Consider the following 71,488-nt stretch of genomic DNA (forward strand, 5'->3'; position numbering starts at 1 on the left):
AGAAAGTTTGTTTGACTTTTTCCAAAAAACCCAAATGAACTTTTTGGCCCACCCAATAATAAGTTTCTGATTTATCCTTCCTGGGTTTCTTTTGCGTGATCAAATAAATAAAGACACGCGGAAATATATAATTAAATTTTTTTTCTTACATGAAATGTAGCATACTATACATAATCTTTTACAATTGTTTTTATTTTATCTTTTGGTTTAACAATGTATGTTTTAAATCACTCCCTACAGGTTCACAGAGATCTTCCTCCCAGCTTTTATGGCCGCATAACATTCGTTGTATGGTACCAGAATTCATTTTGCTATTACAAATAATACCTCAGTGAATAATCTTGTATGTAAGTTTTAAAATATTTGTGTAATTATAGCTTTAGAATAAATCCTAGAAGTAAGAATCCTGGGTCAGAGGGTACAGCGTGTCATTCTGCTGATATTACCAAATTCCCACCAAGGATATATGAGAGTCCTTATTTGCTCAAAGGCTCATCAACACGTGTTGTCAAGCTTTTGAACTTTTGCCAGTTGGATGGATGAGAAATGGCATCTCAGTGCAGTCTGATTTGCATTTAAACTTCTCATATGTGTCAGTCCCATTCGTATATACATTTCCCCAGAAGTGCTGGGCCATTTCAAACAACCCCAGTAGACTGGATTTCAGGGTTGACCTAACCCCATGTTTGGTTGGTGGTCATGGCTCCCATCATGCCCAGGGCCAGTGGGGTCTCCACAGAGGATCGCAACCCCTCACTCCCCCTCTCTGGTTCCTGAAGGCCACTGACCCTACCCTCAGCCCCCCACCAGGCAAGGGAGAAACTGCTTCCTCCACACAAAGAAGACTCTGAGTGAAGAGCATATGACTAGGCCTCTGAGAAATGCTGAAGTCTTGACCTCCTCCACAAATCAGAGGGCCAGCTGGGGCCGAGGAATGACGAAGCCAGGACCTCAGGGTGCAAAAGACTGGGGTGGGATTGCTTTCCGAGGAAGTTGGATTTGGAGACGCAGGGCACCCAGTCTCCCCAGGATGATGGACACAGCCTCTTGCTTACCTCTCAGACTTAAGGCTCTTCCACTCCATCCTCCCCTACCTGGCTGCCTGTGTGACACGCCTAAAACTTGGAGATGACTATGGCACTCCTGCGTTACGAACTTTTTTTGGCTTTCTAGTTCGGATCTCACCTCTACTCACTTTCTGAATAGAATCTCCCTCCCTCCCTACATACCTTATATCCATCCATCCTCTCATCCATCCATCCATTTATCCCTTCATTCGTTCATCCATCCATCCATCTATATTAGGTAGGTGCACAACAAATTACCTCCAGCTCAGCATTTGAAACAAAAATTTATTTTCTTACATAGTTTCTGTGGATCAGGAGTTTGGAAGCAGCTTAGCTGGGTAGTTCTAGCTCAGGGTCTCTCATGAGCTTGCAATCAAGTTGTCAGCTGGGGCTGCAGCCACCCAAAGGCTTGTCGGGCTGGAAGGTCCACTTCCAAGATGGCTTGCTTGCATGGCTGCTAAGTTGAGCAACATGGTTATTGACAGAAGTCCTCAGTCCCTCGACACATGGGTGTTTCTGTAGAGCCTCTTGAGTGTCCCAACAACATGGTGGCTGGCTTCCCCCACAGCAAATGACCCAAGAGACAGCAAGGTGGAAGCCACAATGTCTTTATGACCTAGTCTCAGAAGTCACACACCGTCACTTCCTCCACATTTGATTCTTTCAAGGTAAGTCTCTAGATCCAGCCCACACTGAAGGGGGCTCCACTTTGTGAAAGGAGTGTTAAGAAATTCGTGGAGACTTCCCTGGTGGCTCAGTGGTTAAGAATCCGCCTGCCAATGCAGGGGAAACAGGCTCGAGCCCTGGTCCAGGAAGATCCCACATGCAGCAGAGCAACTAAGGCCGTGCACAACTACTGTGCCTGCACCCTAGAGTCCGCGAGCCGCAACTACTGAGCCCACGTGCCACAACTACTGAAGCCCACACGCCTAGAGCCCATGCTCTGCGACAAGAGAAGCCACCGCAATGAGAAGCCCACGCACAACAACGAAGAGTAGTCCCCGCTTGCCACAACTAGAGAAAGCCCGGGCACAGCAATGAAGACCCAATGCAGCCAAAAATAAATAAATAAATATTTTTAAAAAAGAAAGAAGTTCGTGGGCATGTTTTAGAATCACCATGCTATCCATCCACTTAGCTAGCAAACATTAATTGAGCACCTGTTGTGTGCCTGGCCTTGTGAGCAGCTCATAGTCCAGAACCTTGAAAAAAGCATATTATCTGGATCAGGGGTGCAAACTCAGAAGTCTGCAGGGTCCAGGAAGTAGCATGAACAAGTAAAGTGAACCAGGTGAGGGCTCTGGTGAGCTGCCTACCAAGTGCCTTAGCGAAGGGAGAGGTTGCTGCCCAGCTTCAGAAGTTTATGTAAAGCCTCCTTATTTTTAGACACTGACAACTGATTTGCTTTGGTTTTTTTTAAACCTTCTGTTTGCCTGGTTTGGCTCATATGCCACCAGTTTGCAGCCACATTGAATTTTCTCAATGTTCTTCCCAAACATTCATCTATTCATCACAAACATTTGAATGCATGGGGCCCCTTTCACACATTATAGATACTACCTGCCATCAGCCCCTGCACACCCTATTTCTTTCTCCCCACAGTGAACTCCTATTCTTCCTTCACAACCCCGGTGCCAGTGTCCCTCCTCTGGGAAAATTCCTTGGACCCCACCTCTAGGGGGTGTTACTGGTTCCCTCCTCTAGGCTTCTAGCATATTTGTGTCCACAGCTCCATTCCAGCACTTTCCTGCTTCCTTTACCAGAAAGTGAGCTCCTGAGGGATGAATGAAAAGACAGGTGCTGCTGAGAAGAGCGGGGAAGATCGTCTGGGGCCACCAGGCAGGACTTCCCAGAGGAGGTGGTCCTGGGAGGCCTTGGACCTCCCCTCAGCTGGGGGGCTCTTGGCTGCCTCCCCAGATGGTGAGGGGCGAGGTCTGCAGGGCCTGAGGAGCTCCAAGTGGCCAGGGACGGGGACATGGCTGGAACGAGAAAGCCAACTCCTGGATGAGTCATCCATGGAGTCAATCCTACAATAACAAGCAAGGGCTGGACTAGGAGGAAAAGAGACGGGGGGTGGGGGGCTAATGGATGGACTGAGGGAAGCAGGATGGCCCTCAGTGTCCCCTGCCTTGGGGTCTCCAGCCCCAAGATCCCCTGGGGCCTTGGCTCCTGGTTTCCACTGCCCTTGGAGCTAGACACTTCTCCAGCCCTCCATAGCCCCCTTGCTGGTGGGTCTCCCTTCAGCCCCTGCCTTCCTTCTACTGTGTTCTCTACCCAGCAGCTAGAGGAATCTTGATTAAAAAAATCTGATCACATTACTCCCTCCTTAATTCCCTCCATGGCTTTTCAGGGGTCTAAGGAGACAATTCAAACTCTCTGTGATCTGCAGAACCCTGCCCACCTCTCCCACTTCTCATGTCCCTGTCCCTCTCACTATGCCTCTTTTGTGCCTTCAACCTGCTCTCCTGCCACAGGACTTCTGCATGTGCTGTTCCCTCTGACTGTAATGCTCTTTCCTGCCTTCTTTCACTAGTTAATGCTTCCTCTCTTGTCAGATCTCAGCTTAAGCCTTCATGGCACCTCTCCCAGATCCCTAGAATCTACTGGGTTCCTTGGATATGTACTCTGTTTTTCCCTTTAACAACCATACCCCCACTTGTATGAAGTGTTCATTATTAAGATTTGATCCCTTATCACACTGTGTGCTACACGAGGGCAGGGACCCTCTGTTATATTCACCCTGCTACTCCAGCTCCCAGTACACACGCTGTCCCTGGAATAGAGTGGGCAATCAATCAGTGCATCTCAGGAACCACTATCCCATGCAGGACATGAAAAGTGCTTGTGGCTATTGCCTCACAACAGGCAAGGGAGGGAGCCAAAGCAGAGGCTACTGGTTCCATTGTACAGCCGAGAAAACCGAGGTTCAGAGAATTTAGGCAAACACCCATGATCCCCCAGGGAGGTAGTGGGCAGCCAGGGACTTGAACTCAGGGCCCTTACATATATATCATGGGCTCCTCTACCATGAAGCAGTTTTAAGAGCTGACCAAGTAAGAAAGATAGTAGTTCTGGTTGGGCAGTGTGACACTGCGTGAGTCACCCCTCTCTGGGTGGATCTCCCTGCTGTAAATTAGGACAGTTAAACAAGTTAAGTTTTAAGTTTCATGGGCCCTGAGAGGTTTTGTTCTCATGGATTTCCTTCTCTGTCCCTGCTACCAGATTGTGGGCATCCTAGGAGAAGTTGGGACAGTGTCTAAAGCACCTGTGTGTCCACAGGCGTCCTCCACTCCCAACCCAAGATCTGGTATCAGGGAGCTCACTTAAACATCATGTTTCCCCTGCAAGAAGAGAAGGTCACTGAGGAAGAAAACCATGTCTTTTCTGTCTTTTTTCTTCCTACTATTTATGAAGTGGACAATGATCATCAAAGCTTTTGTTGGCTTAACCTGCATTTCCATCTCCCTCCTTCTGGTTTCTTCGAGAAGTTCTCCCCACTCCATGCAGTCCTGGTAGAGCTACCACTAGGTGTTCCCACCTGAGGGGTGGGCACAAAATCTATTCTGGCCAATCAGATTATCCTTGTTACCTTGACCATAGTGATTGGTTCAGGAATAGACATGTGACCCAAGCAAGGCCAATCAGGATCTTCCCTAGAATTGGTATATAGATGTAGGGGGAAAAACTTGTTGTCATTGTACTAGGACCTGAGTAAGCCTGGAGTTCCTGGAGGCCTTCTTCCTTGGCCACAGGGAAAAAACCACCAGAAGAATGATGACAGAGCTCTGGCACCAGTTCTCACTTTTAAGACCCTAAATCCCTTTTTTATTTAAGCTAGGTTGAGTTGAAGTTCTGTCATTTACAATCAAGAGTCCTTGGTGGGTAAGGCCAATTTCATCCAGGTGAGGCCATGGGTTATGTTACTGTGCCCTTCAGCCTCCCTGTTCTGAGTCGCTCTTGGCCCCCAGCCCTCACAATCATCTCTGTGCCACACCCTACTGTCACCATCAGAGAAGAGGAGCAAACCACTCCTTTCCAGCCCAGACTTACGCAGCTCAGTGTTGTGTTAGTTGCAGCCTCTGAGAAACAGAAGCCAGAGACAGAGTTAGAAGTGCAAGAGATTCATTGGGGGTGATGCTTGTGAGGAGGATAAAGGGGAGAGGGAGCAGGGAGAGTCAAGGAAGAGCCTTCAAACCATGCCACAGGTTCGACATCTGTGAAAGGAAAGGGGGAGGAAAGGAGGATTGGGTAGGAAGAACTTCAGCCTGTGCTAGAGCACTGAGGAAGTCTCAGCCAGCCCGATGGGGGGCTCTGGCACAGGCTGTTTATAGAAGAGTCCCCTATCAGGCAGAAGGGGCAACCCTTGTACACAGTGTGCTCAACCAGGGGCTGCCCAGGAAGCACGTGGCCTCAGCCACAAGCTGTATCCTGAGTCATCCACAGCTTTCTGTTGAAGGGACATGTGAGAGGCACACTCCATGGCTGATACAATACCTTGGAACATACTCATTTTAATAAGGGTGTGTAGGGGGCAAGATTCAAACCCAAGCCTTCTGTCTGCAGAGCCTGTGTCTTCTCCAGTGTCAATCTTCCTCGTACATTAGGGACCACAAGGTAAATGAGCCTTGTCTGTAATGCCAGCTCATATTGATTGGTAGCAGCTGCCTGGGCTCTGTGTTGAGGAGGATTCTGAGGCTGCTTTTAGGTTCAGCAGGAAGTTCCATGATTGATTAATGATGTCTACTGTGGGTAGGAGAGGGGTGAATGTACACACGTGTGCCAAGTATTTGCTATCCTGATAGCAGGAACAAATAAGTATTTATTGAATGAATAAATTCTGAACCCCATGACATTTTTTTTTTTTTTTTTTTTTTTTTGTGGTATGTGGGCCTCTCACTGTTGTGGCCTCTCCCGTTGCGGAGCACAGGCTCCGGACGCGCAGGCTCAGCGGCCATGGCTCACGGGCCCAGCTGCTCTGCAGCATGTGGGATCTTCCCAGACCGGGGCACAAACCCCTGTCCCCTGCATCGGCAGGCGGACTCTCAACCACTGCGCCACCAGGGAAGCACACCCCCCCCATGACATTTTTTAAAAATTAGGCAACTGTCTTCCCCCAAGTAAGACTGTCCCCTGATGAGATGTCCTGGCATCTGGCCCTGGGAATCTCAGAATCATAGCTAAGAGATGCCACTTGCCAGGGACCTATTATACGCCAGGCACTGTGTGAAGCCCTTTCAATGCATTATCTCATTGGATTCTCACTAAAATCTCATGAGGAGAGGATTATAACCTCCATTTTATGCTGAGGACACCGTGGCCTCAATCTGTGCAAGGCTACTCAGCACATCGATAGCAGAGCCCGTTTCCACATCCCTTCCCGGTGTTCTCCACTCTACCATACGTAAGACCGGCAATGGATTTTGTTATTTCTCCAAATTCAGTGTAGCAATTGGAGCAAGATTCAGTTATTCATTTACCAAAGAGAGAGGAAATGAATACTTGAATAGTCCTTGGAAAATCCTTTGGAAATTTCCTGAGAGATGAACCAAATCCAATCCAGCAGTTAAGTCCGTGTATTTAGAGGCTGATTTCAAAACCATTCGTCCCTACCACAAACACCACCATTTTATGTGTTGTATATTAATTCTGCTGTGTACCAGACACAGTGCAAAGCACCTTATACTCATTAATTTACTTAATCCCCACCATGATCCTATGAGAAAGTAAATATTATTCTCTCTGGCTTACAAAGGATGAAGCTGAGGCTCAGGAAGGTGAACTTTTTTGAGGTCACACACAATACGAGGCCAAGGGTGTAGGGAGATGTATGTGTGTGTACAGTTTTGGTTGGATGTGGAATTGAGCCATCTAAGTAGAAAGTATTTTTGGAAGAACATGTGATAGTAATAAAGTTGCAAAGAATGTCAAGAGACCCAAGGAATGGACTTTATAATGAGAACTTGTGGTTTATATGCAATTTCAGATCCATTCCCACCCTTCATATGCAACCTAATTTCCTTTTGGATGACCAGCTGTTCCTGGTATGTTCAGGGTTAGTGGAACCTTGGGCACATGGCCCAATGAGCATCTCTCTTTTAAGTCTTTGAACCTGTCAAGGAGAGACGCATAGCTTGGGATTCATTGTGGTAGCACAGGAAGGTAGTTTGTTCCATCATTTCTAGAAATGGATAGCCTTGTTCAATTTTGGACTCCACAGTTAACTCCTATCCAACTTTAGGCAAGCTACATAACCTCTCTGTGCCTCAGTTTTTTTTCTTCATCTGCAAAATGAGGACAATAATAGAATCTTCATCATAACTCTGTATTACACACTTAGAGAAGTACCTGACACAAGGAAAGTTCTACTTTGGTGTGTTAGTCTGTCTTGATGTAATTCCATCGGTCATCAAGGGTTTGCAACTCATTCCTGCCAATGAGACTCCTGGAGCCTCTCACTTATCTTGCGTTTTTCAGAGGACGGACCCGAGCCTTCTCACTGATTCTGTGAGCACCCGATACTCCACCAGTCCTTCATTTCTCTGCCTAACTAACTCACAGTCAGTCCTGCTGCCTGCAAACCCAGAACACTAGATGTCATGTCAATTCTGTCTCACTGCAAAGCTGGAAATCTAGAACCTCCAAGTTACGATCCCCCCAACTCCCAGCGGAATTCTGCACCTGACATCGACAAGTCTGTTCTCTCGAAAACTCGGGTCTGGAGTAGTGATACCAAAACCATCCAGACCGGCTCTTGCAGGTTGGAGACGGTTTATTTGATTTCTGAATACATACCATCGACGGATTCCCCCAGGCTGAATGGCACGGTGGAGCTAGTGGGGATTCTTAGTCCCGAATTAACAATGAACAAATGGAGGTCCAGGGATGCGAAGGGACTTGTTAAAAGTTACGTAGCAAGATGGAATGGCTCCTAGCTCGGGTTCTATCTGCTAAAAGACTGGTTAACCTGTGTGGGTTGGGAGATGGGCTGTGAATGTTGCTTGGACTCTGAACTTAAACCCTTACTACTGTACTCTGTTTTCAGTTCTTCACTTACTCCCAATTTTTTTAAGCTTAGTACCACCTCAGGGCCTTTGTACATGCTTTTTTTTTTTTTTTTGCCTGGAACTCTGATTCTCCTCCCCACCCCTTCCCTCACTCTTCACCTAATTCCTTCCTCCTTTAGATCTAGGCTTCTCTCCTCCTTCCTAGACCACCAGCTCTAGACTGAGGCCCCTACTGTGCCCAGTGCTAGCATCTGTCTGTTTCCTTATCAGCAGTTCCCACACTCAGGTATTACTTTTTTCTGTTTTTCTGTTTCTTGACAATCTTCCCCACTAGGTTGTACATTACCTGAGGGCAGGGGCTCTGTCTTGCCCTGGCTCAGTGCTTGGTACAATGTTTGATAAAGTAATGGGTGAATCCGAGTGTCATCCAACCAGAAATAACTTTAGTTACCGTCTAGTTTCCCAGTCTCCCTCCAAAGCTGAGGCCTAGCAGGGAACAATGGCTTGGCCACAATCACACAGCCAGTCACTATTTGAAAGAAACAAGACCAGAACCCACAAACAGCCTCCATCATCTCTAAGCCACGAGTTGGGTGGTCATGGTGGGGTGTAGGTGGGCTTCACAGGGGAAGGGCGTTGGGACATATGCTTACTCCTCGCCACCAAATCTAAGAGGCAGGTACTATCATCACCATCACCATCATCATCAGCATCTCCATCTTACAGATGAGGAAACTGAGACTTACGAGAGTTCGCGACTTGCTGGAATGGCCCAACGGGCAAATGCATGAGGAAGAGATTCGACCCCTGCTCTGAATCCGAAGTCAGTACGCGCTTCACCCAGTGTCTGGACTGGGCTGGAGCCTCGCTCTGTGAAATGGGCGCTTCCCAGGGATGGGCGGGCTGCGAGACAAGGGAGGCGGGAGCGCGGGGAAGGAGAGAGGAGCAGCGCCGGCTCGAGTTCCCCTTGGCAGCCGCGCGTCCCTGGGCAGGGAGGGGGGCGTCTGGTTCTCATCACACGCCGCGGCGGGTGGGGTGGGGGAAAGGCGCCGGCTCCGAGGGGCGGCCATTGGCCGCCGCCGGGTCCCACGAGGGGAGCAGCCCCCGCCCCGCCCGCCCCGCCCCTGCGGCCGCCCTCGGTGATGGCCCGGCCGGCGCCGCCCGCGGCTCTTCCAGTCTCTCCCTGTCCCCAGTCTCGGTCTCCGCGCGTCTCTCCCGCACCCCTTCTCTCTCTCTCTCACAGTCTCCCCAGCTCCCTTCGGAAATGAGGCAGGGGTCGGCGCCCAGGGCCAGCCCGCTCCGCCCGCTCCAGGGCTAGGCGGGGGGCCGGGGGCTGCACCGGACAGACCGACGCGCGGACCGGACCCAGTGAGCCGTCGCCCAGGAAAGGAGCAGCCGCCGCCACCGCCGCCGCCACCGCTTGTACCCCGTCACCATGGTAACGCCTGCCAAGGCCTGGACCACCTTGCTCTGTCCCCTTTTGATGGGGCACAGCCCTCGAGGGGATGTCCAGGGCAGACCCCCTACCTTTGACACTGAGACAACCCTCAATTCCTGGCTAGGGGTCTGTGCTTAACCGCCTCCACCAGCAGGGGAAGGGTGGAGGGTGCAGGAATCCATCTCTGGCAACGATGTCCTCGCCATCTGTCCACGCGTGAAGTGGATGGAATAAGATTGGATGTCTGGTAAACTTTGATACGGCCCCATCCCATAGCACAGATCGGAGCTGGAAACCTACCTCTGGGCCTTGGACAAACTTGGGGTGGTGATGCATTTCAGACTTGGGGCTGAGGGTCAGATATGCCCACTGTTGCCACACGAGTTTGGATGGAGTTGGGGGTTAAAGTCCCCTCTCAGCCCAGTCAGGCAGCACAGGGCAAGGAGGGTTAGGGTACAGAGTGGAGAGGAGGGAATTGCTCACCAAAACTTGGGGTGGTGTTGATCCTTTAGACTCAGGGCAACAGTGTCAGATCTGCACATTGGCCCGGCATGAGGTGCTCCCATGGGAATTGGGTGGGGAGGTAGGCCTAGGGGAGGGGGAGGACAGAGGGCAATACCCCACACCGTGTCTTCCTGGGCTGGCACCTCAAGAAGGTCGCGGTGTTGTGTGTTTGTGTTTGTGTCAATATGTGGTAAAAGAAAATGAAAGAAAAGCCTGTTAGCAGGGAATCTCAGCCCAGCTCCAGCCAGGCCGAGGAGCCCCAGGCCGGTTCACAGGAGCAATAGGGATTTGGAAAAGGGCTGTGGGGACAGGTCGTGGCTTTAGCCCCTTGACTGTGATCGACCAGGTTGAATTTGTGTCGGTTGAACTTGTGCACACGCAGAATTCTCTACAGACGTGTTCACACGTACACACAGAGAGCATCCAAACACTCACCCGGCTGACTACACGTGCCCTCTCACACACGAGCCGTGTCCACTTGCTCTCCCAGATCGCTGGAATATGAGCATACGCCTGCATACATACTACAGACATACTACAACACCAGGCTCCTAAATCCGTGTACTGCAGGGCAGGTGTACACACACGTCACTCTTGGAGCTCTTTGGCAGTAATCATCATAAGCTAATGGTTATTCACCTCTCACCACAGGCAAGGCGCTGAGCTGGGCAATTTACACGCGGGAGATCACGTAACTCACACCTGCTCTAACAGTAAACCTGCTGGTGTCTCCACCCAACAGATGGAGACCCAAGGCTCTGGGAACTTAACTGACTGCCCAAGGTCACTCTACCAGGAAGTGGCAGTTAGGACAGCCTGAATTCTGAGCCTGACTCGGCTGTCACGGCCACCCCAGAGCCACCTGCACCAAGTAGTGTTTGCCAAACTTTGCCTGGCTTCAGACTTAAGCCAATTATTAGTTTTCGAATGCAGAAATTCCTCGCTGAACCCCAGACCCCTCAGATCAAGGGTCAGGCACTGGGTGGCTCCTCTCAAAGGGTGAACAATTCTTTTCTGAATGGGAGTGAGACAAGTTTTCCTCCCACCTTTGTCTTTAAATATATTAAAGGTAGTCACCTGCCCATCTCTCTGGCATCACCTCTATACTCCAGCCACTCTGACTTTGGTTCAGAGCCTCTTGTGTTTCGTGCTCCCTCCTGCCACAGGGCCTTTGCACATCCTGTTCCTGCTAAGTGGAGCACCTTCCCCTAATGAATTCCTATTCATCCTGTGAGTCTCCACCCAAATGTCACCTCCTCAGGAAAGCCTTTCCCGATTCCCCTGACTTTCACTCTAGCATGCTGTATATCTTTCCTTCGTGGTACCCATCACAGTTGTAATGTTTGTGGGGCAATTTGATTAATGGCTATTTAGTGTTCTGGGGCAGCCCAAGGTCAGAACATCTTATGACAGGGATGTAGGGTTTATCCCATCCCACATTTCTGAAGTTTCAGTATCGTCATAACAAATTTTGCATATCCACTTACTGGATGAGGTATTATAAAAAAATTATAAAATTTACTACTTATTATTTGCTTAATATTTTTCTTTAAATCAACTTACTTTATAAACTGAAAAATATATTTAAATAGGAAATTTTATATCATGACCATGAAAAATCAGTATTCATTGTCATAAATAGAAAGTAACTGTAAAAATACATACAATGAAGGCAAATATATGTTAGAAAATTCTGGCTCGATCAAGTTGGCCATGGATGATTCTAAGCCTGAGGACGATTTTCTTTTTCTTAAAAGGAGTAATAACTAAGTGTCTGAGAGGTGTTCAAGATATACTGGCACTGGGGCTTCCCTGGTGGCGCAGTGGTTGAGAGTCCGCCTGCCGATGCAGGGGACACAGGTTCATGCCCCGGTCCGGGAAGATCCCACATGCCGCAGAGCGGCTGGGCCCGTGAGCCATGGCCGCTGAGCCTGCGCGTCCGGAGCCTGTGCTCCGCAACGGGAGAGGCCACAACAGTGAGAGGCCCGCGTACCGCAAAAAAAAAAAAAAAAAAGAAAGAAAAAAAGATATACTGGCACTGAACTTTCTCTTTGGTGTCATCAAGAGGACTGGGAGAGAATTGGAGTAACTTTCTTACTGTGATTTCACGTCAAGTTCGTGTCCTCCCCACATCGTCTTGTGGGCCACCTGTGATCCCATCGCATGCTTTGAGAAAAACTGATTGAGTCCAATTCATTTCATTCAACATTGCCAAAGTACTTACCTCATGGTGGTCCCCCAAAGTACCTACTGTGTGCCAGGCCCCGTGTAAGGATCAGGGCCTGGAGATGAGTCAGCCCTGCTCCCTGCCTGGGGGGCTTGCAGTCGCTGGTGAAGGCAGACCATCCACTGAGAATTCTGTGCTGTATGATGGGTAGTGGGAGTCCGTCCCTTTGCCTAGAAGCTCATGTATCGTGAAAAAGAGATGCGGGTCGAGCAGGGCTCTGAAGGGTGGGAAAGAGCTCACTCAGTCTGGGGAGGGGTGAGTGGGAGTTCAGGCAGTGCTTCCCAAAGTGAGGAACCCACCATGGGTCCTAGGAGGGGAGACTTTTGCTGGCGCTTAGATGAACATTTTTTATATAGCTTTTCATCTTAATGGGTGCTAGGAAGTGATTTAAACAGCACAGCCGCATGATAATAAATACAAATAAATTTAAGTTGAAAATGAAGTGACAAAAAGACTAACATGAAGTAAATAGTTAATATTAAGGAAACAATAAATTAGGTTAGGTGAACAGCGAGAAAAACTCATGAATGCGACGCATGGGTCTTTGGGAAGCCCCGAGCTACAGTGTTGTGTGTATTAGACGTAGGAAGGGTATGCTGGGTGTAGATTGATGGGCCACTGATGCCAGGCTGAGTTGCTCAGGCAATGGGGAGCCACTCAAGATCGTTGAGCAGTAGAGGGTCATGGTTGGATCTGTGTGTTAGAAAGGCTATTGTTGTGGCCAAAGGGGAGCCTGGCCTGGTGGCAGGGAGCCTGGGGAAGAGGCAGAGGAACTGGGAGTTATGTGGGCAGGTTCATACTCCAGCTCTACCATTTACTTGGGCTCAGTTTCTTAACCTGTAAAATGGGAATAAATATACCCATCCCATAGAGTTGTTGGGAAGATGAAATAAAAGAATGTACAAAAGGTTCTTAGGATAAGGCATGCCACAGAAGCCTTGCTCAGTAAGAAGCAGTTCTAGTAAAATTGTTATTACCCTTATGTGGTTTAGGTGGGGGATGGTGAACCCCAGGGCAGAGGCAAAAGGGATAAGAGGGAAAGGAACAAACACAAAACTAAGGCCCAAAGAGGTGAACTGACTTGCTCAAGGTCACACGGATGATACATAACAAAGCTGGACTTGAATGTGGGTCTTCTAACGCCCACTTGCTTCTCAGTTCACTGCGTCTGGGTTGTTTTTCCAGTTTCTGAAAGGTTTTATTAAGGAGCCAGTTCTCACTCATACTTCCACCCACACAAAAAAGGATTTAAAGCAGGAGAAGCCTTAGTTGGATGTGAGCAATAACTTCCTGGCAGCCAGAGCAACAGAACGCTGGGTTTAGACTCTCCAGCCTGGAGAAGTTCAAGAGGAGGCCCCCGGTAGTTGAGCCTTGTGGTCACAGCTTGACACCCACTGGGATGCATCTGGCTTACAGATGTGTTTGGTTTGGCCAACCTTTAAAATTTGGGGAGGTTTTACTAAAATTTCAATAGACCTGGCAATGCTGGGCAAAGGCAACTCTCGGCTGGAGCTGATGAGATGCGGTGTGTGCCCCAGGCCCCACCACTCCCTATTGTTTCCCTGACACTGAGGCCGACTGTCAGGGGCCACTTACCAAGGGGCTAGAGGGGTTATTTTCTCACACTTGGACCAACTCCGTCTTCCATGTCAACTCTCAGGCCCCTGTAGGCATTTGTATTTGTGGCTGCTGGTTGAGACCCTCCCTGGACCTGAGTAGGGAGATGGATGAGACAGACCTTTGTAAACTTTCTCACCAATGGTGGGTTAACTGATCCCATTTGGGAACCATCCCAGTTCCAAACCTTCCTGAACCTGATTGTACCTTGAATTCTAGAAAGGCCCCACTTGGAAGGGCCCTTAGAGATAGATAAGCCCAATGGTCCCATTTTACAGATGGGGAAACTGAGGCTAAGATAACTCAGTGAGTCAAGGGTGGAATCTCACCTTTCCCAGGCGTTTCTGCCACGGAGGAGAGCAGGGGTTGAAGGTAGTAGCCCTAGGACACTGCCTACCTCAGCTTTTCTCAGTTCTCTCTCCTCCCAAGCTAGGAGGTGTCGATGCTAAGTGATGCTAAAATCTTTGCCTGTTGGAGTAAATGGATAAATCTGGACCTTTAAGAAGAGTTCAGCCCACCTCTCAGAAGGCCCAACTAACAACATCTGGTGAGACCATTTAAAAAGGGAACCAGACTTAAAAACACACACACACGATCACACTTTTATATCCCCACCCCCAATTATAAGAGCCCTACAGTCTGGTAACAGAACGTTTGGAAAATCCAGCAACTATGAGGAAAATTAAAACTGTGACCTACGAGGCCCCCGTCCCTCACAGCCCTCAGGGGTAACTGCAGTTAACACTTCATTTCATGGCCTCTCGGCTTACACACACTTTTACACAGTGGAGATCACACTGCATGGGAATTTTTTTTTCAATTCCAATGGTCAGAAGAGTAGTTACTGCTTGGCCTGGGAGGGGGCTTCTTTCTGGGGTGGTGGAAATCTTGTCTGTCCATCCGGGTAGTGGTTCCAACGGTACATACAGAGGTAAAAATGCATCAACCTATGCACTTCATACTTGTTTATTTTACTTGATAAGACTTAAGATGGCAATAATAATAGAGGCTCATTGCAAAGACATTGATCAGAAATTTACAAACACCTGTACTCCGACTCCTCCCCTGCCCAGACAGGACTGCTGGGAACAGACACTCTTCTGTGCCCTTTGGCACCATACAAGGTTCCTTGGGTCAGTCCAGAAGGTCTGTGAGCATCATATAGGTGCCAGCCCCCTTGGTGGGCTCCATCTCTGGCCCTGAGTCGCAGGGGAGGGGGCTGAAGGGCTTCAGACTGGCTCTGGCCTGTGACACCCACTTCTTTCTCAGCTTCACACCATCTCCTGCCTCAGCTCCTGTCGAGGAACAGTTAAAGGCCCGGCTGGGCTGCGCTCATGGGGGAGGAATGGAAACATGTCCGTTAAGTTTCACGGAAATCATTTTGAGGGGCCCACGTCTGGCCGATGGTGTTTGGGTTCCTGTGGTCCCGGGCTGGGCTGCCCGTTTGATTTTGAGTGGAGAGTAGCCAGCTTTCCTCCCTGCAGCCGCCTGGGCCTCGTCACCGTGTGCTTCCCCCAATACTTGGACCGCTTATGAGCCCCTGGGGCTCAGGCCTGTAGCAGGTAATGCTCTGGCCAACAGCTCGGAGTCCCGTTGACTTGGAATGTTCTTCCTTTTTACTGGCTGCCCCTTATATGGTTACAGTGTGCGGCCAGCTGAGCCAGTGTGCGAAAGCCAAGGCGTTCCAGGCTGCAAGCCTTGGTCTGTGAGAGGTAAACATCATTATTGGGCCCCACTTGAAACAGTGCAGGATAGACAGCTGGGAAGGCCGCCTCCAAGGCTGGTGGCTGGTGGTGGCCCCAAGGCAGACACCCAGGGACAGAGGCAGAGGGTAGACTTGACCCGTCCAGACCTGCATTGGGATCCTGGCTCTGTCTTTCTCCCCTTCTCTGTGATCTTGGACCAGATAAAGAGTCTTAGTTTCTTTATCTGTAGAATGGGATGTTCCTACTTTGCCCCTAGGATGGTTTTGTGGCCAAGAAAGAGAATGTGAGTAGAGGGCCTGGTGAATAGCAGACACCCCGAAACTGTCATTATTATGGGGGTCACCCTTGTGTCTGGGCTTACCAATGACGGTGCCAGGACCCTCTTTCCTTCAGAATGGGGGCTGTAGACATTCCTTCATTCCTTCATTCATATATTCATTCTATAGATAGCGATGCAGGGCCTACTCGTGCTCAGCTCTGTGTGGGTGCTGGGGACACAGCAGTGACACCAACATTTGTCTAAATGCCCTGGGCCAGCGTCTCCGATTTTACAGCCGCCTGGCATTAGAATCTTTCTGGGATGGAGACAGGCTCTCTTCCTCTCGCTCCAAGTCTTTATTTTATTTCCCTGTCTCCAGGGGCCTCATTTATAAAACGTGATTTTTCTGTTCTAAGTAAGCTCCCTTTATGCCGGATTCTTGTTTATTCTCATCTTCCTTTACATCCTTCAGCGATAGATAGACTCAGAACTTGCAGCCAGTCTGGGGCAACCAGAATGGCTTTCATCAGGCTTTTTTAAGAGTCGAAAATCACAACCCTTGGATCCTAGTACCACACCTGGTTGGGACCCTCTGGCCTTGTCCCACTTGCCTATTTTACAGATGGAAAAGGTGTGGTTCAGAGAGGGACACTTTATTTATCCCTCCACATCACTGAGCACCTATATCGTGCCAGGCACTGAAAACCCTAGAAGAATAGGAGTCCCTGCCGGCTGTGTTAGTTTCCATTGCTGCTGAAATTAATGACCACAAATGTAGTAGCTTACAGCAGCGTGAATGTGTCATCTTGCAGCTCTATAGACCAGCTGTCCAACGTGGGCCTCGCTGGGCTCAAATCAAGGTGCTGATGGGCTGCTTTCTTTTCTGGAGGCTCTCAGTGAGAACCTGTTTGCCTTTCCCAGCTTCCAGGAGTCGCCCACATTCCTTGGCTTTGCCTTCGTTTTCAAAGCCAGCAGCATTGCCTCTCTCTGATGCTTCTTCCACAGTCACCTTTCCTTCTGACTCTCACCCCTTCTGCATTCTCTTCTCCTTTTGAGGACACTTGTGATTGGATTGGACTCACTTGGATAATCCAGAATCATCTCCCTACTTTAAGGCCAGCTGACTAGCCACTTTTATTCCATCTGCAACCTTAATTCCTCTTTGCCATGTAAGGTTCCAGAGATTAGGATGTGGGCATTGGGCGGGGGGGAGCATTATTCTGCTTACCACTCCTGTCCTCAGGGAGCCCGGGGTCCACCGAGGGAGACAAAAATCAGCGTGGGATTTGCCATGGGAGCCCAGAAATGAGGACACCTGACCCAGCTAGGGTGGGAGTGGGAGATCAGAGAAAGTCTCCGAGAAGAGACGAGGGGTGACCTGGATCTAGCAGAATGAGGAGTTAGCCTGGTGGGAATGGAAGTAGAAGGCATCCCTGGAGGAAGGAACAGCATGTGCAAAGTCCTGGAGGCAAGGGAGGGAACATGTGTGTCATAGTGGCAGAAGCCTAGGGAGAGCAGTGAGGCTGGAGGTGTGGCCAGGTGCTTTCTGAAGGCAGTGTCAAACCTTTGAGCAGGAGACTGACAAGGCCAGATTTGCATTTGAGAAAGATCACCCTAGGGTCCTGGTGGAGAAATGCTGGAGAGGAGGGAGACTAGAGAAGGGAAAACAGTGAGGAGGTGATTCAGTGGAAGAGGTGATGGGAGCCTGGATCTGGGCGGGGCAGGCGAACGGAGCAGAGAGAGTGGGCTGGTGAGCTGATGGAGGGGAGAAGACTGTTTAGGATGTGGTGAGGGTTGTCTGTGGGCAGGAGAGGCAGGAGGAAGGGGCGGGATGATGGGCAGATTTCTGCTTTAGGAGTCTGACTGGATGGGGAGGCAATCACTAAGGTAGGGATGTGGGGGGAAGGGTAAGCTTAGGAGGGTATTGAGTTAGATTTATGTATTGATGGTCTGTGCCCCGTAAACATCTAGAGGAGGCATCCTGGATGGATGAAGATGGAGCTCGCATCCATCATATCAACGTGTATCAGTTAGTTACTGCTGTGTAATAAACCACCCCAACTGACTGGTATAAAACAGCAATCACTCATTATCACTCATGTGTCTGCATGTGGACTGGGGCTTGTCTCATCTAGGCTGGGCTTTGCTGGTGGCTCAGCTTCAAACTGCAGGTGTGCAGGTCTGCAGGTCAGCCAGGTGGCGACATTTGGGGATGCTGACCTCTCCTTTCCCTCTGGCCCTGACCTGGGTGCCTTCCCCTGTTCCTCTACTCCACCTTGGATCAGCGGATGACATTTGAGCAAAGATCTGCAGGAGGTGAGGGAGTGAGGATGTCTTAAGGAGGAGTATTCTAGGCAGAGGGAACAGCCAAAGGCTGCAAAGGCCCTGAGATGGGATTGTGCCTGGTATGTTTGAAGAAAAGGAAAGAAGGCCAATGTGGCTGCAGGGGGTGTGTGAGTGGGAGGGTGTAGCAGAGGAGTTCAGAGTTAGCAGGAGCCTTAGTTATCTGAGGTCAGGAAGGTCAGAGGAAGTGGCCCCTACCCTTATTATTATTGCTACTGTCACTTTTTATCCTCTCCTCCTGTCCCCCACAGGACCCCCCCTCCTTGGATGCCGCCATCCAGCATGCCCTGGCGGGCCTCTATCCCCCTTTTGAGGCCACAGCACCCACCATCCTGGGTCAGGTGTTCCGTCTCCTGGATTCTGACTTCCGGGGCGATGGACTGAACTTCCTCCTGGATTTCCTGATCCCTGCCAAGCGCCTGTGTGAACAAGTGCGCGAAGCAGCCTGTGTAAGTCAGAGGGATGTGGGAGCAGGGGACAAGCTCTCCCAGAAGGCCAGGGGCTGGAGGTGAGCAGAGAAGGAGGTGGGCTGGCGAGTGTGTTGTTGAAGGGCATGAACTGGGGACGTGGGATGGCTTTCAGGTGTCATTACTTTCTCCAAAAAACACTTCAGCCCCATAAATGGACAGGAAGGTCACTTGGCCCTTTACGCTCTGACATCTAGGAGTCAATCACGTTTGCACTTTGACTAACAGGGAGGGAGGCCAGCCTTGTGGGTTCTCTGGCCCCCAGGAACTGGCACTGTGGGCATCACCTGGCTGTATTGGCTGAAGTGCTGCAGCTCCAATGGAAATAGTAGAGAATGTCCTAGACCTTCCCTGGAGCCCTTGTGGCATCAGGACTCTCACTTTCTTCCCTGGAGACTCCTTCAACCCAGATCTCAGGGAGGCCTCTCCTGAGGCAAAGGGAAAAGAAAAGTGTTTTAGGCAGGACTCACTCGCTGCAAATGACAGATCCTTACTCAGACCAGGACAGGGTGATTCGGACCAAGGCCCGAGATGTTCCGCTGATCAAACTCCTCCAGGACTCTTTCTGTCTCTTGTCTCTGCTTCTACTGCTTGCCGGAATCATTCTTACAGGCTAGGTGTTTCCCAAGGCTGGAGCCCAGGGCAGTACTAGGATCAAAATCCTACTCTGGAGAGGAAAATGAACTCCTCCCCATCGGCTGCAGATAGAAAAATCACAAGGAAGGATCCTGATTGGCCAGGCTCGGCTCCTGTGTCCCTGCTTGGACCAATCACTGTGGCAAGAGGAATGGGGTACCAGGATTGGCCAGGCTTGGATCCTGTGTCCATGCTTGGACCAATTATTGCAGTCAGAGGAATGGGATACCAGGATTGGCCACTCTTGAGTCATACGCCTACCTCTAAGCTCAGAGGGTGGAGACTGTTTTAAGAAAGGGTGGGGAGAGGCCTTTGGAGACCAAAGCCTCAGATGCCCACTGCTAGAACTTACCCACACCCTTCACAGAGTTGCTGACTCTGCCCTACTCTTCTGTTATTCAGTGCCCACCCCTACTGCCCCAGCGTCAAGAATCGCTAACAGCATCTTAGGTCCTACTAGCCTTTCCTGAGTTGCTCATGCCTGTCGGGGACCTGGCACATCGGGAGGACAGATAAGCAGAGGGACCGTGTGCGTCATTTCAGTGATAGAAAGAAATTGAATGTAGCAGCTAAAAGTTCAGGCTTAGGAGCCAGAATTAGAGATGGTTGGAACTGGAAGGAAATAGATCATTCATTTAAGCTACTTAGCACAGTGCCTGACACACAGAAATAGCTCCATACACATTTGCTGTTCTTTTAGGAGAAGGAAGAGTCTCACTGAAACATTGCAGCCAATTTCCACATATCCATGTTGACATCATTTAAGCCATATCCTCCCCATCCTTATTTCTTCTCCCTGACAAGCTGTGCAAATGCCTGCTTCCTTTATTTGGCCATTAAAACGGCATTTGCACTGTCTCTTTCCCCATTTCTTCTAGGGACAAGGGTCACAACATTTAGATTTCTTTATTTCCAATTATCTTTAACTTTAATCGTAATTATAGGTGAATTCGTGTCGTCTCAGAGCAGGGGGTAGTAGCGTGGGATTCATGTATGCCCTCAGGAGTCAGATGCCCCAAGTTCAAATCCAGTCTCCATCACTATGAAGTTGGGGGATCTATGTCACCTCTCTGAGCTTCAGTTTTCTTATGTAGGAAGTGGGAATGTTAATAACACAGGATGTATGTACCTCACCGAGATGATACACACAGCTTAGCCCAGAGCCTGGCATGAAGTAATTGCTCAGTAGCTGCTGGCTGTTACTTTCCCACTGTCTCCTTTCTCCCTCTGAAATAAGAATGGGCCAGCCTCAAAGTCTGCCTTTATAACCACCAGCACCCAGACAGACAGCCACCATCAATGAGGTCTGGAGGGACTAAGGACAGATACAGCCGGCTCCAAATGTGAAAGTCTAGGCACAAGTCCTGCTTTCGCTACTTTTCAGCTGTGTGACCATGAGGCAATTCTTTAGCCTCGGTTTCCTCATCTGTAAAGTTGAGGAACTTTCCTGAACTGCCTGCACCACTGAGTTACTGAGTGTCAAATAAGATGATCGTAACAGTCATTTCTATGGTGCTTTGCTATTTGCAAAATACCTCTGGACTGTTTCGTCTCGTTCACTGAGAAGGTGACGGAAAGGATGTTGTAAACAGCAGAAGGCTATGTGGAAAGGCTGGAGTAACACAGACTCTTGGGGTTTATGGATATGAAGCTTCTTGGAGACAGCCGAATCTGCAGTGTAACTGAAATGAACTGTTTTATCAACATGGTAGGTACAAGTATGGTCAGATCACATTATTTCCCCAATTAATAATTCCAGGAAGCACCTGCTTAATTAACAGGAAGTTTAGTGTCACCCCCTGGAGGTCTCCTATATACACATGCAAATTATATGAGATTATCCAGGGCTTATTCAATCTGTAGGAATCAGATCAGACTCTTCCAAAAGTCAGGTAGAGAAAGACCTGTTGGCAGTCTGGTGGAGCTGTCGTTTCTGTTGTTGCCACGTGGTGTCACTGTTGAACACTGGGTCTGCACAGCCCTGACAGCCCCCTGGAGAGGCCCCAGGATGACTTGCTGTGTCTACCTGTGTAGAGAATTGCTGGCACCCTCTGTTTAAATTTTTTTTATTGTTTAGCCTCACCTGCCGTGTTGTTAACTGCTAATGGGAAATAAATAAATAATAAACAAACAGATAAATATTCTGGGTCTGACTTTCAGACCCAGAAGAGCAGAATGATTTTTCAGGGCCATCCAGCAAGTTCGTGGCAGGGTCAGATTTCCTAACTTCTCACTTAGTAGTGTTTCTACTTCACTCTGTAATCTCTCTACTTTACAAATTAGAGAATGGAATAAAGGCAGTACGTAACGTTTTTTAACGATTGAAAATCCTACAGTTTTTCAAAAGGTAAATATTGTCAAAGGGAGAGGGAAATAATATTTATTGAACGTCTACTTATTATATGTTATGCATTGTGTTGGTTTTTAAAAAAACATAAATGTATTTATAATCTAACTTGATCCTCATACCAACCCAATAATACCACTATGTATCATTATTCCTATTTGCAAATAGGGAAATTGAGACTCAAAGAAGTTAAGTCATTTGCACAGATTAGTGATTCAGACCTTGGAAGCCACGTCTCCCTGGCCCTAAAGGGGAGGGTTTAGCTTGAGCTGGCTTGAGAGAAGTTTTGATAGGTGGAGAGGAGAAGGGAGCCAGCAGGACGATCCTCGTGGGAAAGGTGCTTGCTAACTGGCGCCTGGCACTCAGAGCTTTTCTCCTTTGGCCCAGTAGGCTAGCAAGTATTTTCAAGGTCAGGGCCAGGACTAAGGTGAGCAAGAGGCGTGGGAGGCACAACATTGAAGGAGGCGCTGCCTCTTGGGGCTGTGTGACTTGCAGGATGCTGAGAGTGGAGCCTCCTTGGATGCTGTGTCCTAGGCACCTTTCTTGCCTCACCTGAGTCCCCGACCTGTTCAGGGTTCCTTCTGGGAGAGGGAAGGAAGCAAACCCGTGGGCGGGGTTTTCAGGGCCAGATTCTCTGATGCCAGCCCCTTCTCTTTGCAGACCCCCTACTCACACCACCTCTTCCTGCATGAAGGCTGGCCTCTGTGTCTGCGGGATGAGGTTGTGGTCCACCTGGCATCCCTCAATCCCCTCTTATTGCGCCAAGGTGACTTCTACCTCCAAGTTGAGCCCCGGGAGGAGCAGTCTGTCTGCATCATGATCAAGTGCCTCTCTGTGGACCTCCACACAGTGGACACGAAGCCTGTTCCCGAGTCATCCTACCCTATACTTTTCACCCAAGCCTGGCTGGAGGCCATCAACAGTGACCTTGAGGGCAGTCCCCTACACAACTGCCTGGTAGCTTCAGAAGACGGGATTGCCCCTGTGCCCTGGACCAAAATAACCAGCCCAGAGTTTGTGGATGACAGACCCCAAGCAGTAAATGTCCTCTCCCCAGCCTGGAGATCCCTTCAATTAGAGGCACTGGATTTGAACAGCCCCCAAGAGCTGCACCAGGCCAGGTCCCCAGGCAGCCAGGTGCTGCTTGCCCAGAGTTTGGCCAAGGGCAAGGGCAGGACACATGGGGACAAGTATCCAGGACTTATCAAAGTGGAGCAAGCCGGGCCTGGGGAGGTGGGCTTCAGGGTGGACGAAGTGGCCAGCCAGGACTTGGAGGGAGATTATGTGGCTCTCCTGGACTTTTCCCAAGAGAACCGAGGAGGGTCTCCCAGTAAGGAGGTGGAGACATCCAGTGGGTTTCCTTTTGGCGCACAGGAGGAGCTATCTGGAACTAAGGAAATCCCTTTCTCTCAAAGGATACTGCCTCTCTCAGGGGCCAATGGGGGGCCTTCCTTGGAAAAATGGACTTGTGAGAAGCCAGCAAGTTCGGGGGAGAAACCCTGTGTTTGCGACTTGAGGAGAAAGGTGAATCATAAAGTTCCCACCCAAGACTCAGAACACCAGCCCCAAGAGCCCTACCTCAGTGTCCTTGTAAACCCACTGCATGGTGCCTCTGGCCTCGGGCCAGGTGTCTCAGAAGAGTCAGCTCCCTCCAAGACACAGGGACCTCTGGGAGACTCAGAGAATATAGTCCAGCTCAATCCGGGACCAAAACAAGCATCCTCTGCCCGGCTGCGCCCAGCTTCCCCTCCTGCTTCTCCAGCCCCTGCAACCAAGATGGAAGAGAGGACCCAACAGGAAAATGGGAGACTTCCCAAGCCTGTGGCCAGGCCCTGTCAAAACACTTCCCCCACTCCTGGGCTCAAATTCTCTTTCTTAAAGCGGCAGAGGCAAGGCCCTGTGACTCAGGAGAAAGCCTCGTTCCAGCATGACGGGCCCTGGAAAGTCTTGTGTTCACTCTACTCTCCCAAACCCAACCGAGACAAGTGCTTGGGGAAAGGTAAGTTGCCCACTCACTCAGCTGGACAGGGGAACTGTTCTCTGCATGTGATCAGGTGACAAGGTGGCACAGGCTGTCAGGGGCAGAGACCCACCTGGGCTGGCTCAGTCTCAGGGATTTAGAGCATGGGGTGGCATGTCAAAAGGCTTGAGGTCTCATGGGCCTGGAATTGAGCAAGGTTCTGTGATTGTGTTGAGATGGCCTGAGTCTACACCCCAGCTTGGCCACGCACTGGCTGGGTGACCTTGATCGAGGACGTAACCTCTCTAAGTCCAGGTCTCCCTGTCTATACAATGGGGATCTGTCTGCCTCCTCAAGTTGTTTTGAGGGTCAAAGACACACCAGAAGTAAGGAGCTTAGCACAATGCCTGCCCCATAGAAGGAGATCAATATTGTAAGCTGTTACTATTAGAAAGTTAAAAGGAAAACATTTTCCCTGGGAAAATCCATCTTCTGCTTAACACTCTTTGTTGTTTTTTTTCCCCAGCTGGAACAACTCAGACCAAAACATCTGGCCCAGACGCTGACTCAGACCCACTGACCGAGGAAAAGGCTGGCTTCCCAGAAGCTTCTGAAGGCCCTCCAGAAAAAGGCCCCGCTCTGAATGAGGAGCCCCCAGGGCCCGAGCCCAGGTTTGGGGCTCTGAGCATGGACATCTTCCATTCCAGGATAGCATGCCTGCCAGGTCCTCAGGGATTGTAGGGGCAAGTGGAGGTGGAGGGGAGAGAGCTGTGGGGATGGGGAATGGGGCTGGGGTCCCTGAGTACCCTCCGATGCGGGTGGGTATAGGGGAGGCAGGGAAAGTTCTAGAGGCCTGTGTGCTGGATCAAGCCTCCCTGGGACTCAGATTCCATAAGTTTCCAATGAAGGAGGTTAAAGCAATTTCTAGCAATCCATCCATCCATCCATCCTTCCATCTTACTTTCAGCGAGGCCATCAAGGTGGATGTCTTAGGTCAGGTTCCCTAGAAGCAGAGCCTAAGACAGGGATCCGTGAAAAAGTGATTTATTTTACTGAGGGTTGCTCTCAGGGGAAGGGGAGAAGGGAAGCAGGGCAGGGCAAGGGAGGAGCTAAGCCTGCATGTGGCCTGATTCCCCGGGGAGGGGATGGGGGATGGGGGGGTGGTTCCTGGAGCATGAATTCCATCACAGAGATGGTTCCATCTTAAGGTTCAGGGGCTGACTTTTGTACCCCTGGATCTGTCAGTCATCAACTGCAGCCTGATCCTGGGATGGGGATGCAGGTGAGCCCATGATCCAGTTCAACTGAGGGCAATTCTTCAGACAAGGGGGCATCTCTAAGCCAATTTACAGCCAATAATTACAGTCTCTGGGGGAATGGGTGCTCTGGCCTGATGAAGGGGTCCGGTTGGGCATTAACATCATCCAATACTGAGAGCATTATCCCTCCTGTTTAATATTTATTCATCTTTGCAATTAATATTTATTGAGCACCACTGTGTGCCACGCCCTGGGCTTAGCACTGAGGATTCAGCAGGGAACAAAGCCTGCCCTCAGGAAGCCTATATTCTAGTGGTGGAGAAAATTCAACAGGTTATTACAATACAGTGTAAAGAAATTGTGACTGTGGGACAGTACAGGGGGCTGTGGGAGGACAGATGAGGCCCCTGGCCCAGGCTTGGGGTGGAGGAAGTAATGTGAAGCTCAGTCCTGTAGTATGAGTAGGTGTTATCCGTGTAAAGTGGTGGGAATGGTGTTCCAAGCTGAGGGAACAGCATGTGCAAAGTTCTGGCAGCAAGAGAAACCACTGTGCTTTCTGGGAACTGACTGTTCTGCAATTCTCTTTTACTTCATAGACTTCTAAATCTCTGCAGGACACGTCTGTGGGGACATTGCTCTGTCATTTCGAAGCTCCTGGGGAGCATCGTCTGTCATCTTCTTGGTCATCATTGTTGAAGCTCATGCTGTTTATTCCCATATTAATGTACACAGAATCTCACGATCCTTTTAGGGCTGTCATGTTACAGGAGCTCAGGTTTTATACGTCAAAGTCCCTGTTCTTAGAGGCTGGAGACCTTCATTCCAGTTCCAGCTCTACCCCTAGCTCCCTGTGTGACCTTGGAAGAGTCACTTGCCCTCTCTGAGCCTCATGCTCCTCCTTGTGTAAGAGGAGAAGGAGAGGAAGCAGATTGGACTTGACTCGCTGTCACTCTTTCCACAATTACTCTCTTGTAAATTGTTTGGCTTGCAACATATACTGATGGGTCCCAAGTGCCCAAACAGTGCCTGGCACATAGTCGCTGCTCAAAAATATTGGAGTGAATGAACATTCTCCACATGGACGTTCTTTCCATTCCCTTCCTCGACCTCCTCTTCATCAGCGATCTTGTCCTCATTACCCCAGCTACTCCTCCCATGGCCGGCCCCCATAACTCACTGCTCCCTCCCTCATTACAATGTCTCTCTTCCCAGATCACACATTACCTCAATTTTAATAGCCCTTTTGTCCCCCAGAACTCTCAACCCATTGATCCAACCACCTTTTCACTGTCCCTCCCCACCCTCCATCATGTCCCCACTTCCTTTTAAACACTCTCATCTCCCTTGCCTTTCTCTTCTGCCTTCGTACTTTCCTGGAGAAATCCCAACCTCAGTTAAATCCAACTCTCTGCCTGCTTTCCCGCCTTGCACCTTTACAGCTGAACGAAGCCAGAAAGTCCGCATAACCACACCGACTGGTTGCCCATTTGATTCCTGATCACTGGCCTCCAGTGGGTACCACTGGTGCCCATGGATCCTGTTACTCTTCCAGAGTCTTGAAAGGTGCCCCCACTGTCCTTCCTGAATGACGATTTCACACCTGCTCCCTCCTCTGACCTTCACCACCATCTCCCTCAGCCTTACTCTCAGCTGATGACCTTCCTTCTTGTTTCACTGAGCAAGTAGAAACAATCAAAAGGAAGTCCACAAACTCCTGCCACCCCATTTAGCTACCTACCTGCATCGGTACCCACCCCCTCAGCATCCTATTCCAGATACAGGGAACAATCCCTCCAGTGGTGCACTACACCTCCCCACCTACTCAAAGACATCCCTCTGGCAAGATTCTCCTCTCTTCTCTACATAATCACCTTTCCTCCTCTCCATTGGACCATTTCCATCAGCACAGGAGCATGCCCAGCTTGGAATGACCCATTCTAGGCCCCTATTCTCATCTTCCTTTTACATCAAAACCCCACATAGGAGTTGTCTCTGCTCCGTATCTCAGTACCTCCTCTCCTCTTAGTCTCTCTTCAACTCACTCTAATCAGAGTATTTGCTCCACCTTGACATTGGAGCAGGTCTTTTCAAGGTCACCAATGACTTCCATGTTTCTAGATTCAATCGTCAGTTCTCAGTCCTCATCATCCTTGACCCATCAGCAGCATTTGACACAGATGACTGCTCCCTCCTTACTGAAAGGCCTTCTCAACTTGTCTTTCAATCTTTACTCTCACCTGGGTTTCTTCCTATTTCACCGGCCACACCTTCTCAGCCTCCTTTGCTGCCTCCTCCTCATGTCTCAACCTGGAAACCTTGGAGGCTCCCCAAAGCTCAGTCCTTGGACCCCTTCTCCTCTCCCCCTAGACTCACTTCCTTGATGATCTCATCCCATCTCACTGGTGAATATTTGTTTTAAGTGTTGTCTCTACACTGATAACCCCCACATTTATTTTTCCAGCCTGGACTCTGCCCATGAACTCCATACTCATCTATCCATCCATGTACTTGATGTTTCTACTTAGATGTCTAACAGGCATCTCTAACTTAACATGACCAAAGATGGACTCCTGATTTCACACCCCCCTGTACCCTTCCCAGCCTTGTAATCTTTCCTAGAACACTAGATCCTGGAGGACTTTCTCTTACACCCTACATCCAATTTGTTAGCAAGTCCTGTCAACTCTTCCATCAAATTATATACAGAATTTGATGACTTCACACCACCCAGGGCCAAACCAGCATAGTTGCTTGCCTATTACAGTAGTATCCTCACTGGTCTCTTTGCTTCCATTGGAGTTTCCTTGTAGCGGAAACAGTCCCCAAAGTCTGTGCTCCAAGATCAAGATCTGCTCCAGGCCAGTCCGTGTGAAGCAGGCATCCCAGGCTCCCTATTAGGATCTTTCCCTCACCTCCTTGCCTCCTTTCTTCTCCTCAGGTCTCTTCAGCTCCAAACTTTCCACAAAGATCTGTTCTCCGGAAAGAGACTAATCAGCACTAAGGTGTGAATGACTGCTCCCATTCTGAGGGTGGGAGTTACATATTCCTTTCCAATTGTGGTCATAGCAAATTACCAGAAACTCAGTGGCTTTAAAAAACACAAATGTAATATCTTACAGCTCTATAGGTTAGAAAGCCCAGATCTCGCTGGGCTGAGATCAAGGTGTCAGTGGACTGTGTTCTTTTCTGGATACTCTAGGGGAGAATCCATACCTTGTCTTTTCCAGCTTTTAGAAGCTGCCTACCTTCCTTGGCTTGTGGTCCCTTCCTTCACCTTCACATCCAGCAACAGCACATCCCTCTGACCCTTCATCTATCTTGATATCTTTCTCGGACTGGCTGAAGCCAGGAAAGGGCCTCTACTTTTAAGGATCATGTGATTCGATTGGGCCCACTTAGATAATCTAGGCCTAGATTATCTCCCCCATCTCAAGGTCCTACCTTAGTGACATCTGCGAAGTCCCTTTGCCAGGTAAGCTAGCACATCCACAGGCTCTGGGGATTCCAGAATGGACATCTCTGGAGCCATGAGTCTGCCAACCACAGGCACAGAGCCTCTGGAGAGGGCTTTTCACAAAAAGCCCCTGATGCAGAAGAGAGGGAACAGGGTCCCAGGGGTTGAGACCTCACCCTGAGCTTTCAGTTGCTCTGTACATATCTTTAAAATCTTTGTCTTTAAAATTTCTATACATTATTATAATTCTTATAATTAAGAATTATATTTACACTTTCATATAAAAATGTATATTTCAATATTTTAAAATTGCTTGCCAGTTAAATTACTAGCATTCCCCCCACCCCAAGACTTGGAGGGAGTGCTTTAGAAGGTACAACAAGTTTTTCAGTGCCTTTGGGTAACACCACCCACCACCTCCCAACCTGCTGTCTCCATTTCTTCCTGAGATCATAACCCAATGTGAACAGCGCAGCTTCCAGCCAGGCTCTGAGGTGCTAACGATGGTATTCCTGGCACCAGCTGTCAGACGGGGTAGCATCTGGGGCAAGGGGGCCTTCCAGGTGTAAGCAGATCAGGTGGACAGCTGTCCATCACTGCAGTGCACTCAGACGGCATCTTGCGTGCTCAGCCGGCCCTGGCTGTGTGCAGAGCCCTGTGCCAGGCAGAGCTTGGCGGGGGGACCAGACACTTGAACTGGTCACTGTGTCCCAGTATGGAATGTCCTGAGTGCTTGAACCCTTTGCTACTCTAAGTGTGGTCTGGGGATCAGATACATCAGCATCACGTGGAGCTAGAGAGAGATGAAGAATCTCAGACTTGCTGGACCACAGTGTGCATTGTAGCAAGATCCCTAGCACAACAAAGTTTGAGAGGCCCCACTCTGACCATTTATTCATTGGTCAATTCCTGACATTGATTATTGGCTCCTGTCCTGTGCTGAGCACTGGGATATAAAGAGTTTGAGCCAGTGAACACCCTTAAGGAGCCCTCAGTCTTGCAGGATCTAAAAGAGGCCTAGGTTTGCTGGGGGAACCTGGGGTGGGAGAAAGGTCTCTCTAGAGGGCAGGGAGGATGTCTTCCTGGAGGAGGTGGCATCTCAGCTGGACTTTGAAAGCTGAGGAGAGTTTCACCAGATGGAGAGGGGACAGGGAAGGGAACCTCTGGCAGAAGGAACAGTGTGAACAAAGGTGGGGAGGTGGGAAAGGGTCAGGCTAATTTACGCAGTGACAGATGACCCATTCCAGCTGAGCCATTGGTGACAAGGAGAGACATAGTGTATTAGTCTGCTAGAGCCGCCCTAACAAAGTGTCATAGACTGGGGGGCTTAAACAACAGGAATTTATTTTTTCACAGTTCTGGAGGCTAGAGGTCCAAGATCAAGGTGTTGGCAGGGCTGGTTTCTTCTGAGCCTCTCTCCTTGGCTTGTAGATGGCCATCTTCTCCCTGTGTCCTCACATGGTCTTCCCAATGTGTGTCTGTGTCCAAATTTCCTCTTCTTATAAGGACACCAGTCATATTAGATTAGGGCCCACCCTAATGGCCTCATTTTAACGTAATCACCTCTTTAAAAACCTTATCTCCAAATGCAGTCACATTTTGAGGTATTAGGGGGTTAAGATTTCGATATATGAATTTGGGGGGAGAGGACACAATTCAGGTCATAACCCAAAGTATATGAAATGAGGCTGGAAGAGTGTGCAGATCCTGGGGAGACTTAAGTGCCAGGTTGAGAAATTTGTGCTTTCTGCATGAGGCCATGAGAAGCCATGGAAGGTTCTAGAGCAGGGGAGTAGCACCACTGGAACTGTGATTGAGCTCCAATACAGCAGACAAAAGCTCATCTCTCGGTGTGGTCCAGGGTCAAGGACTGAATCAGGCATGACCCCCCACCTTAACTGGCAAGTTGGGTACTGTGGCAGACGGGGAAGCTGCTTCCTCTCTCCAGGCCTCAGTCTCCTCATCAATAAAATGGGCCCAGGGACATAATGTAGCATTTCCTGACCTGAGGGACCCAATGGCCCTGAGAGGATTTCAGAGGGATATGTACAAACATCTCTAACTTTGCAAGTTATGTAATTTTTTTCATGGTTTAATTATTTCACTTTTTAAAAACTTTCTTTTATGAATAAATTCAAACATAGAGAAAAGTAGAGACTATAGGATAATGAAAACCCACATACCCATTACTCAGATTTAATAAATCTTAACATTTTGGCATGTTTCATCTTTTTTTTTCCCTGAAGTATTTTAAAGTAAATTACAGATCTTCATAGTTTACCTGTAAATATTTTAATGTGCATCTCTTAACTACAAGGACATTTTGCCTAATAACCACAGTGTCATTAAGCACACCTAAAAAAAAGTAAAAATAATTCCTAATACTACTCAATACCCAGCTCATATTCAAATTTCCCATATTGTCCCCAACAAAAAGTTTTCCTTTTGGAATTTAGTATAAATGAATATTAGGAAAAATCAAACCCATGATATCAAGAGGATATAAAAATATATATATACATATATATGCACATATATGTACAAATATATATATTTGTGTGTATATACAAATGTATATATTAATGTATGTATTTTTGCATAAAATGTATATACAAATGTAGATTTTTTAATTTTTAAATTTTAAAATTTTCAAACATGTGAAAGAAAGAATGCTCTAGATGGCTTCACCCCTGTGTAAGGCAGCACTTGTGAAGGTGGTTAAGTTTGTCCAAGGCTTCATGAGCTACATAGGGTCTCACACACTTACACACTGTGGAGGGTTGTACCCACATGCAGTAGATCCTGCTCATCGCAGGGTGGCCTTGAATGAGGTGACTCTGGGGGGCAGGGCTCCGAGCCCAGGGTGCAGGACAGGCTCAGTTTCCAGAGGCCTGGGACTCTTTCCCCCTGTACTTCCCCTTCCCCGCAGCGTAGACAGGCTGTGCTGACCCCCTGGGACTCAGACTCTTGACCCCTGTGGGGAACACGGAGCACCCTGTCCTGATTCCTGGAACAGGAAATAGTCGGTGGAGAACTCATGGCTGGAAGTCAGCAAGAATAAATAGTGAGCTGGCAGCCACGGGCTGCACACGGGGGGCTGAGATGAGGACAGAAATGATGATCGTTCTAACAACTGCTTTTTATTAGGCCCTTGCCCTGTGTCAAGCGCTTCTCAGGAACTGTTTCATTTAGTCTTCAAAATACCTTCATAAGTTCAGTATTGTATCCTCCCCACTTAACAGATGACGAAACTGAGACTCAGAGACACACTGACTTGCCTAAGGGCACACAGCAAGTCAGTGTGTCCCTTAAACATGGGTTTAAGCTGGGACTTAAACCCATGTCTGTGTGACCCCAAAGCTCATTCCGTGAGCTTCGTTTCCCAGGTTGCCCAGTACAGAGGGTGACCAGAGGAGGGTGAGGCTGCCTCTGCATGGAGGAGTGTTTCAGGGATGACTTTTCTGAGGAAGTGGCTTTTGAGCTGGGTCTTGAGGGATGAATAAGAGTTCAGAGTTCACAGGGGGAGGGGAGAAAGGGTATTCCAGGCAGAGGGACCAGTACAGGCAAAGGCTTGGAGGCCACAGAGCAGGTTCCCGTAGAGGGGCTCCACCAAAATTCTCAGTGTTTGTGCTTTCTCCTGTAGGAGGTCGAGACAGGGCAGGGCGGCCCCTGCTTCTGGTGTCAACCACCAAGGGGCCCTGGGAGGCACCATGGTGCACGGCCTCAGAGGTCACCAAGCTGTTCTCCTACCTGTGCACCATCCCCAGGTAAGGGGCTGGGCTAGCCTGACCACCCCATCCCCCCTCGACCTCTCAGTCCAGAGCCCAGCACCAGGTAGCAGATGGAGAGATCCTTCCAGCCAGTCATCTGTTTCCAGAGCTGGTCCTGAGCCAGATGCTGGGGGGAAAGCAGGACAGCCTTGGTCCCTGCCATCAGGGCGTTCACAGGCTGGCGGGGGAGGTGGATGGTGTGCAAGAAACAGACATGGACAAGCAGCTCTCAGGGGTGTTAATGTGGTGAAGAAAACAGGGATGTTGTAGATCAGTGGTTCTCAAAGTCAACAGGCATCAGAATCATCCAGAGGTCTGTAAAAACAGATGGCTGGGCCCTACCCCCAGAGTTTCTGATTCACTAAGTCTGGATAAGGACTGAGAACATGTATTTCTAACAAGTTTCCTGATGCTGATGCTGCTGGGCTGAGGACACATTTTGAGAGCCACTGTTGTAGAGTGAGAAGCGGGGGGGGCAACTAATTTCAATTGAGAAATCAGGGAAGGCTTCTCTGAGGAGGTGATAATTGAGCTGGCATATGAATTATAAATATTTTTGAACAAATGAAGGAAAAGGTGAATGGATGAATGAATGAATAAGTGAGAGAGTAAAAGAATGAATGAGTGATGAGTGACCAGGCTGATTTCTAACACCTCGCCTTCCCTCCACCCCCCCCATTCGGACTTTATGTTTCACTGGCTGGGGAAGAGGCACCATCTTTCCTCTGAGTCCCAGCCCCCAGCCAGAGCGGTCTCAGAGGTGGTGTTTGCTTGGGACTGTGGCTATAGATCCCAACCTAGAGGTTCTGCTGCTGGGGTAGGGGGTGGAGGGACTGATGGAACCCTTTGGAACCTTCTCCACCCCATAGGAGCCATCACCACCACCTGCTGGTCACTGAGATTTCTCTTCTTGTCCAAAGTGGAGTGGCTTTTCTGGTCTGAGGAGGAGATGGAAACCCCCATTCTGTGCTAAGTGTCATGGTAGACAGAATGCTGGAATCCCACCAACTTGCTGTGTTACCTGTAGGAGGTAACCTCCCCTCTCTGAGGCTTCCCTGAAAAAGGGGGATGACTAAGTGGGCTCTGAGGACCAAGCGTGGTCACAAGAGGTGGGGGTGAGGTGCAGCGTGAACTGTGCATGGGGTTCTCGTATGCTGGGCTGCCTTCTCCACTCCATTGCTGGGCACCTGCCCTGGGCCAGACTTCATGCTGGGCCATGCTAGGGACCCAGATACTCCTATATTGGGCCTTGACCTCTAGGGGCATCCAGGCTGGTAGTGGAGGTAGGTGGAGAAATAAACCTCTCTCCCAGCATGGGCATAGCGAGAGGCAGGTGAGGTGTGGAGCACGAAGTCGGAGCCCTGGCCTCACCTCCGAGAGCCTCCTCTCACTGTCTGCTATAGCACCGCCGTGTGCCTCAGTTTCCCCCCCAGGATAGGGATGACAGCAGACATTGACATGCCTGTTACTCTGCGCAGTCCCTGAGTACTTTACAGTAATGAATCCACCAGTCCTCAGCACAGCCTCCTGAAGCCCGCACGGTTATTATCCTCCCGGACAGGTGAAACAGCGTGCCCGGGTGACTGCCACAGCTCCACCCCCGCACTGGCCACCTCTGGTTTCGTCTGTGAACTGGGTGGTTGTAAGGCTTGAAGGCCGTTGGGGGTTATTTTCCCAACTTGGCTGAATGGTCAGGGCACTTGGAAGCATAGACTCCCTGGCTCCACCCCCAGCCTGCTGGACAGATTTCTTGGGGGGGTGGAGCGGGGGTGGGGGTGAGGAATTGGTATTTTAACAAGTCCTGCAATTGGGCCACTTTGGAAAATCCTAAGGTAATCACTGAAAAGTGCACTGTGAACCCATGAGGGTGTTTTGGCTGCAAGTAACTAATTCCAATTCAAAATGTCTTACCTGCTAAGGAAATGTATCAGTCTATATCTCTGCCTTATGTCTCTTTGTAAGAACTTTTTTACGGAGAGGATATCTTTCCCAAAAGCCCCCAGCAAACATCCCCTCACAGCTCATTGGCCAGAAAATGTCACATGTTCCCTATCTAAACCAATCATTGGCCAGGGGAATTGGGTCTACTGTGGGCCTCAACCAATCAGAAACCAGCCCCTGACGGAGGGGGGACGTGATTATATGGAGGGAATTGGATTCTTGAACAAAGTGAACCTTCTGCCCACACAAAAGGGGTGGATGAAGGTTAGGTGACTCCTACTGCAACTGGGATAGTAACTTATAGTTCATGATTATTAGGGTGTAAGAGAGAGCTGTGTGAGGTACTGTGGGAGTGCCGAAGAGGGAATAACGGACTCTGCCTGGAGAAGAATCATGGAGGGCTTCCTGGAAGTGGTGTGTGTCAGGGGCACAGGGAGGCACTGGAACTTTGTCCCATGGGATGAAGAGTTCACCAGTAAATCCAGGCTTCTAGCAGCCAGTTTCCCTCACCTTCCACTAGGTCCTTCCCCCTCGAGGGCCCTAGTTCATCCAGCAAGACTGTCAATTCTGTTTACCACCCACAGGCCTGAAGATAAAACCAAGGGGCTGGTGGTCGTGATTGATGCCAGGAAACAGCCCCCACATCCTGGTCTGGTCAGTGCCTTGCAGGCCACCCAGGTGAGTGGGAGGCAGACAGCCTCAGCCTCGCAAGTCTTGCGAGCACCGGGGGCCTTAGGATATTCACAGATCCTGAGAGGCTCAGAGCTGAGACCAGGTACCCAGGTAGGGAGTCTTAGCTGCACATAACAGAAACCCCAGCCCAGCCACGCTTAAAGACAAAGGTCATTCATTGGTTTATCTGACTCGACTGTCCGGGAGTTAAACCCAACTTCAGGTATGGCTTGATTCAGGGGCTCAAATAAAGCCACCAAGATCGGGTTTCTATCTCCCTATTTCTGGCCCCATTCTCCTGGGAGAGTGCCCTTCTCAGCCAGGTCCCCCTCTTGGTGGCAGTGTGGTTCCCTGCAGCTCTAACTTCATATGGGCTTTCATTTAAGTCCGGTAGGAAAGAGTGATTCTTTTCCCAGAAGTCTCAGTTTCTTTGTGTCTCCTTAGCCCAGATTCGCTCAGCTGTCCATCCATCAGCCGATCTCTGTGTCAGGGGAATGTGACATACTGATTGGCTTAGGCTTAGCCAATGAACTGAGAATGGGGGAGGGAAGAGATTGCTAACTCACCAGCATGGGCAGCAGCGTAAATGGAAGTTTGGCATATGCTCACCTCATGACCTCCACGCCCAAGTCCTTCTCCCTTTACAGATGGGGAAACTGAGACCCAGAGTGGGTGGGGCACCTGGGAAGTTTGCAGTCCAGCTTGGACCTGCTGTTCTCTTGACTTCCAGTGACTCCCAATAAGTCATTTGACTCACCCTCCAAATACAGATCCAAGCCCTCCATACCGCATAAGGGTCCCAGCCATGGGGAACCCTCACCCCATCCCTGTGGCCCATTTGCCTACGTCTTAGCCGGGAGGCTCAGTGAAAGCCTAGGCGGATCAGCTCTGAAATGATTCTCTCCAACAGACTCTGGTCCCAACCTCCATCCGTGCTGTGCTCTTCCTGGGGGAGCAGGAGGCCGCTCTCCAGCTGGAGGCATCTGACATCCAGGTGAGGGCTGCGGCGGAGGGGAGGTGGGCTGGAGCTGAGCTGGGGTGAAGAATGGCAGAATTCACAAGCTAGGAGAGGCCCTGAAATAATCAAGGGTAGGTCCATTAGATACGAGTCCAGGATGCTACAACTCTACTGCCCAGCCCCCACGGCAAGCATTGCCAAATCAGCCCCAGAATTATTTCTCCCTGGCAACCCTAGCAGCTCCCGGTGGGCACGACCACGTGATTGAGAGCTGCGCGCAGCATGAAACCCACTTGAAAGCTTCATCTTGTCAACCCCTCCTCCCTTCTTCTCAGATGGGGAAACTGAGGTCCAAGGCCATACAGCAAGCTAGAGGGGCCGTTTCCACACCTCACCTGGCCCTTCCTGTATCTCTCTCCCTAGTTTCTCTCAGCATCTCCAACTTAGATGCTAAGTTGATTCAGGGCTTCACGGGAAAGAACACTGCAGCTCCCTTTAATCACTGCCATGTACCACGGTCACGAGCGTGGGCACCCTGCCCTCTGCCCTGTTTCAGGAAATGATTTTATTTTATTTATTTATATATATATTTTTTGCGGTACGCGGGCCTCTCACTGTTGTGGCCTCTCCCGTTGCGGAGCACAGGCTCCGGACACGCAGGCTCAGCGGCCGTGGCTCATGGGCGCAGCCGCTCCGCGGCACGTGGGATCTTCCCGGACTGGGGCACGAACCCATGTCCGCTGCATCGGCAGGCGGACTCTCAACCACTGCACCACCAGGGAAGCCCCAGGAAATGATTCTAAAGGTCTCCTTCTACCTCCTGGTTAACAAAGAGGCACATTGTAAACTAGAGATGTACTTTTCAAGCTTTTAGGTGCCTATGAATTTCTTGGGGATTGTCCAAGTGCAGGTTCTGATTAAGTAGCTCTGGATGGGAGCTGGGATTCTGCATTCTAACGTGTTCCTAAGTCATGCTGGTGCTGCTGGTCCGTGGACCACACTTTAAATACCAGGCATGAAAAATGGGCTCCAAAACGCCACAGAATTCTCCCCATCCCAAGCTTAGGTATCTGGAGCCATTCATAGCATAAAGCCTCAAGCATCACTGCCTGGGGAGATGCAGTCACCTAGTCCCTGCTCCACGTCTTAGGGGATACTGTTAGGATTTGGTGACCTTTCTCAACAACCCCAAGAAGATAGTACCTTGATGGGTCTCCAGAGAACAGTACAATGATTACAAAGAAGTTACAAGACATGGGCCAGCTTCAGTCTGTTTGTTTGATTGCCTGGACAATCAAAGGAGCCCAGCTCAGAAGGAAGGAGTTCCGTCATTGATTAATGTCTGCCTCGGGCACAGGCTAGGACAGTGGCAGTACGAATCCTGTTTATTTGCCATTTCTTACCCAGGGTGTGGTTCTCAATTTTGATTTGTCAGAGTTTCCGGAGAAGATTCCTTGCCCAGAAACCACCTCTTAAAGCCAAGGCCAGTCTTACCCATGGGAAGTGGAGTGGTGCTGGGGCGTGGGTCTGGGCAGGACCTTCTCAAGCATCTGTCTCTACACTGAGTCCCCTGGTCCTTCTGACTTGCTTCTTTGTCTGCAGGTAGAGGTGCTGACCTCACTGAAGGCCCTCAGCCGCCACGTGGACCCCAGCCAGCTGCCCATGGCCCTGGAAGGCCCCTTCCCCTACTGCCACGGTGAATGGGTGCAATTCTTCCAGGTATCTACCATCACAGCCTTCACCCCCCACCCTCACCCCTTCTGTTTCTCCCTTCACCGTCCTGCCCCATGGATCCACTGAACTTATCAGGTTCAAAGACAGTCATTCAACAAGTGTTTACAATGAGGGTGCAGAGTGGAGTGACTAAGAGCTCAAGCTCTGGGGCCAGGAGTCCTGGGTTTCAATCCCAGCTCTGCTGTGTGACCTTGGGTAAGTTACACACCTTCTCGGAGCCCTCTTCCTCAGTGACGAAATGGGGCTGATGTGAGGCTTGAGTTCATGTGTGTAAAGAGCTTAGAAGAGTGTCTGGCACATGCTAAGAGTGATGTTAGTGTTAACTGCAAATACATTTACAGACATCTGCTTTGTGGACACACAAAACTCGGGAAGCTTGGGGTCTGGTGAGGGAGGCAGATGTGCTCCCTTCTGTAAGAGGGAGGAAGTAAGGAAACTTCCAGGGCTGGGCTCCTTTCCTGTGTGACCTCAATCCTTCCTCACCGCAACCCTGCGAGGGGGCACCTCATGCCCAGTTTAACACATGAGGATGCATAGGATAGGCACAACTTCCACAGCCACACACAGGAGCTTATGGGCTTGAACCGCACCAGGACCAGTGCCCATAGTTGCCCGCCCAGGGCTTTCTCTAGACCAGGGCAGCCCGACTTCGGCACTATTCACATTTGGGGTCAGATAATTCTTTTCTGGGGGAGCTGTTTGTGCACTGTCATGTGATTAGCACCATCCTTGGCCCCTACCCACTCTGACAACAGCATCCTCCAAATGATGACAACCAAAAGTGTCTCCAGACATTGCCAAATGTCCCCTGGGGTACGCAACCATCACGCGCGGAGAACCACTGGTCTATAGTCTAACGCGGCTGTTTGCTTATTTGTTTTCGGCCTGGTCCTCTTCTTTTTAAGATTGGGTCTATTTTTGAATAGACCCTGTGTTCAAAATTCAAATGGTACAAAAGGGTATATACTGAAAGAAATCTCTTTTCCTATTTGTCCCACAGGCCCCCAGTTCCCCTCTCCAGAGGCCTCCAATTAATCCAGGGGCCTTTGAACTATATTTTTGCTTTAAAACCTTCCCTTTAAATGAAATCTTACCTATAGAGCCAGCATATAAAACTGGTAATGAGGATGAGTATCGGTGCTATTCTAAGTGCCTGGCACAAATAAACCCATTTAGTCCTCCCACAAGCCTCTAAGGCAGGAAATGGGGAAATGATCCCATTTTGCAGAAGAGGAAGTAGAGGCACAGAGAGGTTAAGAAACTTGCCCGAGGCCTCAGAGCTAGTAAGTGGTGGAGCTGGGCTGAAGTGGGACCCGGAGAGGATGTCCTCTACCCCTGCCCTCTCACCCCCTCCTACCATTCCCTCTCCCACAGGCCTGGGAGTAGGTCAGGCCTGTCTTCTCTTTTTCTCTCTCATTCCCAGCATGAGTGGTTCTCAAACTGTGGTCCCTGGACCAGCAGCAGCAGCGCCACCTGGGAACCTGTTAGAAATGCACACTCTCAGGCCCCACCCCAGAGAAACTAAACCAGAAACTCAGGAGGAAGGCTCAGCAGCCTGCTTTATAACTGACTTTCCAGGGGATTCTGATGCAGCTAAAGTTTGAGAACGACCACCCACGTGTCCTCCTGGTGGGAGGAGGAGAGAGGCACCCTCTTCACTGGCCCAGGCTAACATCCCCACTCTGGCCTCCTTTCCTGCAGAAGCTGGACCCTTTCCTTGCTGACCTCCGCCAGGCCTCCTCGCTGCTAAAGGCTTCCATCAAGGAGTTTGAGAAGGGTGACCCCCCTGGAGGGGTGCAGGTGAGACAAGAGCCTGAGGTGGGGAAACCACACCACATCCCTTATTTCATGGACCAGGGGCTCAGTGAAGGGGCTTTGTTTTCATTCATTCATTCAACCGATATTTACTGGGCAGTCACCATGTGTCACGGCCTGGAGACCCAGCCTGGGGCAAATCGACTTGTCCCTGCCCTCGTGGGGCTCATGGTACAGTGCGAAAGGTCATAATTTAAAAAATAAACAGAAATGGACATGTCATTACAAGTGACGCTGAATGCTGTGAAAGTAAGATTGAGAAAAATGGGGAAGGAGGGTATAGAAGTTGAGCCCTGAAGGATGGGATGGAGCCATGGGACTTGGTCTGTGCTTGGTCTGTTCAGGAAGAGCAAGGAGGCCAGTGTGGAACAGAGTGGGGGAGGGGAAGATAGAATGAGAGGATCTTCTGGATCCACGGGGCTGTATCAGGGAGGAGTTGGGTTGGGATTTGATTCTAAATGGGCAGAGAAGCCGCTGGAGAGTTCTAAGCAGCGGCACTGGGATGATCAGATTGGCACTTTGAGATCCATCCGGTTGTCATTCAGAGAACAGACTGCGGGGGGAGCCAGAGTGCCGCAGAGAGATCAGTGACGCGGCTGGGATGGGCGTCCCAGCAAGAGATGATGGTGCTTGGACCAGTGAGGTTGCCACGGTGACGGGAGGAAGCTCGGCTTGAGGAGATGTTTTAGAGATAGAAAGGAGAGACTTTCTGTAGAACCTTGAACGCCAAACTGGGGGAGTCAGGCGTGATTGGGGTGTGGGGAGCCCTGGAAGGTTATAGAAGGAAAGTGGGGATTGAGCCGCAGGCTACCTCCCTACCCTGGCAGGAGGCCTCCAGGTGTCTGAGCAAGTCCAAGGAGCTGATGGAGGCTGTGCTGAGGGACCCAGGCCTGTTGGGCCTCCAGCGGGAAGGCGGAGCCACCCTGGCCAGGCTGCGACAGGAAGGCAGCAGGCTGAACTTCAACCCAGACATCAGGTACGGACACCAGGCTTTTCCTTCCCCGCCCCATCCTATTCCCCAGACTGGGACTCGGGGCTGGGGTCACTTCGCTGAGAGGACACATAGGGTGGGCTCTGAAGATGCCCAGGATGGGGTGTTTGCCAGGCCCATATCCTGGACTGAGGCCTGATCACGGGCCCCAGCCTATACCTTGGCAAGTCCCTTCTCTGCGGCCCCTCCTCAGTCCAGGCATCAGAGGACAGCACCCCCATTTCTGGTCACTGTCATGGACCAGGGATGCTCTCTGACCCAGACACTGGGCTGAGCCCCTTTAAGAGCCCACCTCTTATTCCTCAAAAGACCATGTGAGGCTCACATCCTCCCGTTTGGCTGATAGATACCTGAGGCTAAGCGAAGGGAAGTAACAGCCGGACCAGCTGAGCACTAACCCCTGCACTGCCCTACCCTTCGTGGCAGGGGCCAGGGGAACCTCGTGCTGTGCCAGGGTCACAGAACCACAGAGCAAGAAATACGCATTCCGAGAAAGAACCAATTTTCTTAAATTTAGGAGTGGGGTGGAGGAGAGGTGCAAGTCAGTAATTAAATCAGCCGGTAGTTGTATATATTTTATCTCTGTTAGAATGAACACTACTACAAAGTTTGCGTAATCCAAGAACATTTTATTTATTTAACCTCCTCCTCTCAATAGCACTTAGCGTGAACACAGCATTGTTCTGAGGGCTTTAAGGATATTAATGTGGTTAATTCCCACCCACGAAGGGGCTCCGAGTATTACCCTCATTTTACAGTGGAGGAGCCTGAGGTTCAGAGAGAGGTTAAGTGACGTTCCCACCAGGGAACGCTGTGGTCCCGCGTGAGCCGCTGCGTGTTTCTTAGGCAGCTCCTGCCTGCCCGCCCGTTTCTCCCTCCCTTTGCCAGACAGACTGGCATTTTCCATCCCATTCACGCACCCTGGGTGCTCACCCCTTCCATGGAAGGGCAGTGACCTGTGGGAAGCTACAGTCAGATAAGGAGGCTTAGGGCAAGGCTCCCTCCGGGAAAACGGGCTCTCCTTCCATCTCCTCTTTTTCCTTTTCCTTCTAAAGGACCCCAAGGGCAGAGGAGGGTGGGGTGGGATTTGAGGGGTGTTGGGAAAGCCCTGAGATTCCTCCTTTCACCCAAGTTTTTCCTGAAATCCCATCTGCATCCCTTCATTTATGTCTTGCTGGCCTTGATCATTTTTTAAAATCACGTGCAGAAAAGGCCGTGGACTGAGTTCCAATTCAGACTGCCATGCGTGTGAGTGAGAACCTCTCTCTGGAGGATCAGTTTTCCTATGTGTAAATGTTTTCCTAGCTGTAAAATAGAGGCCAGAGTGGAGAGGTGTGTTACAGCCACTTGTCATCATTGCAATAGAAATAACAAGCGCTTTGTAAATAAGTTCATTTGTACCATTTTTTTAGATTCCACATATAAGCAAATGAACTTATTTACAAAACAGAAATAGAGTCACAGAAGTAGAAAATAAACCTGTGGTTACCAGGAGGAAGGGGGAGGGAGGGATAAATTGGGAGATCGGGCTTGACATATACACGCTATTGTATATAAAATAGATAACTAATAAGGACCTACTCTATAGCACAGGGACCTCTACTCAATACTCTGTAATGACCTATATGGGAAAAGAATCTAAAAAAGAGTGGATATACGTATATGTGTAACTGATTCACTTTGCTGTTCAGCAGAAACGAATGCAACATTTTAAATCAACTATACTCCAATAAAATTAATTAACAAAAATAAAAGAAATAACGAGCGCTAACAGCACCGTGGGCCAGGCACTGTGTCAAGTGTTTTGAGTGCGTGAGGGCGGGTTTGCCGGGGGCGCTTCGGAGAGCGCTGAGGTCCAGGCCGCTCTCCGGGCAGGACTCCGGTGGGTCGGGGAGGGGCCTGGGCACTGAGATTTTTAAAGCTCCCAGAGCAGGTTCTAATTGTGTTGCCAGGGTTGAGCGCCAAGGGGTTAGATCCTTTAATTCTCACAACCCCCCTGTGAAATGGGTTCTGTTATCCCCATTTTTTATAGCTGAAGAAACGGAGACAGAAAGGTTGAGAAGTTTGCACAAGGTTCTGTTACTAGAAGGTAGCAGGGCTGGGATTTGAACCCAGATCTCTCCAGCTCGGTTCATACCCTCCTGGGGAAAGGCAGGGTCATTTGGTTTCTCGCTGTGTCCTCTGGTCCTCCCAGTCCCACGCAAGGCCAAGGCTGAGGCCCAGAGAGGTGTAGGGACCTGCCCAAGCTCACACAGCAAGTCAGCAGCTGAAATACCCAGGCCACAGAGCTGGTGGGAGCCGCGGAGGCATGCCTATGCTAGGCAGGAGTGCTGGGGCTCCGGGGCAGGGGGTCAGCATCTTGGGTTTTCGCTCACACTCCTCGGCCTCCCAGGAGCCATCTGGCCGAAGCTGCTGCCCTGTACAGCCTCGTGGATGAACAGCTGCATGTCCTCGTCACTGTGTCCAACCACCTCCTGAGGAGGCTGGAGCTCCGCGTCCGCCTGGGCCGCCTGGAAGCTGCCATCCACCAGGTGAGAGAGGAGGAAGCTGGCCCTGGGACGTGACGGGGTGGTGGGCGGCTCCTGCCTCCCCAGGCCCCACCCCAGCCAGGCGCTTTGCTCTCGTAAAACGACAGCAGGCAGGCATTCTTGGAGCACATGACATGCACTCCATAGTGCTTGATAGGTGAAGACATAACTCCAGAAGCTGCATGTTTTAAACACCGACTTTGCGCCAAGCCCTGGGCCAGAGCCTTTGTGTCCATCACCGCTTTCCAACCTCATCCCTTACCAGTGATGTGGGCAAGATGCTAGGATTTCTCCTACTCATCGATAAGGACACTGAGACTGGGAGACATTATGTCATCTGCCCGTGGCCGCACACCTAGGGGTCTGATCCTGGAGCCCACACCTGGCACCACTCTGTCCAACTGTTGATGCCTAGAACCAACGCATCCCTTCGTGCTCTGGGCCGTGGAACAGAGTGTGCCTGGAACCAGACGGCCTGCTTCCAATGCTGGCTCTAGCACTTACTAGCGGTGTGACCCTAGACAAGGTATTTAACTATTCAGTGCCTCGGTTTCCTCACCTGTTAAACGGGGGATAATATTAGTGCCTGCCGCATGGGGCTTTGTGAGGATAAAGTGGGTGCTGCTCTTTTAAGACACCCCAGAATACGAAGAAGACTTCTGCTTATGGGATCGAGAGCCATTTTACCCCCTCTGTCCTTCCTTGAATCCTCACGTCTACCCCATTTTGCCACTGAATAAACTGAAGCCCAGAAAGGAGAAGTGACTTGCGCAGTTCACACAGGGAGTTCATGGCAGGGCCGTGCACCTTCCTCTGGCGCTGTTTGGATGGTGAGAACCACGCCCCACCCCCACCCCAAGCTGTCTCTTCTCCTCCCCAGAATTGGGAGGGTTTCAGTCCAGGCTGGTGGCATAGGCCCAGCCCCCAGATGACTGAGGACAAGACTTCAGCTTCCCAGGAAGGTGGCAAACTGGCGTAAGGATGTCTCCTCAGCAGCCCCTCATGTCCAAACCTCCCTCCCCTGCCCCAGGTCAGCAACTGGATGGAGCAGGAAGGAAGCCAGTGCCTGCAAGTGCTGACCCCCAAGGACGGAAGCTTGGAGACAGTGGAGAAAGCCCACGCAGAGTTTGAGGACTTCTTCCTTCAGGCTGCGGTGTGTTTCTAAAACTGAGGGGGGTGGGGAGCAGATAGAGAGGGCAGGAGATGGGGGTGGCACTGCTGGGGAAAAGTTGCGGAGGCGGGAAAGTGGAAGAAAGCTTCCCAAGACAGTGAGGAGAGCAACTTGGAACACAAAGCATTCAGCTTAGATATTGTCTCCTCCAGGAAGCCTTCCCTGACTACCAAGTACAAAGATGGCCCATCTCAGAATGCCTGGAGGGCTTCTTAAAATACACATTCCAGGGTCCTACCCTAGCCCTACTGAGTCAGCCTCAGAGCTGGGGTGGGGGGAGAGAATCTGCATCCTTGATGTGCTGGGTCCTGGGGCACAGGGTGATTCAGCCTCTGTTTCAGCCCTCGGGGAACTTCCAGGCCAGTGGAGGGCGGAGACAAGATGGGGGGCTGGGGGGCAACAGGGAAATAGCCAGAAAAGGAGAACTGTGGGGACACAGGCGAGGAGCCTGTAACCCAGACTCTGGGGTTGGAGAATTTTGCCAGAAGAGGGTGACGCTAAGCAGAATCCCAGCAGGCAAAGTAAACCCTGGGTTCCCATTTTACAGATGAGGAAACTGAGGCTCAGGAAGTCTCATAACCCGGTAGTAAGGCTGGAGCTGAGTAGACACCCCTCCCCTCCCTGCTCAGGCCCAGTACCGCCGTGGCCTGGAGCTGTGCAAGCAGGCGGCCCAGCTGGGAGCTGCAGCCAGGGCCAGGGAGGCGGGAGGAACAGAGCTCCCGGAGCTGGCAGGCTTCACCTTCACCCAGCGGGCCTTCCAGGCTAAGCTGACCCACTTCTACATGGCAGCCGAGCGGCAACGCACAGACCTGGAGACGCTGCTCCACCTCCACCACTTCTGCAAGAAGGTGAGCCTGGCAGCCCACCTGCATAAACTCCCAGCTCCCCCAACACCTAGGACGTAGGGTGGGGGCAGGGAACAGCCTAGACACAGCACTAGGCTCTTTTCATTCCATAGTCCCGTGAGGGGGAAAACGCGTTACCTGCATTTTCCAGAAGGGAAACAAGGTTTGCAAGGTTAAGTTACCCTCCTTAAACCAGGTCCAGCTAATCCCTGACCCCAGCTTGTCCCACTACACAGGCAGTCTCCCAGTGACCCAGATATCACCTCTCAAAGGAAATCACCTGCTTCTTAAACGTTGAGATTAGGGGAAGGATCCTGGGGATTTCTGAGAATCTGATCAAAGCCATAGACTTTCCCTCCACACATAGACCTCTGCAGGCAACTTCACAGGGTCAGGACCAGGCTCAGAACCTTGATCTCGTCCCACCCCTCTATTACAGTGTTAGGGAAACAGGATCAGAGAAGTACCATCACTTAGCCAAGGTCACACAGCAAGCCATGGCACCATTGTGCTCTTTCCCATGCCCCACCTTGCCCTGCACAGATGCGTTGGAGGAGACAGCTGGGGAAGGAAGGAAGGAAGGGACAGTTGGCTGAGGGCGGGCCCAGAGGCTGCTCTGAGCATCCTCAGAACAGAGGCCTCAGTCCTCACCAGGAACCCAGCGTTTGGCCAGGAGGGAGGAGGAGGGGGTAGGGCTACTGGGGCAAGGGTCGGGGGCCTGGGCAGAGGTGAGTTAGGAAGCAAGAATAACTCCATTGCTTTGCATCTGTCATCTCTTGGAACCCAATGTGGCAAGGTTGACCAACTCCATTGTACAGATGAGGAAACTGAGGGCCCAGAGAGGGGCAGCACCTTGCCCAAGGCCACACAGCTAGAGAAAAGAAGAGCTGGAATTTGAACCCAGATGTGTCCATGTGCTATGTTCTTCTGCAAAGGAGAGCGAAATGACAAGCAGTTCTTGTGTCCAAGCAGACGTGATGACGATGGTGATGAGGGTTAGATGACTATTATGGGGTAGCCCACATTATTGACTGTGTTCACCACGCCAGACCCTCCTAAAAGCACTTTGCATACCTTGCCCGCTTTAATTCTCATCATATCTTTGTGAGGGAGGGGCACCAACATTGTTTCCATTTTACAGATGAGGAAACTAAGGTCCAAAGAGGAAAGTGGCTTTCTCAGCATCCCCTAGCCCGGTTGGTCAAGCAGGATTTGACTTCAGAGCCCCCGCCCCTCTTAAATCCATTTAGCCAAATCCCTTGTCTTTCTGATGGGGAAACTGAGGCCTAGGGGGAGCAAGGGAGCAGCCTGAGAGAGCTGTAACCCAGATGAGACAAGAACCCACACCTCTGGCCTGGGCCCAGTGCCCTCAGCTGCCCCTCGCACTGGCCACTGACGATGGAGCATGGGAAGAGCCTGACCCCAGCCTCCCAGCTGTCAGGCCAGCCCAGCACACAGGGCACCAAGAACGCAGATGCTTTGGGGGCAGCGGGAGGGACTCGATCAACTCACACCTGGGGCACTGGGAGGACAGGCCACTCTGTCTCCCTCAGGCAAGGGAGGTAGATGTGGGCAGAGGCAGCGAAGGGATCCCCCGCGCCCAGCTGTTCAGAAGTTAGAGAGCGAGACAGCAGGAAGATCTGAGACTTAGAGTCAGGGATATGCCTGCATGGGCTCTGTGACCTCAACAGTGGCCTTCACTGCTCTGGGCCTCAGCTCCTTGTCAAGAATAATGATGATAATAATAACAACCAATGCTTAGGTACGGAGTTCTTATTGTCTGCAGGCCCTGTTCTAGTCATTTCACATATGGTATTATGGTCACACCAACCCTGGGAGGCAGGAAGCCCAGAGAAATCAAGTCACTGACCCAGGGTCACACAGCTAGGAAGTGGCGTAGTTGAGATTCGAACCCAGGTCCTCTGGCTCTCGTGCAGAGAAATGAGAATTAAATTAAATGTAAGTAACCCCTCCCCCTGCCCCTACACCCGACTTTGCTCAAATCTGGAATTATTATTTTTAACACTGATGTTAAATTATTGTTTTTAACACCGAGGTACTGCTAATGTTGTCATTAGCAGTAGTGGTAGGAGGAGTAATGCCTCATGGATTAAGGGGTTCTGGAAGCTTCTCTCCCTTGTTTACTAATTTTAGCTGATTTCAGCCCCATCGGCCTTCCCTGGAGAAAGCAAACTGGCTCCAGCACTGAGGCCTTTGCACTGGCTGTTCCCTCAGCCTGGAAAGCTCTTCCCCTCGACAGCACCTTCTCCTCTCTGGCCCAGAATTTTAATCCGCACAGTAAGGGGTGGGGCAAGATGATTTCTGAGGTGTTCTCCACCTCTGTCCAGCTTGGCCTGGAATATCTGGTCCCAGACAGACAGACGGACAGACAGGACGGCTCAGTGCTGGGCTCAGCCCCAGGTGGAGAGCAGGCATGCGGCAGCTTTGGCACTAAATAATAATAACATGATTGTGTCGCTAACGGAGATTTATGGAGCCCTTTCCCAGCCATGAGCTCAATGTGCTTCTGCAAATATGAAGCCATTTATCTAAAGACAAGTTCCCTTAATCCACGGAAAGATGGTTTCCTCGGAGAAAATTGTTCTCCAATCCCCACTGCCTAACAGCTTGCTGTTGGCTTCTAAATTAATGGAGAGAAAGATTATGTTTTTCACGAGCTGCTGGGAACATGTTGGCTCCTTTGCAACCTGCAGACATTTTGTGGGTGAAGTGGGTACAGGCAGGATCCTAAAATGCGGCAGAGGCCCGGCCAGAGCGAGGGGGCCTCCGGGCCTGGGCTGGCTGACAGTCTCACTGTGTGACTGCAAGGGCAGGGCCCTGCCTGGGCCAGTTTCTCCTGTGCAAGGAGGTGCTTGGAAGATACCCTCTTGAGGGCTGGACAGGGCTGAGTTTGAATCCCAGCTCCTCCCTGACTTGCAGCGTGACCTGGGACAAGTGATTTCATGTGTGTGAGCCTCAGTTTCCTCCTCTGTAAAATGGGCTGCTGGTTCAGTGTGATCCTACATGAGATGCACAGAGCCTGGCAAACAGTCAGCGTTCAATAAATATTAGCCAGACTCCTCCCTCAGCACCACTTATGAGGGGTTCATACAATCCGAGAATCACTCAAATTTCCATGATTATCTATCACAACCTCTACTTTACTGAGGGGGAGACTGAGCCCCAGAGAGGGGTGAGTCCTTGCTGGCCCCTAAGTCTGTAAGACTGTGCCTGAAGATCCCAAGGGTGCTGGGGACTGTTTCCCGGTGGGTAACGGAGGGTGGTGTTCCCTGGGGAAGAAAGGGAAATATTGTCATCGTCAGCGGTGGAGAAAATCACAGCTGTGCTAAGAGAGACCCTAACACTGATTGGACGTTTTTGTATTAATTCAGTCTAGCTGTATTTGTTCTTTAAGCCTCCTTTTGGCTCAGAGAGGCCTATCCCTGTCCTCACGGAACCCCCATCTCCCTCTCTTCTTGTCTCCCAGATGACCTGGTTCCACATGGACTGCCAGGACCTGATGGCCCAGCTCAGGCTGGGCAAGGCCCAAAGGGCCAGCCCTGGGGACCAGCGCCGCCTCCACCGCTACCTGCAGCGCCTGGCGTCCGAGTTCCCTGCCGAGAAGCTCACGGCCATGCGGCTGCAGGTGGCCTCTCTGAGCTGGGAGGGCCTGGGCCAGGACCTGTGGGAGGAGGCCCGGGAGAGGCACGAGGAGATCCAGACCCTCCTGAAGAAGGCACTGGGCCACTGTCCATGCCTGGCAGGTCCCCCTTCCCACCCGGCGGGCCGGGAACTCAGAGGGGCGGCCGCCAAGGGCCAGGACCTGAATGGAGAAGTCACTTACAAGGGAAGATGGGACCTGCCCCTCCAGGACTCACTGGGTCTGGATCGTTCGCCAAAATCCTGTTGGCCTCCTCGGGCCCCCAGACGTGTACAGAACAGAAGTTTCCAAGCAGCCCCTCCACCCCAGGAAGCTGGCCAGGCTTTTGAAGCTGATGACGGCAGAAGCCCGCATGGGCCCCTGGATCCTGCCTCTGAGCGTTATCTCACCACCTTCCTTTCCTGGCAGCGGCTCCCCAGGCAGAGTCAGATCCCCCGGCCCACTGGGGGCAGCTTCTCCTCGGAGGGGACAGACTCACAGACGTCTCTGGAGGACTCACCCCACACAAGTCCCCCTGCATCCCTCTAGCTGGGAGTTCCCGTCAATCACACCAGGCTCCGGCAGGGATGGGTATGGTTCGGGTGGGGCCCAGCTAAAGACAGAGCTGGGGAGCCCTGGACCATCCGTCAGGACGTGGCTACTGAGTTTGGCCCGTGCTCGGTAGACAAGAACTCGCACCTGCTCCCGGCCCCAGGAAGCTCTGGGAAGACGCGACTCTCACACATTCAGAATAGTGAGAGTGGAGGGCAGGGCAGGACGCGGAAGAGCGTGAGATTGGCTCCAAAACCCTGGAGTCTCATCGTGGAAAGAGCTGTTGGTACAGATCCTTCCAGAGATCTCCGACTTAGGCAGAACCCCACCTGGGGTTCAGGGGTATGTAAGCTTCCCCTTGGGGCACAAGGGGCAAAGCTGCCCTCATAATAGAACCCAGGGTGGGGAGATTAGGGGAGTGGCTTCCTGTCTTAGGGTCCTACGAAACAGACCACACAAGGATTCAAATGCGCATTTACTTGGCGGAGGAGCAGGGGAGCGAGTCTGAGAAGGGAATAAAGGGGGTGCTGTCAAGTGAATTACCACATGTAATTTATCCACTGACGCCACTGGCCTCGGGCAAAGAGAATCACCTGCTGGAGGCCAGTTAGTGCGCATGGAAGGGGTAAGGGAGGGGGACTGTCTGCTGCATCTCTACTCTGTCACTTGGCTTCTCCAACAGACATGAGCATCAGTCTCAAGTTCAAGGAACCCCAAAGAGGACCACCTCCCTCTCCCATGATCTCTGCCTTCTTCCCCTCCCCACCACAGCTCCTCAGACCCACCCCGAAGCCCGACCTCTCCTTAGGCACAGCCTCTGGTGCCTGGCGTCATCAGATTCTGCTATGGTTGGGGCTGGAGGGTAGGGAGCCTTGTCCCCATCCAGCAGGTGGTGCGGGAGGACAGTGGGAAGAGGCTTGAGATGCTCTGATTTCAGATAGAGCATCTAGAAGACAGCCCAGAGTGACCATGGCTAGCGCCTCCCCTGAATGTCATTATTCTGAGAATGTGCGCCCATCTCTGCCTTAGGATGCATCACCAAGATGGCCTCTGGTAGCCCAGCTCTGGAATTTTCCTGGCTCCAGGAAGAGGGTAGGGTGTACATCCTCCCACAAGATGAGGCTGTGGAAGGAGAGGGAGGCAGGACCGGAGCGGGCCTGGGAGGACAAACAGGGTTTCTCAAGGGTAATCTCGGGCTTCCCTGGTGGCGCAGTGGTTAAGCATCCACCTGCCAGTGCAGGGGACACGGGTTCAAGCCCTGGTCCGGGAAGATCCCACATGCCGTGGAGCAACTAAGCCTGTGCGCCACAACTACTGAGCCTGCGCTCTAGAGCCCGCGAGCCACAACCACTGAGCCCACGCGCCACAACTACTGAAGCCTGCGCACCTAGAGTCCGTGCTCCGCCACAAGAGAGGCCACCTCAATGAGAAGCCCGCGCACCGCAACAAAGAGTAGCAGCCCCTGTTCGCTGCAACTAGAGAAAGCCCGCGCGCAGCAACGAAGACCCAACGCAGCCAAAAATAAATAAAATAAGTAAATTTTAAAAACATTATTTAAAAAAAGAGTAATCTCAGCAGAGAGATCCACACAAACCTCAATGCCCAAAATCTTCCTGGACTCAAGATTTCATCAAGAGTGGTCTGGGGCCTGTCTGCCTCAGAACCACGAGCAGAGCTGATCAAAGGCAGCGTCTTAGGGGATCTCACCCCAGATAGTTAAAACCAGACCCTTGCGGCAGTGGTGGCTGGAGTCTGCATGTGTAACCAAGTGCTCATGCAACACAGTGAGGTGGGGTGCTGTTGGGAAACCCTTGGGGCTAAGGCCTGAGCCGCCCCCAACCCCCACCCCAAGCCAGCTCTGATTCTTGCATTCCAGTCTCCTGCCTTCTGTCCAGACAGGCCTGAGGATGCAGGAGGCATTTGATCAGTCCAGCTCCATCCAGACCTGTTGCCTCAGAGGGGGGCTGAAGGCTCTTAAAATGCTGTTGCCATAGCAACAGCATCCAGCCAGTAGGGACCACAGGCAGGGAGCCAGGGTACCCGGGGTGCAAGGATGAAAACTGACTTCTGAGAGACTACAGTTACGGCTAGTGCTCAGGGGGGCTGAGGAGGGGTATGGATAATCCAAGAATCCTTGGGAGGGAGGGGCCCCCAAAGCCATCTTGTACATCCCTCTTGTCTCCAGGAAGAGCCGAAAGCCCACAATTTGTCTACTCACAGCAGCCCAAAGGGGAGAAGGGGATGCAGAAATGAAATATAATAATGAATAATAATATTACTAGCCAACATTTATTCTGCATTTTCTTTGTGCCTGACTTGGTGCTAAGCCCTTTAAAAGCTTTGCGGGGCTTGTTGAAATGTTCACAACAATCCAATGAAGCCAATACTAGTTTCACCCCATTTTACTGAGGAGGAAACTGCTTTTCAAGCTCCAGGGGTTGGTGGGCAAGAGGTGATAGGAGGAGCATGGCCTGGGAGTCAGGGACCTCACCTGACACTTCCGCCCTGCTGCCAGCTGCCTGTGTGACCCTGGGCAGGTTGCTTCCCCTTTCTGGCCCTTGGTTTACCCTATCTGTACAATCAGGTCATTGAATGGATAAGGATCTTTCTTGTCTTTGTAATCAGAGAGCCCAGCCTTTGAAACCAGGCTTAATAGCCTGGTGACTCTGAGCAGATGGCCGCCTCTCAGTTTTCCCATCTGTCCAATGGGTTTTGTCAAGCCTGCTGGGCCAGGATAATAAGATCCTGGGATCTCTGAGCTCCACACCAGGCCTCTTCCTCTCCAGAGGGGTGGCCATCTTGTAAAGTCTGAGAAACCCACTGGGGCAGTGGTAGGACTGAACCCAAATTGTAGTTTAGGCACTTTACAGTTTACGGTGTATTTTTTGTCCATCCATTTCTTCATCCAATATTCCCTACCACCCTGAGGGCAGAAAAGTTACACTGTAGGATGTCTCCATTTTACAGATGAGAAGACTGAGGAGAGGGGAGGTGACTGGCCCAAGGTCACACAGCAAGGAAAGGAAGGACTAGAGAAGGGGAAACCTCAGAATCTGGACCTAGTTCTTGTCCATGCCTAATCCAGGAGAGCAAATGTCAGCCACTCTGAGGTGAGCACCCCACAACCTCATGCCTTCAAGTTACCCACATCAGACCCTGACAGGGTAGCAGGCAGCACAGGCTGCCCTCCTGAAACAGAGATGTTCTGTTCTCTGTGAGCTGTGAACTGGCTTCCAGCCCAGGACAAACCCATCAGGCCCTAAACCCCACCCACTCCCAGCTGCAAAATAGCTGTCTGAGGCCAGAGCCAGTGGGCCTCCTGGAGAATAAACAAGCCCTCTGGCTGGGCAGCAGGATCCTTGGATCCCATCCCCTTCAGTCTGGGGCATGACAGGGACCTGGGTGAATCACCGCACTTCCTCAGGCCTCATTTTCTCCATCTGTGAAGTGGGGGGATTGGGCAAGACCAGGGATGGCAAACGGGTGTCGTCTGGCCAGTGGAACTCCTGATCTGCCCTCCGAAGCCTGCCTCCCTCTCTGTGTACTGACCATGCATCCAGGCACCCAGGCTGAAAACCTGCAAGATGTCCTTGAACTTCCCCAGAGCCCCCAGATCCACCCCCCTCATCTCTCTCTAATCTTCTTCTTCTTTCTCCCTCCACCTTCCCATCCTCATCCCAGTCTCCATCCTCTCTCCCCCTGGACAGTTGTAACAGTATCCTCAGTGGTCCTCCTGCAGCCACTTGGGCCCTTTTATCCATCCTCCACAGAGAGGCTAGAGGGACCTTTGCAAAATGTAAAATAATGCCAGTCCCTGCTTAACAGAGCCCAGTGGCGTCCCGTGACTCTCCAGCTAACCCCCATCCTGCCCATCGCTGGAATCTACGAAGCTCTGTGGGGTCAGGCCTCTGCCCACCACTCTGCCTCACCTTACTCCCCAGTCTCCATGTTCTCTGAGTTCCAACAACACTGACTTCCTTTTAGTTCCTCGGCCATTCCAAGCACTTTCAAGTTCCCCTAGAAGCACGCCTGGCAACAAGGATTCAGGTACAGGTGATTTGCTGAAGAAGAGATCATGAGAGAAACCACAGGAAGGGGAAACAGGACAGAGAAGGGAAGGAAACCAATGTACAATTTCAGATCAAGGCTCAGCCTCTGCCTGATCACGTGGGGAATGCTGGAGGGTATTTTTACACCTCCTGAGTCACTGCAGGCCTCTGCAAAAGCCTGCCACAAAAAGCAGGGTCCAGGAACCCTAGGGCAGTGCTTGCTTGGAGGAGGGTTGCTGGGGTGGGCCCACAGAAGATAATATTCTATATTACAAATATATAGAATGCTCTCACCACTAAATTATAAATTTTTAAACCTCCAACTTAGAAATAGGTAAAGGATCTGAATGAACATTTCTCCAAATAAGATGCACAAAATTCTAATAAGGACATGAAAAAATGCTCAACCGCATTAGCCATCAAGGAAACACGAATCGAAACCACAATGAGATCTCACTACACATTTACTAGGATGGCTAAAATTTAAAAGTCCAATAATAAACGTTGGCAGGATGTGGAGAAATTGGAACCCTCATACATTGCTGGGGGAATGTAAAACAACGCAGCTGCCTTGGGAAACAGTTGGGCAGGCCTTCAAATGGTTAAACATCCAGTTACGATATGACCCAGCAATTCCATTCCTAGATATACACCCCAAAGAAACAAAACCATATGTCCACACAAGAATTTCTACATAAATGCTTATAGCAGAATTATTCATCATAGTTAAAAGAAAGAAGCAACCCAAATATTGGTCAACCAATGAACGAATAAACAAAATGTAGTATACCCATACAAAAGGATGTGCTTCAGCCGTAAAAAGGAATGAAGTCACTTCCTAACTTATTCTCTGAAGCAAGCATTATCTTGATACCAAAGCCAGATAAATATATCACAAGAAAAGAAAACTACAGGACAATATACCTTGTGAGTATAGATGTAAAAATCCTCAACAAGATACTAGCAAACCAAAGACAATAGCACATTAAAAGAATTATGCAGTGTGACCAAGTGGGATTTATCCCAGGTATGCAAGGGTAAAGATAAGAAAATCAATCAATGTAATATACCACATTAATAGCATGAAGGGAGAAAAACACGATCATCTCAGTTGTCTCAGAAAAGACATTTGACAAAATCCAACAGCTTTCATGATTAAAAACAAAACAAACAAACAAACAAAAAAAACAAGAACAACAAGAAAAAATACTACTCTGAAAACAAGGAATAAAAGGGAACTTATTCAACATGATAAATGGCATTCATGAAAAACCCACAACTAAGATCAAACTCAATGGTGAAATACTGAAAGCTTTCTCCCTAAGGTCAGGAGCAAAACAGGATGACTATTTTCACCACTGCTATTCAGCATTGTACTGGAAGTTCTAGACAAGAAAATTAGATAAGAAAAACAAATAAAAGGAATCCAATTAGTCAAGAAAAAGAGCAGTTACCCTGCAAAAGAAAGAAAAGGCATCCAAACTGGAAAGGAAGGAATAAAGTTGTTTCTATTCACAGATGGCACGATTCTGTGTAGAGAAAATAAGAAATAATCCCCAAGAAAGATACTAGAGCTAATAAACAAATTCAGCAAAGTTGTGGGTTACAAGATCAACACACAAAAATCTGTGTTTTTACACACCAGCAATGAACAATCTGAAAAGGAAATTAAGAAAGCAATTTCATTTCCAAAAGCATCTGAAAGAATAAAATACTTAGTAATAAATTTAACCAAGGAGGCGAAAGACATTGTATTCATAGGTAGGAAGACTTAACATTGTTAAAATGTCAATACTATCCAAAGGGATCCTCAGATTCAACATAATCCCTATCAAAATTCCAACAGCCTTTTTTTGGGGCAGAAATAGAAAAGCCGATCCTCAAATTCTTATAGAATTTCAAGAGGCCCCCCAAGTAGCCAAAACAACTTGAAAAAGAAAAACAAACTTGGAGGACTCTCAGTTTCCAATTTCAAAACTTACTACAAACCTACAGTAATCAAAAGAGTGTGGTACTGCCATGAGAATGGACATCTAGACGCATGGAATCAAAATAAACCCATAGGTCTACAGTCAATTGATTTTCAACAAGGCTGCCAAGTCCATTCAATGGGGAAAGAGTAAGTTCTTAAACAAATGGTGCTGGAACAACCGGATTTCTTCAGGTAAAAGAATGAAGTTGGACCTCTGCTTCATGCCATATACAAAAATTAACTCAAAACGGATCAACAACCTAGATTTAAGAGATAAAACTATAAAACTCTTAGAAGAAAACATAAGGGTAGATCTTCATGAGCTTAGATTTGGCAGTGGGTTCTTAGGTATGATACCAAAAGCATGAGCAACAAAAGTAAAAGTTGATAAATAGGACTTCATCAAAATTAAAAACTGTACATCAAAGGACATTATCAAGAAAATGAAAAGGCAACCTACAGAATGGGAGAAAATATTTACAGATCTTATATTTGATGAGGGTTTAATATCCAGAATATATAAAGCACGGCTACAACTCAGCAAAAAAAGACAAGCAACCCAATTTTAAAATGGGTAAAGAACTTGAATAGACATTGCCCCAAAGAAGATATACAAATGGCTAACAAGCACATAAAAAGATGGTCAACATAATTAGTCATTAGGGAAATGCAAGTCAAAACTACAATGAGACATCACCTCACACCTACTAGGATGTGTATAATCAAAAAAGCAGAAACTAACAAATATTGGTGAGGATGTAGAGATTTGGAACCCTTGTACCTTGCTGGTGGGAATGTAAAATGGTGCAGCCCCTGTGGAAACGATTTTGGTGGTTCCTTAAAAAGGTAAACATAGAATGACCCAGCAATTCCACTCCTAGGTATATACCCAAAAGAATTGAAAACAGGGCCTCAAACAGATACTTGTACACCAATGTTCACAGGAGCATTATTCATAATAGCTAAAAGGTGGAAATAATCCAAATGCCTATCAAAATGTGGTATATACATACAATGGAATATTTTCCAGCTGTAAAAATAATGATGTCCTGATACATGCTACAGTATGGATGATCCTTGAAAACATTCTGCTAAATGAAATAAATCAGACAAAAAGGACCAATGTTGTATGATTCCATGAAATATCTAGAATAGGCAAATTCATAGAGACATAAAGTAAGTTAGAGTATATCAGGGGCTGGGAGGAGGAAGGAATAAAGAATTAGTATTTAATGGGTCCAGAACAGGCAAATCTATAGAAACAGAAATTAGATTAGTGGTTGCTTAGGGCTGGGAGTGTGGGGTGGGAGGAGATGAATCCCTACAGAGCAAAGGGTTTCTTTTTGAGGTCATGAAAATGTTCCCAAATTGACTATGGTAGAGGTTGCACGTATCTGTGAATATAGTAAAACTATTGATTTGTATACTTTAAATGGGTGAATTGTACGGTATGTGAACTATATCTCAATAAAGCTTTTTCTTTTCTTTAAACAAACAAACAAAAACAGATAGAAGCCAGAGGAGGGATGCACAGAAACAAAAAATGATCATAGGGAATCTAGTGTAGTGCTGACAATTTCTGCTTACAAGCTCTTTCTTGTCTCAATACCTGGAATGTCCTTCCCCTTTTTTTTCAATTAGTTAAGCCCCCTTTATCCTTCAGATATCAGCAACAGGGTCAGGCTTTCCTGGTCACTCTGAAGGAGTCAAAATTCCCTTTTATAAAGACCATGTAGTTCTCTTTCATAGCACTTATCTCAATTGCCATTTTGCAATATTTTGTTAATGCTCATATCCCCCACTAAACTGTGAGTTTCACAAGAGCAGGAACTGAACCTGCCTGTTCAATGTATCCTTGGCACAGGGAAGAAAATCAACAAAATTTGTTAGACGAATTGATGAATGAATGAATGAATGAAGGCCAACTTTGATTGATTAGTAGGGTCTGCCTAGAGCACCTGGTTGACTCAGTAAGAAGGAATTCTATGACTGATTAATGATGTCTGCCATGGAGGAGGGCCGCTATAGAGATACTAGCTTTGTCCCAAATTTGCCATCCCTGAATTACAGAGGGCCATCCCTCAGGGTCCCCATCAGAGGGCACTCTAGAAACAGTCTCATCTCCGCCAGCTCCCAGGAGGAGAGTGCAGTTGTCATCCCAGCTGGCCTTGATAATCAATCACACAGCCATGCGGTGCCATTAGGATTTGTCACTGAGCCACATCCAGGTGCACCAGGCAGGAGCAAGCAAGCTCATTTGCATTTCATCTGCATGGAAATTTGCATACGCCTCCACAGCTCTGTCTCCTTGCAATTTTCAAGTTAAAATGTCATTATTACTCTTGTGAAGCCTGTTATTTCTTGATTTCATTCTCCCTGCTCCTCTAACCTGACTCCCTCGTAAGCCTCAGACACTCAAGCCTCGGCTGGGAGAAGGAAATGGTTTGAGCTTTGGTTCTGCTGCTGATTCACTTGTGATTTCCCTCTGTGGGCCATGTCTGTGCCACTAGGCACAGGGACAGGGATGGTCCTATGGGAGCTGCCGTTTAAGCAGTCACAGGAGGGCTGCCACAAACTTAGCCACTTAGGACTGTCCCCATGAAGCCTCCAATTCCCCACCTCTAAGCCTTTGACCTTGCTGTGCCCTCCTCCTGGAAAAGCCTTCTCCCTTTCCTACAGGGTGAATGTCCAACATCCGCCCCTTTCGTTCTCTGCTTATACAGTGCCACAGCCCCTCAGTCGTAAACCGGTTGGATGAAAAGATAGACATGTGACCCAAGCTCACCAATAAGCTTCCTTTTCCAGGATTTGGATTTGGGAATCAGAGATGCTAGGCAGTTTCTGAACTGAGCATGTGTAAACTTGAGTTCAGAGGGCCACTGTGTCCAGCTGTGTACATAGAAAGCAGAAAAGTAGTCCTGGGGGTGGAGGACCAAAGCTGATGCACCCAGAGCCAGCCTCAAGAGACCGAGAGGTAGCAAAGGCCCTGGCTCCCGGTCTAGCCCCCATCCCTAAGCCCCAACCCTGAGGCCTGGCTGCCCTGCTCAGTACTGCTTCCAGCACTCACCACCTCTGCTCCCTGTCTCTTTTCATGCTTCAGCAAGCCCTAGGGCCTTGTGTTCCTTGAAACTGGGATGAAACAATAGAAGATGAAATGTGAGCTCAAGGATCCCAAAAGGAAGTTTTTTAAAAATAAATTTATTTATTTGTTTATTTATTTAATAAATAAATTTTATTTATTTATTAATTTAGCCTGCGCCAGGTCTTAGTTGTGGCACGCGGACTCTTAGTTGCCGCATGTGGGATCTAGTTTCCTGACCAGGGATCGAACCTGGGCCCTCTGCATTAAGAGCACAGAGTCTTACCCACTGGATTACCAGGGAAGTCCCCCAAAAGGAACTTTTGAGGGAAAAGAATTTGATACTTGATGTCTCAAAAAAAGAGCATAGAAGTTGTTGTGAAGATAGAGAGCAGAACTTAAGTGAACTTTCTTTTTGGGTGTTTATACCGAGAAAAGGGGTATTAATTAATTTAATACCCCTTAAATTAATTAATTCTTTAGAAACAGGAGGTATGACTTTTTCTTTCTTTTTTAAAAATTTTTATTGAGGTATCATTGATTTACAATATTATATGTTTCAGGTGTATAACATAGCTGTTCACAATTTTTAAAGATTGTACTCCATTTATAGTTAGTATAAAATATTGGTTATATACCCTGTGCTGTACAATATATCCTTGTAGCTTATTTATTTATACATAGTAGTTTGTACCTCTTAATCCTCTATGCCTATCTTGCCCCTCATCCCTTCCCTCTTCCCACTGGTAACTGCTTGTTCTCTACATCTGTGAGCCTGTTTCTTTTTTGTTATATCACTAGTTCGTACATCTTTTAGATTCCACTTCAATAATATCATACAGTATTTGTCCTCTGTCTGACTTATTTCACTTGCATAATACCCTCCAAGTCCGTCCACGTTGTTGCAAATGGCAAAATTTCATTTTATTTATGGTTGAGTAGTATTCCAGAGATGCATGTGTTGCTCAGCATCGGAGGGCTATAAATGGGAAGTGGCATCGTTATTGATGATCCATTTGCAAGGGACTCTGAACCCTGAGAGACCTCTGCTGGACCACCTCAGTGGAAGGAGATGGGGCCCCAGGTTCAAGTCCCAGCTTGGCCACTGGTTTACCGTGAGACCCCAGGCAAGTCCCTCCCATTCTCTGGGCCCCAGATTCTCCTCTGGTTACTGGGGAGAGTATCAGATGGTGGAGGAGGTGGAAGTCTGGAATCATCTGGATCAGGGAGCTGTTGCTAATCTACTTGGAGGCTGGCCTGGTTCTCACATCTTGCCCCTGAATCTCAGCAACCCTGATCTCAATGATTCTTCCTCTGAAATCTGTTCATGACCATGTAACCCAGGGGTGCCCTTGGCCTCTTAAAGGGGCCCTATTTCTACCATCTGCTCTCCAAGGGTCTCTGCTCTGTGGGTCCAGCCCAGGATCCCAGCTCCACCCTCCAGCCCTCAACACATAACCACATCCTGTGGCTCAAGGAAGCATTTCCCAGCTGGTTTTGTCTCAACATTTCCCTACCTGCTTGGCCAACCATCCTGCAAAGCTGGGATCACCAGGGCTGTTGTGTGCGTGGAGGTGGTTGCTCTTGTTTCCTTCGTTGTTTGTAAGAAAAAGGCTTAGCAGCTCTGGCTGTTAATATGTTCCCGCTGAGGAAGAGACCCAGGATTAGCTCTGGAAGAAGATATAAGACTGAGCATGAGCTGGGTTTGACCAGAATAGGCATGATGTCTGAGGGAGGGGTCTGAGCCATATGGGTTCCCAGTGACCGCGCCGATGCTGCCTTGAACCAGGAGATGTTGGGCCCAGACCCCACTAGAGGGCCCTCACACCACGTGTATGGGGCGGGTTGCATTTCCCAAAGGCGGCTGCGAGAGCCTCTACCATCTCATATGCTTTTCTTTTCTTTCTTTTTTTTTAAAAAAAATATGGAAATTAAAAAAAAAATTTATTTACTTTTGGCTGCGTTGGGTCTTCGTTGCTGCGCGCGGGCTTTCTCTAGTTGCAGCGAGCGGGAGCTACTCTTCGTTGTGGTGCACGGGCTTCTCATTGCGGTGGCTTCTCTTGTTGTGGAGCACGGGCTCCAGGCAAGCAGGCTTCAGTAGTTGTGGCACGTGGGCTTCAGTAGTTGTGGCTCGCGGGCTCTAGAGTGCAGACTCAGTAGTTGTGGCTTGCGGACTTAGTTGCTCCACGGCATGTGGGATCTTCCCGGACCAGGGCTCGAACCCACATCCCCTGCATTGGCAGGCGGATTCTTAACCACTGCACCACCAGTGATGCAAGGTTCACTCTAGGTTGACAAAATCAAGGCACTTAGTTGAGTGAAATCACGAGGGTCAGCAAAGGTCAGTATCTTCATTCCTTAGGCTCCAGTTAGTCTGGTGGTTGAGTGCTCCAGGGGGTTGGATCCTGCAAAACAACTCAAAAATGTGCTTCAAGCTGATCTCTACCTTTGAAACAGAACTGGGAGTCTTCACGATTGACTTATTACCTTTGCTATAGTTACTTCTTTTACCCGATCACTGTCATTTGTTCCTGCATTCTTTGTTCTTTTTAAAATCATTAATTACTGAGACCTATTCTTTGTTTCCACGTGAAGACCTATGGGAGGCTACAGTTCACCTTTCTCCCAATCATCAGTAAAGAGAACACAGAGGGGTTCTGAAATTCACACTCTGATTCTTAATTTAAGCTGTTTCAGCGCATGTTACACTTTCTCTTATTGCCTGGTATTCTACTTCCGCAAAATACCATGTAGTCTGGTTTAACCCCATCCTTTCCTTATAACTGTCTTGCTAACGTCTTGGAACTCAGCCACCATACTGTAACGCAGTCCACAACTGTCCACATAGAAGGGACCACCGGGAGGGGCCCTATGTAGGTGCTTTGGCGACAACCCCGCTGAGCCTCTAGCTGACAGCCAGCATCAACCTCCAGACGTGCAAGTGAGGATGCTTCCATGTGATTCCAGCCTCCAGCCACTGAATCAGCCTTCGAGTATTCCCAGCTGATAACATGGATGGAGACAAACTGTCCCTAATTGTGCCAAGTCCAAATTCCTGGCCCACAGAACGAGGGAGCATCGTAAAATGCTTGAATTAGACCATGAAGTTTTGGGTGGTTTGTAATGCTGAGAGTGTACGAGAGCAGTGGCCTTGCTAGAGGGTGCCCACCCAAAGTCCTGAGACCTCCCCCACCGTGTGGGTCTCATCTCCCTCTCCTTACTGAACCTCACCCAGAACATCCCCTCTTATTCAGGTGAAGAAACAGGTGCAGGGGGACCAGGGACTTGCCCAGGGTACCACAGACTTCAGTGGCTAGCTGCCCTGCTGCGGGGAAGCTCTGATTAAACAAGGTCTCTTAGAGCAATTGCAAATGACAGCCATGGGGTTGGTCCACTGCCTGTTTTTATAAATAAAGTTTTATTGTACCACAGCCATGTCCATTTATTTACATATCTCCTGTGGCTGCTTTAACACTGCAAGGGCACAATCAAATATGGGCCACAAAACCTGAAATATTGACTGAGCTCTGCCCACCAAAGCAACAGCCAGCTGAACCCACCACCAGTCCCTCCCGTCAGGAAACTTGCACAAGGCACATAGATAGCCTCATTCACCAGAGGGCAGACAGCAGAAGCAAGAAGAACTACCATCCTGCAGCCTGTGGAACAAAAACCACATTCATAGAAAGATAGACAAGATGAAAAGGCAGAGGGCTATGTACCAGATGAAGGAACAAGATAAAACCCCACAAAAACAACTAAATGAAGTGGAGATAGGCAACCTTCCAGAAAAAGAATTCAGAATAATGATAGTGAAATTTATCCAGGACCTCGGAAAAGCAATGGAGACAAAGATCAAGAAGATGCAAGAAATGTTTAACAAAGACCTAGAAGAATTAAAGAACAAACAGAGATGAACAATACAATAACTGAAATGAAAAATACACTAGAAGGAATCAATAGCAGAATAACTGAGGCAGAAAAACAGATAAGTGACCTGGAAGACAGAATGGTGGAATTCACTGCCGTGGAACAGAATAAAGAAAAAATAATGAAAAAAATGAAGACAGCCTAAGAGACCTCTGGGACAGCATTAAATGCAACAACATTTGCATTATAGGGGTCCCAGAAGGAGGAGAGAGAGAGAAAGGACCAGAGAAAATAATTGAAGAGATTATAGTCAAAAACTTCCCTAACAGGGGAAAGAAGATAGCCACCCAAGTCCAGGAAGTGCAGAGAGTCCATACAGGATAAACCGAAGGAGAAACACACTGAGACACATAGCAATCAAATTAGCAAAAATTAAAGACAAAGAAAAATTATTGAAAGCAGCAAGGGAAAAACAACAAATAACATTCAAGGGAACTCCCATAACATTAACAGCTGATTCCTCAGAAGAAACTCTACGAGCCAGAAGGGAGTGGCATAATATACTTAAAGTGATGAAAGGGAAGAACCTACAGCCAAGAGTACTCTACCCGGCAAGGATCTCATTCAGATTCGACAGAGAAATCAAAAGCTTTACAGAGAAGCAAAAGCTAAGAGAATTCAGCACCACCAAACCAGCTCTACAACAAATGCTAAAGGAACTTCTCTAAGTGGGAGACGCAAGAGAAGAAAAGGACCTACAAAAACAAACCCAAAACAATTAAGAAAATGGTAATAAGAACATATATATCGATAATTACCTTAAACGTGAATGGATTAAATGCTCCAACCAAAAGACACAGGCTCACTGAATGGATACAAAAACAAGACCCATATATATGCTGGCTACAAGACACCCACTTCAGACCTAGGGACACATTCAGACTGAAAATAAAGAGATGGAAAAAGATATTCCATGCAAATGGAAATCAAAAGAAAGCTGGAGTAGCAATAAAATACTCTCAGATAAAATAGACTTAAAAATAAAGAATGTTACAAGAGACAAGGGAGGACACTACATAATGATCAAGGGATCAATCCAAGAAGAATATATAACAATTATAAATATATATGCACCCAACATAGGAGCACCTCAATACATAAGGCAACAGCTAACAGCGATAAAAGAGGAAATAGTAGCACAATAATAGTGGGGGACTTTAACACCTCACTTATACCAATGGACAGATCATCCAAACAGAAAAGTAATAAGGAAACACAAGCTTTAAATGACACAATAGGCCAGATAGACTTAATTGATATTTATAGAACATTCCACCCGAAAACAGCAGATTACACTTTCTTCTCAAGTGCGCTCGGAACATTCTCCAGGATAGATCACATCTTGGGTCACAAATCAAGCCTCAGTAAATTTAAGAAAATTGAAATCATATCAAGCATCTATTCTGACCACAACAGTATGAGATTAGAAATCAATTACAGGGAAAAAAATGTAAAAACCACAAACACATGGAGGTTAAACAATACGTTACTAAATAACCAAGAGATGACTAAAGAAATCAAAGAGGAAATCAAAACATACCTAGAGACAAATTACAATGAAAACACGATGATCCAAAACCTATGGAATGCAGCAAAAGCAGCTGTAATAGGGAAGTCTTTAGCAATTCAAGCCTAACTCAAGAAACAAGAAAAATCTCGAACAATCTAACTTTACACCTAAAGGAACTAGAGAAAGAAGAATAAACAAAACCCAAAGTTAGCAGAAGGAAAGAAATCATAAAGATCAGAGCAGAAATAAATGCAATAGAAACAAAGAAAACAATAACAAAGATCAATAAAACTAAAAGCTGGTTCTTTGAGAAGATAAACAAAATTGATAAACCATTAGGCAGACTCATCAAGAAAAAGAGGGAGAGGACCCAAATCAAGAAAATTAGAAACAAAAAAGGAGAAGTTACAACAGACACTGCAGAAATACAAAGCATCCTAAGAGACTACTACAAGCAACTCCATGCCAATAAAATGGACAACCTGGAAGAAATGGACACATTCTTAGAAAGGTATAACCTTCCAAGACTGAACCAGGAAGAAATAGAAAATATGACCAGACCAATCACAAGTAATGAAATTGAAACTCTGATTAAAAATCTTCCAACAAACAAAAGTCTAGGACCAGATGGCTTCACAGGTAAATTCTATCAAACATTTAGAGAAGAGCTAACACCCATACTTCTCAAACTCTTCCAAAAAATTGCAGAGGAAGGAACACTGCCAAACTCATTCTATGAGGCCACCATCACCCTGATACCAAAACCAGACAAAGATACTACAAAAAAACAAAATTACAGACCAATATCACTGATGAATAGAGATGCAAAAATCCTCAACAAAATACTAACAAACAGAATCCAACAACACATTAAAAGGATCATACACTATGATCAAGTGGGACTTATCCCAAGGATACCAGCATTCTTCAATATATACAAATCAATCAATGTGATACACCATATTAACAAACTGAAGAATAAAAACCATATGATCACCTCAATAGATGCAGAAAATGCTTTTGACATAATTCAACACCCATTTATGATAAAAACTCTCCAGAAAGTGGGCATAGAGGGAACCTACCTCAACATAATAAAGGCCATAAACGACAAATCCACAGCAGACATCATTCTCAGTGGTGAAAAACTGAAAGCATTTCCTCTAAGATCAGGAACAGGACAAGATGTCCACTCTCGCCACTCTTATTCAACATAGTTTTGGAAGTCCTAGCCATGGCAATCAGAGAAGAAAAAGAAATAAAAGGAATACAAATTGGAAAAGAAATAAAACTGTCACTCTTTGCAGATGACATGATACTATACATAGAGAATCCTAAAGATGCCACCAGAAAACGACTAGAGCTAATCAATGAATTTGGTAAAGTTGCAGGATACAAAATTAATGCATAGAAATCTCTTGCATTCCTATACACTAATGATGAAAAATCTGAAAGAGGAATTAAGGAAACACTCCCATTTACCATTGCAACCAAAAGAATAAAATACCTAGGAATAAACCTGCCTAGGGAGACAAAAGACCTGTATGCAGAAAACTATAATACACTGACGAAAGAAATTAAAGATGATACCAACAGGTGGAGAGATATACCGTGTTCTTGGATTGGAAGAATCAATAATGTGAAAACGACTATACTACCCAAAGCAATCTACACATTCAATGCAATCCCTATCAAACTACCAATGGCATTTTTCACAGAACTAGAACAAAAAATCTTAACATTTGTATGGAGACACAAAAGACCCCGAACAGCAAAGCAGTCTTGAGGGAAAAAACGGAGCTGGAGGAATCAGACTCCCTGACTTCAGACTATACTACAAAGCTACAGTAATCAAGACAGTATGGTACTGGCACAAAAACAGAAATATAGATCAATGGAACAGGATAGAAAGCCCAGAGATAAACCCACGCACCTTAGGTCAACTAATCTATGACAAAGGAGGCAAGGATATACAATGGAGAAAAGACAGTCTCTTCAATAAGTGATGCTGGGGAAACTGGACAGCTACATGTAAAAGAATGAAATTAGAGCACTCCCTAACACCATACACAAAAATAAATTCAAAATGGATTCGAGACCTAAATGTAAGACCAGAACTATAAAACTCTTAGAGGAAAACATAGGAAGAACACTCTTTGACATAAATCACAGCAAGATCTTTTTTGATCCACCTCCTAGAGTAATGGAAATAAACATAAAAATGAACAAATGGGACCTAATGAAACTTAAAAGCTTTTGCAAAGCAAAGGTAACTACAAACAAGACAAAAAGATAGCCCTCAGAATGGGAAAAAATATTTGCAAACGAATCAAAGGACAAAGGATTAATCTCCAAAATATATAAACAGCTCATGCAGCTCAATATTAAAAAAACAAACAACCCAATCCAAAAATGGGCAGAAGACCTAAATAGACATTTCTCCAAAGAAGACATACAGATGGCCAAGAAACACATGAAAAGCTGCTCAACATCACTAATTATTAGAGAAATGCAAATCAAAACTACAATGAAGTATCACCTCACACCAGTTAGAATGGCCATCATCAGAAAGTCTACAAACAACAAATTCTGGAGAGGGTGTGGAGAAAAGGGAACCCTCTTGCACTGTTGGTGGGAATGTAAATTGATACAGCCACTATGGAGAACAGTATGGAGGTTCCTTAAAAAACTAGAAACAGAATTACCATATAACCCAGCAATCCCACTACTGGGCATATACCCAGAGGAAACCATAATTCAAAAAGACACATGCACCCCAATGTTCATTGCAGCACTATTTACAATAGCCAGGTCATGGAAGCAACCTAGATGCCCATTGACAGGCGAATGGATAAAGAAGATATGGTACATATATTACAATGGAATATTACTCAGCCATAAAAAGGAACGAAATTGGGTCATTTGTAGAGACATGGATGAAGCTATTGACTCTCATACAGAGTGAAGTAAGTCAGAAAGTGAAAAAGAAATATCGCATATTAACACATATATGTGGAACCTAGAAAAATGGTACAGATGAACCGATTTGCAGGGCAGAAATTGAGACACAGATGTAGAGAACAAACGTATAGTCACCAAGGGGGGAAAGTGGCGGGGGGTCGTGGTGGTGGTGTGATGAATTGGGAGATTGGGATTGACATGTATACACTGATGTGTATAAAATGGATGACAAATAAGAACCTGCTGTACAAAAAAATAAATAAAATAAGATTCAAAAATTCAAAAAAAATACCAAAAAATCTGAAATATTTACTAACTGGTCCTTCACTGAACGTTTGCCTTCCTTAAAGGCCTGAGGAAACTGCAGTCCCTCCCAGAAGCTCAAACCTCCCCAAGGGATGAAACGGAAAATTTTCAGCCAAAAGCTCTAAGTTTAACCCCAGCAGACCTGGGTTCTAATCTCCTCCTTCTCTGCAGACCTCACTTTTTTCTTTTACAACATAGAGCAATAACTGTCCCTGCTCCTGACAGGTGCAGGGAGGATGGAGGAAAAAGGAGGGTAAAGACCCTTTGCCTACAAGGCCAGCACACGGCGCACGGCAGGCCCTCAGTCCTGTGAGCGGCTGCCCATCCTCTTCCCTTCCACCCTGAGAAGTTTCTGGCTTGCAAGGAGGGGCAAGAATGGAGTTGGAGCTCCCAGAGAAATTAGTTCCTTGGCCCCCGTGGCTTCACCTCATTTGTGATGTTAATTGCATAGATTTGCATAATGTGCTCACTGAGGTGTTATTTTACTTGCACATTTAAATCATTTAATCATCTGTCTTTTCCCCCCTCTTAATCTTGAGATGCCAAGATGAAGAGGGAGGTGAAAGAAAGACAGGAGACTGTGAGTCTCTAGGTTTCTCTTTCTCTGACTGCATCTCTGTCTCTGTCTCTGTCTCTGTCTCTGTCTCTCTCTCTCTCTCTCACACACACACACACACACACACACACACACACACACACAGACAGACAAAGTGAACTCCCAGATGCAACCCTGATGTTTTAACATTCTCTGTCTCCATCACTGGACTCCAGCCACACTGCCTCTTGCCCTTCCTCATACACTAAGTACATTCCAGCCTCAGGACCTTTGCACTTGCCTTCTCCTCTGCTTGGAGGAGATATCCTTTCTCCAGATAGCCACACAGCTCTCTCTCTCACTTTATTCACATCTTGCCGCTTCAGGTAATACTTCCTTGACCTCCTTGTCTTATTTAGTAGCTTCTATCCTTTTTGCATTTTTCTGCAAAGCACTTGTCGCCACTCAACATTGTGGTCCATTTTTTGTCAACTCCTTTAACAGAATGTGAGCTTCACAAGGGCAAGGGTTTTATTTGTTTGTTTTGGCCCTGCAGCAAGGCATGTGGGATCCTAGTTCCCCGACCAGAGATCGAACCCATGCCCCCTGCTGTGGAAGCATGGAATCTTAACCACTGGACCGCCAGGGAAGTCCCAGGGCAAGGGTTTTGTTTTTGTTTTTCTGCTTGGTTTTTGTTTACTGCTGTCTCTCCAAGTGCCTAGGACAGTGCCTGGCACATAGTAGGTACGCAGTAAATATTTGTCAAATTAAGAAACATACACTGAGGGTTTAAAAGCCCTAAAAGGATAAGATGTGATGACTGTACAGTCACAGGCTTCCAGGCCGTTGTCGGCTCTGAGTCCAGGACCCAGGTTTGCTAACACTGAGGCCAGGCTTGCTCCAGAAATGGAGCTGTTTCTGGAAGGTCCCTTAAAGCAATGACCCAGGTCAGCCTCCCCTGGGGGCTGACATTTCCTGGGAAGTAAGAACAGCTGTCTGGGGTCTGGGCAGAGTGAGTCTGAACTGGCAGCCTTCCAGAGAACTGGGCAGTTGTTTCACAACTCCAGGCGTCATATGTGGCAGAACTCAGCGGTCAGACTGATAAGTCCAGAGCTCACGGTCTAACCATAGCGGGCACAGGGAGGAAGGCTGAGGGTCACAGGGAGAGAGGTCACTGAGAGTCCTGAGAAGACTGCTGTTCCCACTTCGCAGTGGATGTTTTGAGTCAAGGATCAGAGCTGGATATCCAAGCCTCCTCTGCACCATTGTACAGATGAGGAAACTGAGGCATAGCCTAGGGAATTGGCTTGTCCAAGTGTCCTGAGCAGGGCCCATCTCCCGCAGGAGCTCCTGCGTGGAAAGGCCCTGATCTGGGAAGTGCCAGGCACGGTTCCCACCGCCTGTGTTGTGCCCCTTTCTCCTCCAGATCCTCCTCAGTGTCACTTCCTCCAGAAAACCCTCACTGATACCCTCAGTTTAGGTCAAGTTCCTCTGTTCTCAGAGAGTCACACACTCTCCCTTCAGAGCCCACATCTATTTGCAGCGACAGTCTGGTGTCTGTGTCCCCAGCCAGGCTCTAACCTCCACCAGGCAGGAACCATGACGTGCTATTCCAGTCACCTCCGTTTTCAGAGCCTAGCACACGGTGGGTATGTTACAGGGACTCGATGCCCATTGGTTGAACACACACAACACGTGCAGACACTTAGTGCAGGAGCATATTATAGATGACAAGGCGGCCACAGGGGCTGTCCCAGGGACTGGGACCGTGGCTCTGCTCCCTCAGAAGCTCTCGGGCTGTGCTCTGCCCACATCCTTGGATCTCTTTCCTGTTTCCTGCACGCCAACTTCTGGTGTGCGCTCATTTCCACAGCCTGCTCCTGGATCTGTGTCCTGGGCTGCCTCGGGCTGCCAGAAGTCCCATCGCCTATGCCGGGGTTGGGGCGGGGGGAACTGGGGGTACCTGGGAACTGAGGCCCCCTGCGCACTCCTGGGGTGTGCCTCCTGCGTGCAGGGTAATAAAGACTCCGGCTCTTCGCCCCATCCGCCCGGCAGGGCACTTACCTGGCTGACGCACATTTACTTGACCTCCTGCCTTGCCCTGTCCCACTTCCCCACTCAGCCTCTGGTGTTTCCTGGAGACACTCCCTAATAAACCACCAGCACACAATCCTGTCCCGGGCTCTGCTTCATCTCCCTCAGGACCCTGTTCACACCTGGCAGAAGCTCGAGTCAGACACTCCTGGGTCCAGCCCCGACTCTGCTTCTGACCAACTGTGCAGCCCTGGGCACCTTCATCCGCCTCCCCAGCCTCCTCTGTAATACGCAGCAGCAAGAATTAGAAATGGTGTTTGTGGGATGCCTGATCCAGGCCAAGTCCGTCTTGGGTCTCAGTGACAGTAAGTGTTCATCTCTGTCACCAGCAAGTTCTAACTCTAAACATCCTGGATCCCACCACCTGTGGAAGCCTCAAATGGGATATACAAGTTCAGAAAAGCAGCCACCCTGGCCCTGAGCTGTGCATGTGTCAGGAGCTCAGGGGTGTGTTCTATAAATTTCCAAAGAAACTGCCTGGCCTGCAGCTTCCTGTCTCTGCTGAGTGTCGTTGGCCCAGTCTCCAGCACACCCACAACATCCTCCTGCCCCTTGTCTAGGTCAGAGCAGGTCTTGAAGTACTCAGAGACCTAAGCATCAGGGATCTGCATGGGTTCCCCAAGCCTCACTTCAGGATGCCTGGCCTCCTACCTGTTCTTTAAAAAGCTGCACTCTCCTGCTCCTCCAGGTCTTTGCACCTACAGTTATCATTTGCCTGTCCAGTGAACTCCTACACATCCTTTAAAGCCCAGCTCCGATGTCACCTCCTGCAGGAAGCCTTCCCTGACCATGCGGTTCCCCAGGTGGGGTTTAACGTCTTCTCTGGGCACCCACATCTCCTGTCCTGACCCAATACAGAACTGGCCACATATGTGCCTTTTTGTAAATGCCTCTTGACTTGTCTGCCTCCAGGAGAATTGGGACTGGTTTGCTCATTACTGAATCCCAAACGCCCAGCACAGGGCCTGGAATACAGTAGGTAGTCAAACAAATGTTTGGTGAATGAATGAATGAATGAAGACATCAAGCCACCCCCAGATTTATCATCTAAGTTTGTAGCTCAAATGTCAGGGCTGGGGGTGGGTCTAACAGCTCATTGTGGGTTTGTATGGTTTTGGATTTCATTTCATTTAACTTTTGGTTTTTCCTTTTCTAAGGAAACGGTTTCAGTCCCGAGCGGCCCTGTCTTAACTCTCTCATTTCCAGGAAATCGTGGGCCCTGGCATCACGGGAGCATCTGGCAAGTAGCTACTAACACCTTCCCCTTTGGGGGTTCCCACACACACTGTACCCGCCCAGCCTCTTCCCACCTCCTCTGGGAGGCCCTGCGGTGTGTGGAGAGCTGGACTGGAGGGTCAGACAGACAGATGTCTGGCTCCTTTGCTAGCTAACTGACCTTGGGGAAGTCACTTCCACACTCACTGCCTCGATCTCCCCAGTTGTAGAAGTCCTTGTGGGCGTTCTGGGGCTCCTCTCCCTGTCTCTTGGCCCTGGGGAAAATGAAGGGCCAAAACATGTGCTCAGGGAGAGAACAGGAGTCTGTTTTCAGAAGAGGAAGCCGGAGCTCAGGGCGGGGCTGGGAGCCTCAAACTCTTGGGGCTGAAAGTCCCGCCAAGCGCAGCCTCCGCCCAGGGGAGGGCAGCTTTGCCACCAGGCCCCCAGCAGGGCTCAGCAGGCTGAGCCGGCAGAGGGAGGAGGCTTGTTTTTCAGGGCCTGGCGTTCCCTGGGGGCGGTCTGTCCTTAGCCTCAGGGCTCAGCCCAGCCCCTGGCACAGCCAGGCCTCAGCTGGGCGGGAGGTACTAGGGGGCAACGCTGGCCTGGCCCCACGTCAGCATTTCCTGCTTTTCAGCCTGGGCATATCTCCCCTGGAAGCCACCTTCAGGGGCCTGGCTCTCCCACATCAGAGGCCAGCAACAGTGAGGGCCAAGGGGGCTGCCTGTAGCAGTGACCATAGGGCTCGACCATGGTGAGATTTCTGAACAAGCATAGCATAGTGGTTAAGGGCCTGATGGTTGCTTTTTAAAATCCCAGCTCTGGGCTTCCCTGGTAGCACAGTGGTTGAGAGTCCTCCTGCCGATGCAGGGGACGCGGGTTCGTGTCCCGGTCTGGGAAGATCCCACATGCCGCGGAGCGGCTGGGCCCGTGAG

The 71,488-nt window shown here is 49.0% G+C and overlaps 1 protein-coding gene and 1 non-coding gene across 2 annotated transcripts; one reads left to right on the top strand and one right to left on the bottom strand.

Moving 5' to 3' along the window:
• Nucleotides 1-18,212: 18,212 nt before the first annotated feature.
• Nucleotides 18,213-49,393, top strand: KIAA1755 (KIAA1755 ortholog). The gene is made up of 14 exons (XM_060032944.1): nt 18,213-18,227; nt 18,417-18,614; nt 22,276-23,614; nt 24,102-24,299; nt 31,932-32,055; nt 34,584-34,677; nt 35,582-35,665; nt 37,232-37,348; nt 39,065-39,163; nt 40,006-40,154; nt 42,562-42,700; nt 43,728-43,850; nt 44,498-44,716; nt 48,201-49,393. Exons 1-14 carry the CDS (start codon nt 18,213-18,215, stop codon nt 48,900-48,902), a joined length of 3,600 nt encoding a protein of 1,199 aa, XP_059888927.1. The 3' UTR covers nt 48,903-49,393.
• An 8,843-nt stretch (nt 49,394-58,236) lies between these two features.
• TRNAK-CUU (transfer RNA lysine (anticodon CUU)) lies at nt 58,237-58,309 on the bottom strand. Its single transcript has one exon. It is a non-coding gene; the product is annotated as a tRNA-Lys (tRNA).
• Nucleotides 58,310-71,488: the final 13,179 nt, after the last annotated feature.

Source organism: Delphinus delphis, chromosome 15, assembly GCF_949987515.2.
Source record: "Delphinus delphis chromosome 15, mDelDel1.2, whole genome shotgun sequence".
Taxonomy (NCBI): Eukaryota; Metazoa; Chordata; class Mammalia; order Artiodactyla; family Delphinidae; genus Delphinus; species Delphinus delphis.

Excerpts from the sequence above, each read along its gene's own strand:
- KIAA1755 (XM_060032944.1), top strand. Across the intron at positions 40,155-42,561 it reads AACTTCAACCCAGACATCAG|GAGCCATCTGGCCGAAGCTG; the intron begins GTACGGACACCA and ends TCGGCCTCCCAG. Across the intron at positions 42,701-43,727 it reads TGGAAGCTGCCATCCACCAG|GTCAGCAACTGGATGGAGCA; the intron begins GTGAGAGAGGAG and ends CCCCTGCCCCAG.